The sequence below is a fragment of the Crinia signifera genome, chromosome 3 (assembly GCF_055691185.1).
Source record: "Crinia signifera chromosome 3, ASM5569118v1, whole genome shotgun sequence".
Taxonomy (NCBI): Eukaryota; Metazoa; Chordata; class Amphibia; order Anura; family Myobatrachidae; genus Crinia; species Crinia signifera.
The window spans coordinates 341,158,951-341,219,898 of record NC_139219.1 but is presented as its reverse complement, the minus strand read 5'-3'; the positions used below and the strand labels follow the sequence as shown (position 1 = coordinate 341,219,898).

Sequence of the window (60,948 nt, the reverse complement as noted above, 5' to 3'; positions counted from 1 at the left end):
TATTGTACTGGTATGTTATACTGAGTGGTGGGATTTAATAGTAGTTTCTCCAACTAGGTAATAATGAGTGGGAACAAGGTTGAGAATCTTCATTATTGAGCAACTTGTAAGATGTATTCGCCGTTGGCCATTGGATTCAAAGGTGAATATGTCTATACCAGATGCAATCAGGTGATTACTCTGGAAGCCAAGGTCAAGGATCTAGAGCATCACATTGCAACACTGAGGGGGATATCTAACCTTGTGCTGAGATTGCAGCTTACCGTCGCTGCATTAGAGGAACAGGGGGCCAACAGTTGAGTCAAGCGAGGAAGAGAACATTGGTAGCTGGGTAACAGTTCGAGGATCTAGGAGGAATAGAAGACGAAGAAAGAGACAGGCAAGTTCTGAACTACCAAACCCTAGTAAATATGCCCAAATGGATGCAGAAACTATGGTTGAGAGTGAAGAGCTGGGGGTGCTGGCAGGGAAGGGTTCCTCTAGCAACCAGAGGAATACCCCCTCTGGCAGGGAGGGGCTGGGGAAGACCCAGCGGTCTTGGTGCATGTTGGCACCAATGACAGTCAGCGGTAGATGGGATGTCCTCAAAAAATTTTTAGGGATCTAGGCAATAAACTTAAGGCAAGGACATCTAAGGTAATAATCTCAGACATATTGCCTTTGCCACGAGCTATCCCAGGGAGACAGAGGGAGATTAGGGAGGATAATGTGTGGCTCAAAGACTGGTGCAGGAGGGAGGGATTTGAGTTCCTAGAAAACTGGGCCGACTTCTTGGTCAGACGCCATCTCTTTTGCCGCAACGGTTGCACCTGAGCGAGGAGGGGGCAGGGGTGCTCAGGGGTAGAATGGTGGGAAGGCTTGAGGAGATTTTAAACTAGGAGGGTGGGAGGAGGGTATAGTAAGAAACCTTAAACCAATAAATTAGTGTAGAATAGAGGGCAAAGACGAGGAAGCAAGGGGAAGGGAGACAAAAGGGAACAAGGTATACGAAAAGTGTATGAGAGACACAGCCAAGTACAAATATTGTCCATGATACGGATTTATCGTCTCAGGAACCTTCTGCAGCTGTAACAGGTAACATGACGCGGGCAAAGGAAAGACGAGATCTGAAATGCCTTTATCTGAATGCTAGGAGTTTAACTGGTAAAATGGGGGAACTATAGACCCTAGTTTTGGAGGAAGATTTTGATCTCATAGGTATTACTGAAACATGGTGGGATGAATCACGAGTGGGAGGCTAACATAGAAGGTTATAGTCTGTTTAGAAAAAACAGATTAGGTAGAAGGGGAGGGAGGTATGTTTATATGTTAAACCATCCTTAAAACCATACATAAGGGAAGACATAAACGAGAGCACAATGGAGTTGGTAGAATCAGTCTGGGTAGAAATCACAGGTAATATTAAAGGGGATAAAAAACTTAACATAAACATAAGGGAGACATTGGGGAACAGTGATCACAATATGATCACATTTTATTTAGATTTTAACAAAGATAATTATATTGGAGCAACTAGGTCCTTACATTTCTAGAAACACATTCTGAACATGTTAGTACCCTCAACCGAGGGATAATATAACATAATCATAACTTAACCGTAACGGAAGTAAAGCAGGCGCGGCAGGGAGGGATCCCTGTGGCCCCTGATGTCCTCGAAGAAAGAGATTTACCAGGTAAGACATAAATCTCATTTTCTCCTTCGAGAGACATCAGGGGCCACAGGTTTACAGTGGGACGTCCTAAAGCAGCCACCTATGGGTGGGGACGCGCCTGTGCCGCAGCCAACACACTCTGGCCGAAGGCTGAGTCCTGGGAGGCAAATGTGTCAAAAACGCAAGACAGTAATGGCGGACGACCAAGTTGCCGCCCTGCAAATTTGCTCAACTTTAGCACTGCCTCTTACAGCCCAGGACACCGCCACAGACCTAACGGAATGTGCCTGAATCCCCGCCGGAACCGGGAGGGAGGTGTCCAAATATGCCTGCCAGAGCGACTCCAGCGGGCAGTAGTTTGCGTAGAGGCAGGCCACCCTCTCATCCGACCCCTATAGTACAAAGAGAGAGAGTCTGACTAGCGCAACAGCCTAGAACGGTGCACATAGATGCGCCCCGGCCGGACAACGTCCAAGGAGGACCAAGCCGTAGTAACAAGACTGTCCAAATGCCGGAACCATAATGTCCTGGTTGACCTGAAAGCTGGACACCACCTAATGTAGGTGAAAAAGTAACGGTAGGAAGAACCGCCAGGTTAGAACGAAAGACCTAGAATAAAGGACTTACGGGACAGAGCTGACGTGTCAGAGACTCCCCTGGCCAAATCTATCGCCACAAGAAAATGATCTTCCAGGTGAGTCAACACAGGTCCACCGACCGCAAGGGCACAACAGGTGGGCCCTGAAGCCGACAGGATTAGATAGAGATCCCCTGGGGCAACCGGGGTAACAAAGGGAGGCTGGATATGGAAGACACCCTGCAGGAATGTGCAGACATCCGTCGACACTCTGTACAAGGCCGAAATCTGAACCTTTAAAGATGAGAAATGCAACCCAGCCTCCAGACCCTTCTGCAAGAAGGGCAGAACCCTAGCCAGGCAGTAAGTCCCGGAATCTGAATCGTAGCATTCGCACCAGGAAAAGTAAGTCCTCCATATGCGATGGTACACCCCCTCGCCCTGTGCATAGTGGAGATCACTCTTGAGTGAAACCCACTGGGCCTTTTACCCGGGAGGTCTCAACAGCCATCCCGTCAAAGCCAGCATCCTCAAAGTAGAGAGAGAGAGGCGGACCCTGAGAGAGCCGGCCTGTGCCCAGGGGTAAGCGAATAGGAGGGGCTACTGACAAGGACTGCAGATCCGAACACCCGATTCGTCTGGGCCAAGGTGGAGCAACCAGACTCAACGTGCCGCCCTCCGGCTTCAGTTTGCGATACATTCGCAAAAGGAGGAAAAGCGGCGGAAAGGCGCCATCAGTGTGTACGGCCATGGAGCGCCAGGGCATCTACCAGGCAAGCCCCCCTCTAAACCCGCACAGTGGTGGTTTGAGGGTATGGCGAGAGGCCATCAAGGTCACCTCGGTTGGGCCCCACCATTGTTCCATCATCTGAAACACCTCCCGATGGAGGGTCAAATCGTCGGCATCCAGGGTCTGACGGCCAAGGAAGACCGCCACCCAATTCATGACTACCGAGATAAGGATTGCTGAAAGAGCAGGGATCATCTCTGAAAGATTTAGGATGCTTCCGCCATAGTGGGCTGACGAGTGCCACCCTGGTGGTTAACCTAAGCCACCCTTGTAGCAATGTCCAACTGGACCTGCATCGGGCAACCCCTAAGTTAGGGTTCCGCCAGGCAGACTGCCCGGAAGATTGTCTTCAGTTTGAGGACGATGATGAAGAGCTGGGCCACCAGAGTGGTTCAGATACCATGGAACGACCTCTGGAAAGTGACCACCCTCCAAACACGGAGGGCTAGCATGCGTGGCTATGAATGTCTACTAGTGGATCCAGTAGTGAGGTCCCATCCCGGCGCCACCAGGAAAAGGGGGGGGGGCCTGCTGGAGACCAGGCGAACTTCTGGGCCCAGATATTGTGATAGGGTCCCAACCCCCTGGAGAGTATCTTCCCCTGTACAGGGCGGGAATGGAACTGGGCCTTTTTGGCCAATGCGAAGGCCGATACCACCAACCCCAGGGCCCCCCTGCAGGCATGCACAGACACCCACCAGGGGGAGAAGAGATGTCTGATCCTGGACTGTAGAGCCAGATGGCAATCCCCCAGAAGGTATATCCTCTGCCGAATAGAATCTAAACCGGCCCTCATATCTGGCTCTGGCCCAAATAAGAAGGAACCCTTAAAGGGACTTTGAGTTTGGGCCTTCCAAAAGCGCAGACACCGGTCTGTGTGTGCAGCTATGGCTGAAGGTGACCCTCTGGAGGTGAGTGGTGTAATTTCCAGAGCCGCCACCCCCAGGTAAAGTGTCACGTGATGCTCAATAGAGGCAGCAGGGTTTTCTCTGCCACCCCTTATGCAGCGTCCGCTGTGAGAGAAGTTGCTCACGCAACTAAGGCCTTAGCCACCCAAACAGATGCCTGGGGCAGGAGTGCGTCCACTTTAGGGACAGTCTCCCAGGGGACTATGTCCTCCTGTGGAACGGGGTAAAAGGAAGGGAAACTGCCGATGGCAAGCTAAACTTCCAGTTAGAAATCTCTAAACTAATGACCTTAGTCAAGTTCACTGATTTACGGAATAAACCCAGAATACACACAAACTCCGCACAGCTAGAGTCATATTTGGGAAATGACCATAGCGCTGTGAAGAAGCAATGCCAACCATCACACCATCCGTGCTGCCCCTACAGTACGCAGTAAGCTACTAGGCACATATAGCAATCATTGCGGTTTTCTGCCTGTGTGGGGCGAGCTCGCTGCGCCTCAGGCAGCCTTTCTGACAGGCAGTGATAGTGTTACACAGTGCACAGCCAGCCTGTGATATACATACAATGCAGTGATATAGACAGTGCAGTGATATACATACAATAGACAGCTGCAGTGATATAGACCGGCAGTCTATACGGTACAGACAACGCAGTATGCATCTGAGCCAGCTTGTAATAGACATACAAAGCAGTGATATAGACATACAGTGCAGTTATATATACAGGTGCAGTGGATATACTGGCAGTCTATATGGCACAGACATTTTACGCAGTCTGCATCTGACAGCCAGCTTGTATCTGACAGGCAGATAACTGCACAGTCTGGGTCATGTTGGGAACCGAACCCATGACCTCTGCACTGTGATGCAGCAATGCTAACCATTACACCATCCGCTCTGTTCTTTATGCTTCCGACAGGCAGTGATGGTGTTAATTCACAGGATACAATGTTGCACTTGGCTCTGCTGTGACCAGAGATTGAACTCTGTCTGCTCTGTAACCTGACTCCTGGAGGAGATTATTACAGGGGAGCCCAGGCAGTGAAGGAGTGGAACCCCAGACTTAGCTCTCTGTGTCCCTCCACACATGTTAATTCAGCATGACATAACCAGCAATACATGGCCATATAGTACAGTGTAACACAGATGAAACTGACAGGCAGCTAAACTGTTAACAAACAATGCAGCATACAAGGGCAATGCAATTAATGGCACAAGGCTCCTCTCAGAGCACAGTACTGTACCGTGTCCCGAAGGAGGGGTACAGGGGGGACATGCCCAAATGACCCGGCAGTGAAGGAGTGGAACTCCGGGTGGCTATGAGCTCCTCCGTGTCCCTCCTCACATGTCGCAGGCAGGCAGGAAGGGATCTCAGTGGCGGGAACTCTCTGTGTGATAAACACAGTTCCCTGCCTACTGTCCCCGGGTGGAGAGGCTGATGTGGGGGGAGCCTTCTCCCCCTGCTGACAAATGGCCCCCAGGGAGGTGTCCACACGCGACGCCGGTAAAAATGGCAGGGGTCCGGCGCTACCGGGCGGCCCCGCATACCTGGCGCCGCTGCCCACAAACCTTTTTCCCTGGTGGTCCAGCGGGAGCGGGTGGCGGACCAGCCGCCCGCTTGTCAGCGCAGTCGGCGGTCCCCCCCGCCGAACTGCTGCATCCGCAATGCCCAGCAAGCGCAATCGCGCGCGCTCCCAGTGGGGAGCGCGTTACCTTTTGTCAGGTCCCCGGCGTCCGGTGGCGGCTGTGGCTCCCCCGTGCCCGGGGGCCTCCGCAGGACCCCACCCACGAGTGGCAATGCAGCTCCGGACCCGGGTGATGGAGCCAGCAGCACAGGGGTCTGTGCAGACCCCCAGTGCTGCTGCTCTGTCACTGACAGAAGTCAGTGTAAAAATAAAATATAAAAATCAAGTTAGGCTGCTAAATAGCAGCCCCTCTATTAGGTGCATCTGGCTCCTGCCAGCACCCAAAAAAACTGAGCTTCCTGGCCTGGAGGCGGGGTAGAGGAGGGGAGGAGCCCGGCTGCCTGGGAGGCAGTTCAAGTTTAACCTCTAGGGTGCTGGTGCTCTCCCATCTCCTTACTACCCACTGTAACGCTGTGGCCCCTGATGTCTCCCGAAGGAGAAAAATGAACAAGTAAGGCTGCATAAGGCAGCCCCTCGCTGTGGTGCATGTTGACTACTGCCAGCACCAAAAAAAAACTGAGCTTCCTGGCCTGGAGGCGGGGTAGAGGAGGGGATGGGCCTGGCGGCGGGTTAGAGGAGGGGAGGGGCCCGGCTGCCTGGGAGGCAGTTCAAGTTTAACCTCTAGGGTGCTGGTGCTCTCCCATCTCCTTACTACCCACTGTAACGCTGTGGCCCCTGATGTCTCCCGAAGGAGAAATACACTTTTTGAGATTGATTGCTCTCGTGATTGAACTCCGATCTGACACCAGAATGGGCATAACGGTAAATATTGTACTGATAAATCTCTGCAAATGCCCTATGTGCAGTTATGTATACATGTGTTAGGCCCCATTATAAACCCTTTGCAGCAGGAAAACTTGTATGAAGTATATGATCTTCTGGCATTGACTTATTGTAAAGGTCTTCCCAGGGAATGGAAGCTTTGTACTGGCCTGGCCCAGAGTCAAAGGAAAACAATGACCATAGCATGTGAGATAAGGGTCAGAGTATACCGTGTGTCTACAAACAAGGGACAACTAGACCCCTATACAGTGTTAAAGGCCCCCACACACGAGAACGATTTTTTTGTCCGATTGTCTGATTTCTGACCAATCGTCCGATATATTGGCCGATTTTTACCGATAATCAACAATAACCGACCATCAATAAAAATCAGCCGATATATCGGATGATCGGTCGGAAATCGGACAAAAAATCGTTCTAGTGTGTATTGTTCATTATCTTGCAGTGGGTCAGATCCCCAAATCCCGGTTATGAAATTATCCGGAAATTGGATGGGTGGGTTTTATTTCCTTGTTTTTTATGGAAACAATCTTTACTTGAGACTTTGACCAATCATATCTTGTAACTTTCTTTTTGTGACCTAAGCTTTGAAATGTTCTCAAATTAATATATTCATGGTCCTGGTTTCTATTGTTCTCCAACCCAATTCTCTGAAGTTATTCCCAGTATATTAATAATTATGTGTGCAGGCAAGAGCATTAGATTGCCTTGGATTATATCCTGGTGGCAGCGACCGCACATGCATCCTGTATGTCCAGAGAAACCATAACGATTCCAGGTTCCAAGGCCAGGATTATGGATCTTACAGGCCCCATAGGCACATAAATAAATGTGTTGAGGGCCCTGAGGTTAACAATAGGGCAATGTGTTCTGTTGGGCTTCAACGCCAGGAAAGGGTGGAATAGTAACCCCTGCCCTGCTGTGCTGAAAGCACTGGAACAACGACCCCTACATTTGTGTAAAATAATTGATGAGGAGGCCATTGTAGAAGGTGATGGTGTACCCTCAAGTGATGACATCTAGAACCCTGTGGTAGATTAGCACCAAACATTTGCAAATTGAAGCAGGTGGCCCCCAAGGTGAGGCTGAGGTTTTGGCTTCAGACTTCTGAGGTGGGTACCAAGCTACCCAGAATTATTTCGGCTTTGACTTGGAACCCTTACCAGAACATAGAACACAAGTGTGAGGCGGAGAATCCAGTCCTGGTCCAACTTACACCACTCCAGATATAATTATGTTTAATCGTCAGTGAATGTATACATGGCAGCTCCCACCCTCAGCACTGCCTATCCTGCCATTCATTGTAAAGTGGGCAGCCCCCCCCACACGGACACGTCCCCACCAGCAGGCAGTCAGCCAGACCACACATGGATTTATAAAAAGGCATGTTAAAATTTGTCCACAAGTTCCAGGGGCCAAAAATTTAACTAGATTCATGGAATGATTACAAAATTATACACAAATCTTCTTCAACACTGCTCCCCAACCCAGACCCACCCGCTCCTGACCCGAGCAACGCCCGCCAACTACCCCACCCACTCCTGACCCGAGCAACACGCGCCAGGAACATCAACCACTCCTAACATGAGTGATACTTGCCAGCTACCCCACCCGCTCCTGACTTGAGCGATGCCCACCAGCAACATCAACCGCTCCTGACCCAAGCCACACCCGCCAGCTACCCGAACCGCTTCTGAACCAAGCAATGCCGTCAGCTACCCCAACCACTTCTGAACCAAGCAACACCCGCCAACTACCCCAACCGCTCCTGACCCGAGCAACACCCGCCAACTACCCCAACCGCTCCTGACCCGAGCAACACCCACCGACTTCGCCTAGAAAGCAAACAACTTTGTACAGTGGTTTTCTGAACCAAAAGAACACAAAAAATATATAATACTCGTAAAAGTCTGCGGAGGTGACAGTTCAGTGCTGGCGGCACCACCGCCAGCTAATCCCGCTTGGCTTTCTTGCTAACATCTTTGCAGTGGTCACTGGCAGTTCCTGCATCATCCAGTTTCCGCTTGCTGGCCTCAGAGGCGCTGTGTGAGAAGGGCTGGAAGCGAACAATAATGCAGGTCATGTTGTCACATCCTGTCCCATCGCCAGAGGTATCCGGCGCCAAACACTGGTCCAGAAGCTGTGGGGACAGAATGGGAGGAAGTGAGGTGGGGAATGGGTAGACAAAAAAGTATTTATGTCTTTGGCGCTAGGGACCAGGTGCTGTATTTTGTTCCCCTGCAGCCACCACAAAAGAGGATTGCCAACCTCTAAAAGAAACAAAGTATGCGAAGAAAATTGCGGGGCGCTCAAGGGTGAACAAGAAATATGAAAATTTATTAAAAACAAAACACAATAATAATAACAATAAACATACAATGCATTTAAAATCACAGTAAATGGTGCACCATTATACCTAACTCTGGGATTTGTTCTCATAAATCAATCAATTGAGTCCCAATGCAATTCCTGATAAGGACTACAAATGTCCAAATTGGCAGTTGTGGTTCTCAAATATAAACTGTAGGGCACATTGGTTTTTGTACCAGAAAGCGCTGATGGATTCTGTGGGTGCCCGTGCAAGTGGAGGGCAAGGACTTCTGTCGGGTGATTGGGTGACAGTGTCCGTCCTGCCTCCACTGTGTGCTGGTTGCACGGCACTGTACACAGTTAATGCGGTCAGTACTTGATAAGATTGCGCCGCAGCGCTAGCTCACCCCTGGATGCTGCTCGGCTGTGTTCGCAGGATCAGCCTTGGGGATTGTCCCGATAGCAGCCGCCTCCTTCGCTGCAGACTTCCAGGCTAGAAAGCTCACACGGCGCTCTGTCACTGCGTCCGTGAAGACAGTGTGTGTCTGCGATGGGTAAAAGAGGCAGGATCGGCTCTGATGGTATAGGTGAGTCGGCAGCAGGGGTGTCCTTCTTTGATGTCCTTTTGGGGAACGCGTTTCGCCGCACACAGGGCGGCTTTCTCAACCAGAATATGGAGACATCCTCCCTGACCTGCCTTAAATGCTGGTCTCATTAATTCACCCAGGTGTTCCTCGTTGATTAGACACCTATACAGCCCTGTAGGTCTCGCTTGTAGTTTCCCACTTTGTAATATATTCTCTGTGGGAATGTGAACTTTTCTCTTACGTTTAAGTAACCTTTTATAGTTTCACTTTTAATTTCATTTAAGCATTGCATGTTTGTAACAGAAAACTTAATAACTGCAGATATTCAATTTCCATAAGAGCGTATAAAACACATATATAACAATTGTATAAAAAAAGATGTATTACTATAGCGGATAGACTCATGCTGGCTAATTAGTGTGCACAATATAATTGACATATGAGTGGGTAGACAGGTATCGGGCATAACTATAGATAGTACGCTAGATGAGCATATATTATCATAATTACTAGACTCAACTGCAGCCCCTATATGGCGTTTACATAAGAGACATATATAACTGTTTCTGATTTTATTAATCATAACCTTTTTAGTGCGGTTATAACCACTGTCCTCACAGCAGTATGTTTTAATGTTAAAATATCATTAGATTCATTAAGGTGGAGATAAATGATAACCAAATCGGATAGCGAATAGCAAAAACCAAACAAACAATTACTAATACTAACAAACCATTGAAAAAAACAATATTACGAATAATTATAATGTTTTTATCTTATTTAATAGAGAGATTTTTTAGAGAAATTCTTTGATCAATCAGCAGTGGTCGATAAATATGCATATGTGAATTAAATAGATAATCAGAATTTATACATACACAATAAGGATGAATTATTGATTATGTAGCCATTTGAAAAATGCATGGAATATTAATGGTATTAATAATATTAAAAAAAATCTAAAAAATTTTTTTTTAATAAAATTATTAGTATAATAAATAAATAATCAATAATGAATAATAGATGATATCCATACATAGTATTGATATCGCTAATGGTACTACTATTTATCAATAGGGGATGTTTGAGAATAAATCGAACCTGTATGTACATATATACGGGGGACACAGAGCTTCTAATTCCCATATATGTTGAATTCAGTGGGATATTGTTTAGAATAGAGATGCAATGAGGTTTCCTATGAGAACAAGACACATGTGCAAACCCCATTGGGTCTGTTTAGCCAATTGTTCGCATAGGAATTTCCCCAGTTTGATGCATAGGGTTGGATATTGGGGTAGGAGAAAAAAAGAGAGAGGAGAAAGAGGAGGGGAATTCAATGCAAACCTGACTCAGAGTGCACTCTAAGGTGCAAGGTGAATAGCGAGGGGATTATTTTAAAGGTGTTATTCTTCCAGTTTTCTATCTCAAATGAATTCCAGATCTATATTATCGTTCAGGCCTTGGGGTTTAAGGGACTGCAATTTAAGAATCCATGCTGCCTCCTGTCTACACAGAGTCCTAAAACGATCCCCACCACGATTAGTTACTTTGACCTGTTCAAGTCCAATCACCAGCATTCCTTTGGGGTTGCTGTTATGCATTTCAAAGTAGTGTCTGGGCACACTATGATTCATTTGCTTAGTAAGGATATTTCTCCTATGTTCTGTTACTCTGTTTTTCAGTTGGCGTGTGGTCCGTCCAACATAATACTTCTGGCACGGACATATTAAAAGATACACCACATAACATGTGGCACAGTTGATAAACGATTCTATTTCGAAAGATTTTCTTGAGACCGAGGCCTCAACTGTCCGTCTCTTATTGCAAACATGATCGCAAGTAAGGCATCTGGCATGATTGCATCTAAAGAAACCCACAACTTCTGGTCCCACTATGGTTCTTTGTGTGGATTTAGCTTTATCCTGTTCCCTAACCTTAAGCATACTTGGGGCTAGAATGTTTTTAAGACTCTGGGCCTTTTTAAAGATAATAGGGGGTTGTACTTCAAGATTGGTTTTCAATATGGGGTCAGTGCTGAGTAGTTTGTAATTCCTTTTAAGGATTGATGCAATTTTACCAGCTGCTACATTGTGTGTAGACACAAAAAAGGGGGTTTTGTTTTCAAAGCTAGTTGATAACTTTTTATTTTTATTCTTATTTTTATTTTTATCCTTTTTAAGCATTTCTTCTCTTTTGAGGTTTCCAGAATAGATAGAGGCTTCTTCTAAAACTTTTTGTGGATATCCTCGGTTTTTAAATTCACCCAGTAGAACTGTGGCTTGTTCTTTAAACTGAGTGTCTGAGGTGCAGTTCCTGCGGATTCTGTGCAGCTGACTCTTCGGCACGTTATTAAGCCAGCTTTTTTTATGATTGCTGGAATAAGGGATAAAGCTGCACACGTCTACAGGTTTCTTGTAACTAGCAACCGTAACTCTGCCCTCCACCACCTCCACCAGAATATCAAGAAAATTAATTTGTGTTGGATGGTGTGTGCACGTGAAGGATAAACCAAAATCATTAGTGTTCAAGTAAGAAACAAAATCTGAAATAGATAAAGGATCGCCGTGCCAAATAAAGAACAGGTCGTCGATATAGCGACCATAGAGGACCAGGTTCGCCGCATAGTTCCCCTCCCACACAAATTCCTCCTCAAAAGCCCCCATGTATAAATTTGCAAAACTAGGGGCGAACCTGGTCCCCATCGCTGTACCGAGGACCTGTAAGTAGTGACAGTGCTCAAACAGAAAATAATTGTGAGTGAGAAAAAAATTTATGGAATCTAATATAAATTTACGCCTCTCCCCTGAAATGTCCTCATCTGTATCAAGAAATTTGGAAACTACCTCTACATCTTTTTGGTGTGGGATATTGGTATTAAGTGCCTGGACATCACAGGTCACAAAATGATATCCAGGATCCCATTGGAGGCCTTCAACCAACTGGATAAATCCAGTGGTGTCCCGTATATGGGATTTCAGGGAAGAGGCGTGTGACTGAAGGAAACTATCTACAAACTGTGACAAATTAGATGTTAAACCCCCAATCCCCGAAATAATAGGTCGCCCTGGTGGATCATGCAGTGTTTTATGAATCTTGGGGAGGTGATAAAAGATAGGAGTGACTGGATGGGGTGTGTGCAGAAAATCAAACTCATTTTTGTTAATAGCATTTCCTTCTAATGCTCCCTGTAAAAGCTCCAATAGTTCCTTTTTGAACATGGGTGTAGGGTCTTTTAGAAGGGTCTTATAAAAAGCCTCATCGAAGAGTCAGCTGCACAGAATCCGCAGGAACTGCACCTCAGACACTCAGTTTAAAGAACAAGCCACAGTTCTACTGGGTGAATTTAAAAACCGAGGATATCCACAAAAAGTTTTAGAAGAAGCCTCTATCTATTCTGGAAACCTCAAAAGAGAAGAAATGCTTAAAAAGGATAAAAATAAAAATAAGAATAAAAACAAAAATAAAAAGTTATCAACTAGCTTTGAAAACAAAACCCCCTTTTTTGTGTCTACACACAATGTAGCAGCTGGTAAAATTGCATCAATCCTTAAAAGGAATTACAAACTACTCAGCACTGACCCCATATTGAAAACCAATCTTGAAGTACAACCCCCTATTATCTTTAAAAAGGCCCGGAGTCTTAAAAACATTCTAGCCCCAAGTATGCTTAAGGTTAGGGAACAGGATAAAGCTAAATCCACACAAAGAACCATAGTGGGACCAGAAGTTGTGGGTTTCTTTAGATGCAATCATGCCAGATGCCTCACTTGCGATCATGTTAGCAATAAGAGACGGACAGTTGAGGCCTCGGTCTCAAGAAAATCTTTCGAAATAGAATCGTTTATCAACTGTGCCACATGTTATGTGGTGTATCTTTTAATATGTCCGTGCCAGAAGTATTATGTTGGACGGACCACACGCCAACTGAAAAACAGAGTAACAGAACATAGGAGAAATATCCTTACTAAGCAAATGAATCATAGTGTGCCCAGACACTACTTTGAAATGCATAACAGCAACCCCAAAGGAATGCTGGTGATTGGACTTGAACAGGTCAAAGTAACTAATCGTGGTGGGGATCGTTTTAGGACTCTGTGTAGACAGGAGGCAGCATGGATTCTTAAATTGCAGTCCCTTAACCCCTTCACGACATTGCCTTTTAAGGTAATTTTTTTTTTTTTTTTTCCTCCTTGCGTTCAAATAAGCGTAACTTTTTTAATTTTCCGGCTATATAGACACATGAGGGCTTTTTTTTTGCAGGACAAGTTGTACTTTTTAATGGTACCATTTACTATACCGTATAATATTCTGGGGAATCAGGAAATAATTCAATGTGGGGTAAAAAGAAAAAAAAACGCAATTCCACAATTTTGCGCTGGTTACGGTTTTTTTGGAGTTCATAGTTCGTTTAAAATGATGGGTTATCTTTATTCTATGGGTCGTTACGATTCCGGTAATACCAAACTTATATAGTTTTCGTTACGTTTTACGACTAAAAAAAAAAATAGAATATGTTACGGTTTTTCGAATTTGCGTCGCGTCGCCATGTTCTGCGGCTTATAACTTTTTTATTTTTCCACCTACGGACCTGGGTGAGGGCTCATTTTTTGCGGGCTGAAGTGTACTTTTTAATTAATACCATTATGGGATATGGGCGACTTTCTGATCTCTTTTAGCTATTTTTTTTTTGGGTAGGCGATGCGACCAAAAAACGTAGTTTTGGCGTTGGGGATTATTTTCCGTTTACGCCTTTAACCGTGCGGGATAACTAATGTTATATTTTAATAGATCGGACTTTTAGGAACGCGGCGATACCAAATATGTTTATTTTTTTATTTTTTATTTATTTTTATTTGGGAAATGGGGAAAGGGGGGTGATTTGAACTTTTAATATTTTTTTATTTTTTTTTATTTTTAAACTTTTTTTTTTTTTTACTACAAGGCCCCCTAGTGTACTTGACCACTAGGGGGCGCGATCGCCTGTACTAGGTTCAGCCATAGAGCTCTATGGCTGAACGTAGTGATTTTATGCACTTCCTATTACATCCTGCCTGAGGCAGGATGTAATAGGTATGCATACACGGCCAGCACAGGGGTCTACATTAGACCCCTGGCTACCATGGCAACCGATCTGCACCCTCCGATCTCGCTGCGGGGGGCCCCGATCGGCGCCGGAGGGGGGCGCCCCCCCTCCGATCAGCTATTTAAGCACTGCGGGCGCTTTGCCCGCGGTGCTTAAAGGGTTAAACGGCCACGATCGGCGAACTCGCCGCTCGTGGCCGTGAGAGCAGGGACCTGGCTGTAATATACAGCCATTACCTGCTCTCTTTCAAGCCAGCTCACTCCGTGAGCTGGCTTGATTCCCCCGCAACCGACATATGACGTATATATACGTCATATGTCGTGAAGGGGTTAAACCCCAAGGCCTGAACGATAATATAGATCTGGAATTCATTTGAGATAGAAAACTGGAAGAATAACACCTTTAAAATAATCCCCTCGCTATTCACCTTGCACCTTAGAGTGCACTCTGAGTCAGGTTTGCATTGAATTCCCCTCCTCTTTCTCCTCTCTCTTTTTTTCTCCTACCCCAATATCCAACCCTATGCATCAAACTGGGGAAATTCCTATGCGAACAATTGGCTAAACAGACCCAATGGGGTTTGCACATGTGTCTTGTTCTCATAGGAAACCTCATTGCATCTCTATTCTAAACAATATCCCACTGAATTCAACATATATGGGAATTAGAAGCTCTGTGTCCCCCGTATATATGTACATACAGGTTCGATTTATTCTCAAACATCCCCTATTGATAAATAGTAGTACCATTAGCGATATCAATACTATGTATGGATATCATCTATTATTCATTATTGATTATTTATTTATTATACTAATAATTTTATTAAAAAAAAAATTTTTAGATTTTTTTTAATATTATTAATACCATTAATATTCCATGCATTTTTCAAATGGCTACATAATCAATAATTCATCCTTATTGTGTATGTATAAATTCTGATTATCTATTTAATTCACATATGCATATTTATCGACCACTGCTGATTGATCAAAGAATTTCTCTAAAAAATCTCTCTATTAAATAAGATAAAAACATTATAATTATTCGTAATATTGTTTTTTTCAATGGTTTGTTAGTATTAGTAATTGTTTGTTTGGTTTTTGCTATTCGCTATCCGATTTGGTTATCATTTATCTCCACCTTAATGAATCTAATGATATTTTAACATTAAAACATACTGCTGTGAGGACAGTGGTTATAACCGCACTAAAAAGGTTATGATTAATAAAATCAGAAACAGTTATATATGTCTCTTATGTAAACGCCATATAGGGGCTGCAGTTGAGTCTAGTAATTATGATAATATATGCTCATCTAGCGTACTATCTATAGTTATGCCCGATACCTGTCTACCCACTCATATGTCAATTATATTGTGCACACTAATTAGCCAGCATGAGTCTATCCGCTATAGTAATACATCTTTTTTTATACAATTGTTATATATGTGTTTTATACGCTCTTATGGAAATTGAATATCTGCAGTTATTAAGTTTTCTGTTACAAACATGCAATGCTTAAATGAAATTAAAAGTGAAACTATAAAAGGTTACTTAAACGTAAGAGAAAAGTTCACATTCCCACAGAGAATATATTACAAAGTGGGAAACTACAAGCGAGACCTACAGGGCTGTATAGGTGTCTAATCAACGAGGAACACCTGGGTGAATTAATGAGACCAGCATTTAAGGCAGGTCAGGGAGGATGTCTCCATATTCTGGTTGAGAAAGCCGCCCTGTGTGCGGCGAAACGCGTTCCCCAAAAGGACATCAAAGAAGGACACCCCTGCTGCCGACTCACCTATACCATCAGAGCCGATCCTGCCTCTTTTACCCATCGCAGACACACACTGTCTTCACGGACGCAGTGACAGAGCGCCGTGTGAGCTTTCTAGCCTGGAAGTCTGCAGCGAAGGAGGCGGCTGCTATCGGGACAATCCCCAAGGCTGATCCTGCGAACACAGCCGAGCAGCATCCAGGGGTGAGCTAGCGCTGCGGCGCAATCTTATCAAGTACTGACCGCATTAACTGTGTACAGTGCCGTGCAACCAGCACACAGTGGAGGCAGGACGGACACTGTCACCCAATCACCCGACAGAAGTCCTTGCCCTCCACTTGCACGGGCACCCACAGAATCCATCAGCGCTTTCTGGTACAAAAACCAATGTGCCCTACAGTTTATATTTGAGAACCACAACTTCCAATTTGGACATTTGTAGTCCTTATCAGGAATTGCATTGGGACTCAATTGATTGATTTATGAGAACAAATCCCAGAGTTAGGTATAATGGTGCACCATTTACTGTGATTTTAAATGCATTGTATGTTTATTGTTATTATTATTGTGTTCGGGAATGGGTAGACACACAGATAGGCAGTGAGTGCACACAGGATTTGGGGGGGCAGATAGGGAGGAGAGGGGTAGGCAGTGAGGCAGGGCACACGGGGGATGGGGAGACATATAGATAGGGAGCAGGGGGTAGGCAGTGAGACCACACATATGGATGAGGGGGGTACATGGGGGATGGGGGCTTGCAGATGCCCCCAGGGCAACTCACCTCCTCCACTATAGAAGACAGGGAGACAGGTTCCTGCTTTATCCTCTCTTGGATGAAGTCCACTACCTCCTGACTGCTCATTACATTCCTGAAAGAGATCCATACATAAGACCAGTACCAAAGCGCCAGAACCTCCGCACCGCACCAGAGCTACAGCACCATAACCACTGCACAGCACCAGAGCTACAGAGCCATAACCACTGCACAGCGCCAGAACTGCCTCACCATGACACAACCTCCTGACTGCTCATTACATTCCTGAAAGAGATCCATACATAAGACCAGTACCAAAGCGCCAGAACCTCGCACCGCACCAGAGCTACAGCACCATAACCACTGCACAGCGCCAGAACTACAGAGCCATAACCACTGCACAGCGCCAGAACTGCCTCACCATGACAGAACCTCCTGACTGCTCATTACATTCCTGAAAGAGATCCATACATAACTTTATACAAAGATTGACAGTAGCTACTTGCGCTCACAAAAGAGGTTGCTGCTGGGGGTAACCACAAAAAATTGGGATACCAAACCCAAAGAAATACACCAAAAGGCACCAAGATATGGAACTCCTCAGCGCTAACTCCGGAAATTTTCGTGATCCCCTTTACTGTAAGTGGGGGGAGAAAGGTATTCTCCAAACATGTGGAAAAAAGAAAAGACAACCCGATTCTTTCATTAATGTAGGTCTGTGTCTAGCATTTCACGGGTACTGAATCCCAGACAGACTCACCTAGTCAAGCTAGGAGATGTTCACGTAAAGGTTTCTTTTCAAGCTGTCATCACATATAACAAAGATAATAAAACTCACCAGGGGGCAGTGCCCTGTTTTCATCCAAAGGTTTCTTTTATTGTGTCATCCAACAAGCCAGGAACATATGGATCATCCCAAAAAACTTTTATTCCATTAAAAGCAGGACATCCACCCTCCCACTGTACCGGACTTTTCCTTTCCCACCCGGAATGAGAAAGTGAGGGTCCAGGTTCAGCAGTGCCAAACCCACCGCACGGCGCCAGAACCTCCGCACAGCACCAGAGCTACAGTGCCAAACCCACCGCACCAGAGCTACAGAGCGCCATAACCTCCGCACAGCGCCAAACCCACCGCACCAGAGCTACAGAGCGCCATAACCTCCGCACAGCGCCAGAGCTACAGTGCCAAACCCACCGCACCAGAGCTACAGAGCGCCATAACCTCCGCACAGCACCAGAGCTACAGTGCCAAACCCACTGCACCAGAGCTACAGTACCAAACCCACCGCACCAGAGCTACAGCGCCAGAGCTACAGTGCCAAACCCACCGCACCAGAGCTACAGCGCCATAACCTCCGCATAGCGCCAGAGCTACAGTGCCAAACCCACCGTGCCAGAGCTACAGCGCCAGAGCTACAGTGCCAAACCCACCGCACCAGAGCTACAGCGCCATAACCTCCTCACAGAGCCAGAGCTACAGTGCCAAACCCACCGCACCAGTACCACAGCGCCAGAACCTCCGCACCGCACAAGAGCTACAGCACCATAACCACTGCACAGCGCCATAACCACTGCACAGCGCCAGAGCTAGAGTGCCAAACCCACCGCACCAGAGCTACAGCGCCATAACTTCTGAACAGCACCAGAGCTACAGCGCCAGAACTGCCTCACCATGACAGAACCTCCTGACTGCTCATTACATTCCTGAAAGAGATCCATACATAAGACCAGTACCAAAGCGCCACACCGCACCAGAGCTACAGCGCCATAACCACTGCACAGCGCCAGAACCTCCGCACAGCACCAGAGCTACAGCGCCATAACCACTGCACAGCGCCAGAACCTCCGCACAGCACCAGAGCTACAGTGCCAAACCCACCACACCAGAGCTACAGAGCGCCATAACCTCCGCACAGTGCCAGAGCTACAGTGCCAAACCCACCGCACCAGAGCTACAGCGCCATAACCACTGCACAGCACCAGAGCTACAGTGCCAAACCCACCACACCAGAGCTACAGCGCCAGAGCTACAGTGCCAAACCCACCGCACCAGAGCTACAGCGCCATAACTTCTGAACCGCACCAGAGCTACAGCGCCATAACCACTGCACAGTGCCAGAACCGCCTCACCAGACCCACGGCACACCAGGTGGCACTCACCAGATTCCATCACAGGCGATGACCATGAAATCGTGCTCCTCGTTCAGGGTCAGGACTTTGATATCAGGCAGCGCGGAGATCATCTGTTCCTCTGCAGGCAGATTACGGTTCCTCTTATAGAAGTGATCACCTGGAGACAATGAGAGGAGAGCAGACACTGTAGCGGTGACATTTCCTTATTGGTTATAGACCAACAGCAATCGCCTTAATAGCTACATACGACAGCGCAGCTTACCCATCTTAGTGCCCCCTGCAGGCGATAGGCCAGTGAGACAGACTGAGTGGGCGGGGTCCCCATCCCAAGATAGAGACTCTGTGAGAATGTGACACCCCTGCGTCTCGGGAATGGGTTGGTATCTACTCCAGCACCTGCGACTGGGGGTAAGGCAGGATCCATGCAACATGTAGTCTGGCACCAGAGGGCTGTGAGGGCAGATACCTGGGAGAGAGTGGTCCTGGCACCACAGGGCTGTGAGGGTATATACCTGGGAGAGAGTGGTCCTGGCACCGCAGGGCAGATACCCAGGAGAGAGGTCCTGGCACCACAGGGCTGTGAGGGTATATACCTGGGAGAGCGTGGTCCTGGCACCGCAGGGCAGATACCCAGGAGAGAGGTCCTGGCACCACAGGGCTGTGAGGGCAGATACCTGGGAGAGAGTGGTCCTGGCACCACAGAGCTGTGAGGGTATATACCCGGGGGAGAGCGGTCCTGGTACTGCAGGGCAGATTCCTAGGAGAGAGAGGTCCTGGCACCACAGGGCTGTGAGGGCAGATACCTGGGAGAGAGCGGTCCTGGTACTGCAGGGCTGTGAGGGTATATACCCGGGAGAGCGGTCCCGGCACCCCGCTTAAATAGCCTGCAGCCCGTCCCTGCCTGTGTGCACGGGGAAGCTCAGCGCCACCATAGATGGCGATGCCTGGCGCTTCCCTGGCAGCGGCAACCCAGGAGAGAGGTCCTGGCACCACCCCCTTTCATGACATCAGAGGCCCGGGATTGCCCACAACAGTGAAATTGCCACCGTGCAGCAGCACCCTGCCCGCTACAGTTCCTAGAAGGAACACAATTATGGTGTGTGGTATAATGTGTAAGAGGCATTACAGTGTGTGCCATAATGTGTCAGTACGACAGAATATGTAATGGACAGAGTATGACTATGTTTAATGGGCATTATCCTAGTGCAGTGTGCAATTTTTTTATATATATTTTTTGTTGTTTCTAATCTAAAATGTGCCATAAAAAAAAAAAAATCCTTGAGTGAACACTAAATAACCTGGGTCTAGTGTGTAGTGAGACCAGTCCTATCCGGGCACTGGGATCATAGATCACCGTCAGATAACCAGTCTGTATACAGTCCCGCAGGCACCGTATATAACACAGAAGTAAACCCACCCCCCCCAGATAACCAGTCTGTACAGTCCTGCAGACACCGTATATAACACAGAAGTTCCCCCAAGATAACCAGTCTGTATACAGTCCCACAGACACCGTATATAGCACAGAAGTAACCCCCCCCCCCAGATAACCAGTCTGTACAGTCCCGCAGACACCATATATAGCACAGAAGTACCCCCCCAGATAACCAGTCTGTATACAGTCCCGCAGACACCATATATAACACAGAAGTACCCCCCCCAGATAACCAGTCTGTATACAGTCCCGCAGACACCATATATAACACAGAAGTCCCCCCCCCCCCGATAACCAGTCTGTACAGTCCCGCAGACACCGTATATAACACAGAAGTACCCCCCCCCCATATAACCAGTCTGTACAGTCCCGCAGACACCATATATAACACAGAAGTACCTCCCCCATATAACCAGTCAGTACAGTCCCGCAGACACCGTATATAACACAGAAGTACCCCCCAGATAACCAGTCTGTACAATCCCGCAGACACCATATATAACACAGAAGTACCCCCCCCCCATATAACCAGTCTGTACAGTCCCGCAGACACCATATATAACACAGAAGTACCCCCCCATATAACCAGTCTGTACAGTCCCGCAGACACCGTATATAACACAGAAGTACCCCCCCATATAACCAGTCTGTACAGTCCCGCAGACACCGTATATAACACAGAAGTACCCCCCCCCCCCCATATAACCAGTCTGTAAAATCCCGCAGACACCATATATAACACAGAAGTACCTCCCCCATATAACCAGTCTGTACAGTCCCGCAGACACCATATATAACACAGAAGTATCCCCCCCATATAACCAGTCTGTACAGTCCCGCAGACACCATATATAACACAGAAGTACCTCCCAGATAACCAGTCTGTACAGTCCCGCAGACACCGTATATAACACAGAAGTACCCCCCAGATAACCAGTCTGTACAGTCCCTCAGACACCATATATAACACAGAAGTACCCCCCCCATATAACCAGTCTGTATAGTCCCGCATACACCGTATATAACACAGAAGTACCTCCCCCAGATAACCAGTCTGTACAGTCCCGCAGACACCCTATATAACACAGAAGTACCTCCCCCAGATAACCAGTCTGTATACAGTCCTGCAGACACCGCATATAACACAGAAGTACCTCCCCCAGATAACCAGTCTGTATACAGTCCCGCAGACACCGCATATAACACAGAAGTACCTCCCCATATAACCAGTCTGTACAGTCCCGCAGACACCGCATATAACACAGAAGTACCCCCCAGATAACCAGTCTGTACAGTCCCTCAGACACCATATATAACACAGAAGTACCCCCCCCCCCCCATATAACCAAACTGTATAGTCCCGCATACACCGTATATAACACAGAAGTACCTCCCCCAGATAACCAGTCTGTACAGTCCCGCAGACACCACATATAACACAGAAGTACCTCCCCCAGATAACCAGTCTGTATACAGTCCCGCAGACACCACATATAACACAGAAGTACCTCCCCCAGATACCCAGTCTGTATACAGTCCTGCAGACACCGCATATAACACAGAAGTACCTCCCCCAGATAACCAGTCTGTATACAGTCCCGCAGACACCGCATATAACACAGAAGTACCTCCCCAGATAACCAGTCTGTACAGTCCTGCAGACACCGTATATAACACAGAAGTACCCCCCAGATAACCAGTCTGTACAGTCCCACAGACACCATATATAACACAGAAGTACCTCCCCCAGATAACCAGTCTGTATACAGTCCTGCAGACACCGCATATAACACAGAAGTACCCCCCCAGATAACCAGTCTGTACAGTCCCGCAGACACCGTATATAACACAGAAGTACCTCCCCCCGATAACCAGTCTGTACAGTCCTGCACACACCGTATATATCACATAAGTACCTCCCCCAGATAACCAGTCTGTACAGTCCTGCAGACACCGTATATAACACAGAAGTACCCCCCCCCCCATATAACCAGTCTGTACAGTGCCGCAGACACCATATATAACACAGAAGTACCCCCCAGATAACCAGTCTGTACAATCCCGCAGACACCATATATAACACAGAAGTAACCCCCCCCCCAGATAACCAGTCTGTACAGTCCCGCAGACACCATATATAGAACAGAAGTACCCCCCCAGATAACCAGTCTGTATACAGTCCCGCAGACACCATATATAACACAGAAGTACCCCCCCCCCCCCAGATAACCAGTCTGTATACAGTCCCGCAGACACCGTATATATCACAGAAGTCCCCCCCCCCCCCGATAACCAGTCTGTACAGTCCCGCAGACACCGTATATAACACAGAAGTACCCCCCCCCATATAACCAGTCTGTACAGTCCCGCAGACACCATATATAACACAGAAGTACCTCCCCCATAACCAGTCAGTGCAGTCCCGCAGACACCGTATATAACACAGAAGTACCCCCCAGATAACCAGTCTGTACAATCCCGCAGACACCGTACATAACACAGAAGTACCCCCCCCCCATATAACCAGTCTGTACAGTCCCGCAGACACCATATATAACACAGAAGTACCCCCCCACATAACCAGTCTGTACAGTCCCGCAGACACCGTATATAACACAGAAGTACCCCCCCCCATATAACCAGTCTGTACAATCCCGCAGACACAATATATAACACAGAAGTACCTCCCCCATATAACCAGTCTGTACAGTCCCGCAGACACCATATATAACACAGAAGTACCCCCCCCCCCAGATAACCAGTCTGTATACAGTCCCGCAGACACCGTATATATCACAGAAGTCCCCCCCCCCCCCCGATAACCAGTCTGTACAGTCCCGCAGACACCGTATATAACACAGAAGTACCCCCCCATATAACCAGTCTGTACAGTCCCGCAGACACCATATATAACACAGAAGTACCCCCCCCCCAGATAACCAGTCTGTATAGAGTCCCGCAGAAACCATATATAACACAGAAGTACCCCCCCCCCCAGACAACCAGTCTGTACAGTCCCGCAGACACCGTATATAACACAGAAGTACCCCCCCATATAACCAGTCTGTACAGTCCCGCAGACACCATATATAACACAGAAGTACCTCCCAGATAACCAGTCTGTACAGTCCCGCAGACACCGTATATAACACAGAAGTACCCCCCAGATAACCAGTCTGTACAGTCCCGCAGACACCATATATAACACAGAAGTACCCCCCCCCCATATAACCAGTCTGTATAGTCCCGCATACACCGTATATAACACAGAAGTACCTCCCCCAGATAACCAGTCTGTACAGTCCCGCAGACACCCTATATAACACAGAAGTACCTCCCCCAGATAACCAGTCTGTATACAGTCCCGCAGACACCGCATATAACACAGAAGTACCTCCCCCAGATAACCAGTCTGTATACAGTCCCGCAGACACCACATATAACACAGAAGTACCTCCCCATATAACCAGTCTGTACAGTCCCGCAGACACCGCATATAACACAGAAGTACCCCCCCAGATAACCAGTCTGTACAGTCCTGCAGACACCGTATATAACACAGAAGTACCCCCCAGATAACCAGTCTGTACAGTCCCGCAGACACCATATATAACACAGAAGTACCCCCCCCCATATAACCAGTCTGTACAATCCCGCAGACACCATATATAACACAGAAGTACCCCCCCCATATAACCTGTCTGTACAGTCCCGCAGACACCATATATAACACAGAAGTACCTCCCCCATATAACCAGTCTGTACAGTCCCGCAGACACCGTATATAACACAGAAGTACCTCCCCATATAACCAGTCTGTAAAGTCCCGCAGACACTGTATATAACACAGAAGTACCTCCCCATATAACCAGTCTGTACAGTCCCGCAGACACCGTATATAACACAGAAGTACCCCCCCAGATAACCAGTCTGTACAGTCCCGCAGACACCATATATAACACAGAAGTACCCCCCATATAACCAGTCTGTATAGTCCCGCAGACACCATATATAACACAGAAGTACCCCCCCATAAAACCAGTCTGTACAGTCCCACAGAAACCGTATATAACACAGAAGTACCCCCCCCAGATAACCAGTCTGTACAGTCCCGCAGACACCGTATATAACACAGAAGTACCCCCCTCCATATAACCAGTCTGTACAGTCCCGCAGACACCGTATATAACACAGAAGTACCCCCCCATATAACCAGTCTGTACAGTCCCGCAGACACCATATATAACACAGAAGTACCCCCCCCCCAGATAACCAGTCTGTATAGAGTCCCGCAGAAACCATATATAACACAGAAGTACCCCCCCCCCCAGACAACCAGTCTGTACAGTCCCGCAGACACCGTATATAACACAGAAGTACCCCCCCATATAACCAGTCTGTACAGTCCCGCAGACACCGTATATAACACAGAAGTACCCCCCCAGATAACCAGTCTGTACAGTCCCGCAGACACCGTATATAACACAGAAGTACCCCCATATAACCAGTCTGTACAGTCCCGCAGACACCATATATAACACAGAAGTACCCCCCCCAGATAACCAGTCTGTACAGTCCCGCAGACACCGCATATAACACAGACGTACCTCCCCAACCCCCCAGATAAGTCCCTGCCAGCTTACCTATAGCTCGGGAAAGGTTGAGTCCTCCATTAACGCGCCCGTCCATAGTAACTTTGCCTCCTGCGTTCTTAATGCGCGCTAGCTCCAGCTCATCTTCTGGTTTGTGATCATAGGACATGTCCACGGCTTTCCCCCGCTCTGACACCACACATCGCGAGTCTCCAGCATTGGCCACAATCAGCTGCTTCCCCCTGATCAGAGCGACCACGGCCGTCGTACCGCTGTCTGAGCCAGGCTATGGAGAAAGCGCCACTTATTATACACAGCTACAAGGAACATCGCACGTCAGACGATGATAGCATCCGCCAATTACCACCAGCAACATGGGGCAGGGAGTAATGAGGTGCGAGTCCGGTGGGATCAGTCAGAGCCGCATTGTAAATGTATGCCCCAAATTCAGCTGGCATCCCGCATGGCCAACAGACTCTCACCACAATACACCCAGCCTATACAGTCACATAATAGCCCCCCAGAGACACCGACAGGTAATAGCCCCCAGCAATAACCCTCATCCCCAGAGACACCGGCAGGTAATAGCCCCCCAGCAATCACCCTCATCCCCAGAGACACCGGCAGATAATAGCCCCCCAGCAATCACCCTCATCCCCAGAGACACCGGCAGGTAATAGCCCCCCAGCAATAACCCTCATCCCCAGAGACACCGGCAGGTAATAGCCCCCAGCAATAACCCTCATCCCCAGAGACACCGGCAGGTAATAGCCCCCAGCAATTACCCTGATCCCCAGAGACACCGGTAGGTAATAGCCCCCAGTAATCACCCTCATCCCCAGAGACACCGGCAGGTAATAGCCCCCAGCAATTAACCTCATCCCCAGAGACAGCGGCAGGTAATAGCCCCCCAGCAATCACCCTCATCCCCAGGACACTGGCAGATAATAGCCCCCCAGCAATCATCCTCATCCCCAGAGACACCGGCAGGTAATAGCCCCCAGCAATCACCCTCATCCCCAGAGACACCGGCAGGTAATAGCCCCCAGCAATCACCCTCATCCCCAGGACACCGGCAGGTAATAGCCCCCAGCAATCACCCTCATCCCCAGGACACCGGCAGGTAGGAGCCCCCAGCAATCACCCTCATCCCCAGAGACACCGGCAGGTAATAGCCCCCAGCAATCACCCTCATCCCCAGAGACACCGGCAGGTAATAGCCCCCAGCAATCACCCTCATCCCCAGAGACACCGGCAGGTAATAGCCCCCCAGCAATCACCCTCATCCCCAGAGACACCGGCAGGTAATAGCCCCCCAGCAATCACCCTCATCCCCAGAGACACCGGCAGATAATAGCCCCCCAGAAATCACCCTCATCCCCAGAGACACCGGCAGGTAATAGCCCCCCAGCAATCACCCTCATCCCCAGAGACACCGGCAGGTAATAGCCCCCAGCAATAACCCTCATCCCCAGAGACACCGGCAGATAATAGCCCCCAGCAATTACCCTGATCCCCAGAGACACAGACGGGTAATAGCCCCCAGCAATCACCCTCATCCCCAGAGACACAGACGGGTAATAGCCCCCAGCCGTGTACTGTGTGACATACATGACAAATCCCTGAAGGCCAGATCACACATTCTTACATACAGTGCTTAGAACACTGTCAGTGCATCTCCGTACTCCGTGTACAGAACAGTCACTCACCTCCTCTTTCCCATCCATGCCGGGCATCATCTCTTCCTCTTCCTCCTCAGCATCCTCCACATCCTCGCTGTCCTCCTCTTCCTCACTGCTGTAGTCCTCCTCGCTGCACTCCTATGGGATGGGGCAACAGGACTATCAGCTGTTACACATCAATAGTATGCAGATTATCAGTAGTCTGTATAATGCCACACGGTGCCTTAGTGTCGCCCCCTCCCCCCCCCCCCCCCCCCATACATGTGACCACTACACATTGTATCCCCCCTGTATAATACCACACGGTTCCTTAGTGTCACCCCTCCCCCATACATGTGGCCACTACGCATTGTACACCCCTGTATAATACCACACGGTGCCTTAGTGTCACCCCCTCCCCCATACATGTGACCACTACACATTGTATACCCCTGTATAATACCACACGGTGCCTTAGTGTCACCCCCTCCCCCCATACATGTGGCCACTACACATTGTATTCCCCCCGTATAATACCACACGGTGCCTTAGTGTCACCCCCTCCCCCATACATGTGACCACTACACATTGTATACCCCCGTATAATACCACACGGTTCCTTAGTGTCGCCCCTCCCCCATACATGTGGCCACTACGCATTGTATACCCCCGTATAATACCACACGGTTCCTTAGTGTCGCCCCTCCCCCATACATGTGGCCACTACGCATTGTATACCCCCGTATAATACCACACGGTGCCTTAGTGTCGCCCCCTCCCCCATACATGTGGCCACTACACATTGTATTCCCCCTGTATAATACCACACGGTGCCTTAGTGTCACCCCCTCCCCCATACATGTGGCCACTACACATTGTACACCCCTGTATAATACCACACGGTGCCTTAGTGTCGCCCCCTCCCCCATACATGTGGCCACTACACATTGTATTCCCCCTGTATAATACCACACGGTGCCTTAGTGTCACCCCCTCCCCCATACATGTGGCCACTACACATTGTACACCCCTGTATAATACCACACGGTGCCTTAGTGTCACCCCCTCCCCCATACATGTGGCCACTACACATTGTATACCCGCGTATAATACCACACGGTGCCTTAGTGTCGCCCCCTCCCCCATACATGTGACCACTACGCATTGTACACCCCTGTATAATACCACACGGTGCCTTAGTGTCACCCCCCTCCCCCATACATGTGGCCACTACACATTGTATACCCCCTGTATAATACCACACGGTGCCTTAGTGTCACCCCCTCCCCCATACATGTGGCCACTACACATTGTATACCCGCGTATAATACCACACGGTGCCTTAGTGTCGCCCCCTCCCCCATACATGTGGCCACTACACATTGTATACCCCCGTATAATACCACACGGTGCCTTAGTGTCACCCCCCCCCCCCCATACATGTGACCACTACACATTGTTTACCCCCCGTATAATACCACACGGTGCCTTAGTGTCGCCCCCTCCCCCATACATGTGGCCACTACACATTGTACACCCCTGTATAATACCACACGGTGCCTTAGTGTCACCCCCTCCCCCATACATGTGGCCACTACACATTGTATTCCCCCTGTATAATACCACACGGTGCCTTAGTGTCGCCCCTCCCACCATACATGTGACCACTACACATTGTATTCCCCCTGTATAATACCACACGGTGCCTTAGTGTCACCCCCTCCCCCCCCATACATGTGGCCACTACACATTGTATTCCCCCCGTACAATACCACACGGTGCCTTAGTGTCGCCCCCTCCCCCATACATGTGGCCACTACACATTGTACACCCCGTATAATACCACACGGTGCCTTAGTGTCACCCCCTCCCCCATACATGTGGCCACTACACATTGTATACCCCCTGTATAATACCACACGGTGCCTTAGTGTCGCCCCCTCCCCCATACATGTGGCCACTACACATTGTACACCCCGTATAATACCACACGGTGCCTTAGTGTCACCCCCTCCCCCATACATGTGGCCACTACACATTGTATACCCCCCGTATAATACCACACGGTGCCTTAGTGTCGCCCCCTCCCCCATACATGTGGCCACTACACATTGTACACCCCCGTACAATACCACACGGTGCCTTAGTGTCACCCCCTCCCCCATACATGTGGCCACTACACATTGTATACCCCGTATAATACCACACGGTGCCTTAGTGTCGCCCCCTCTCCCCATACATGTGGCCACTACACATTGTATACCCCTGTATAATACCACACGGTGCCTTAGTGTCACCCCTCCCCCATACATGTGGCCACTACGCATTGTATACCCCCGTATAATACCACACGGTGCCTTAGTGTCGCCCCCCCCCCTCCCCATACATGTGACCACTACACATTGTATACCCGCGTATAATACCACACGGTGCCTTAGTGTCACCCCCTCTCCCCATACATGTGGCCAGTACACATTGTACACCCCCGTATAATACCACACGGTGCCTTAGTGTCACCCCCTCCCCCATACATGTGGCCACTACACATTGTACACCCCTGTATAATACCACACGGTGCCTTAGTGTCGCCCCCTCCCCCACATACATGTGACCACTACACATTGTATACCCCTGTATAATACCACACGGTGCCTTAGTGTCACCCCCTCCCCCATACATGTGGCCACTACACATTGTATACCCCCGTATAATACCACACGGTGCCTTAGTGTCACCCCCTCCCCCCATACATGTGACCACTACACATTGTATACCCCTGTATAATACCACACGGTGCCTTAGTGTCACCTCCTCCCACCATACATGTGACCACTACACATTGTATACCCCTGTATAATACCACACGGTGCCTTAGTGTCACCTCCCCCCCCATACATGTGGCCACTACACATTGTATTCCCCCTGTATAATACCACACGGTGCCTTAGTGTCACCCCCTCCCCCATACATGTGGCCACTACACATTGTACACCCCGTATAATACCACACGGTTCCTTAGTGTCACCCCCTCCCCCATACATGTGGCCACTACACATTGTATACCCCGTATAATACCACACGGTGCCTTAGTGTCACCCCCTCCCCCATACATGTGGCCACTACACATTGTATACCCGCGTATAATACCACACGGTGCCTTAGTGTCACCCCCTCTCCCATACATGTGGCCACTACACATTGTATACCCGCGTATAATACCACACGGTGCCTTAGTGTCACCCCCTCTCCCCATACATGTGACCACTACACATTGTATACCCCCGTATAATACCACACGGTGCCTTAGTGTCACCCCCTCCCCCATACATGTGACCACTACACATTGTATACCCCCTGTATAATACCACACGGTGCCTTAGTGTCGCCCCCTCCCCCATACATGTGGCCACTACGCATTGTATACCCGCGTATAATACCACACGGTGCCTTAGTGTCGCCCCCTCCCCCATACATGTGGCCACTACACATTGTATACCCCCGTATAATACCACACGGTGCCTTAGTGTCACCCCCTCTCCCCATACATGTGACCACTACACATTGTATTCCCCCTGTATAATACCACACGGTGCCTTAGTGTCGCCCCCTCCCCCATACATGTGGCCACTACACATTGTATACCCCGTATAATACCACACGGTGCCTTAGTGTCACCCCTCCCCCCCCCATACATGTGGCCACTACACATTGTATTCCCCCTGTATAATACCACACGGTGCCTTAGTGTCGCCCCCTCTCCCCCATACATGTGGCCACTACGCATTGTACACCCCTGTATAATACCACACGGTGCCTTAGTGTCACCCCCTCCCCCATACATGTGGCCACTACACATTGTATTCCCCCTGTATAATACCACACGGTGCCTTAGTGTCACCCCTCCCACCATACATGTGGCCACTACACATTGTACACCCCTGTATAATACCACACGGTGCCTTAGTGTCACCCCTCCCACCATACATGTGGCCACTACACATTGTATACCCCGTATAATACCACACGGTTCCTTAGTGTCGCCCCCTCCCCCCCATACATGTGAGCACTACACATTGTACACCCCCTGTATAATACCACACGGTGCCTTAGTGTCGCCCCCTCCCCCATACATGTGGCCACTACACATTGTATACCCCCTGTATAATACCACACGGTGCCTTAGTGTCACCCCCTCCCACCATACATGTGACCACTACACATTGTATACCCGCGTATAATACCACACGGTGCCTTAGTGTCGCCCCCTCCCCCATACATGTGGCCACTACACATTGTATACCCCCTGTATAATACCACACGGTGCCTTAGTGTCGCCCCCTCCCCCATACATGTGGCCACTACACATTGTATACCCCCTGTATAATACCACACGGTGCCTTAGTGTCACCCCCTCCCCCATACATGTGGCCACTACACATTGTATACCCGCGTATAATACCACACGGTGCCTTAGTGTCGCCCCCTCCCACCATACATGTGACCACTACACATTGTACACCCGCGTATAATACCACACGGTTCCTTAGTGTCACCCCCTCCCCCCCATACATGTGGCCACTACACATTGTATACCCCCGTATAATACCACACGGTGCCTTAGTGTCACCCCCTCCCCCATACATGTGGCCACTACACATTGTATTCCCCCGTATAATACCACACGGTGCCTTAGTGTCGCCCCCTCCCCCATACATGTGGCCACTACACATTGTACACCCGCGTATAATACCACACGGTGCCTTAGTGTCGCCCCCCCCCATACATGTGGCCACTACGCATTGTATACCCCCGTATAATACCACACGGTGCCTTAGTGTCACCCCCTCTCCCCATACATGTGGCCACTACACATTGTATTCCCCCGTATAATACCACACGGTGCCTTAGTGTCACCCCCCCCCCCCCCCATACATGTGGCCACTACACATTGTATACCCCCTGTATAATACCACACGGTGCCTTAGTGTCACCCCCTCCCCCCATACATGTGACCACTACACATTGTATACCCCCTGTATAATACCACACGGTTCCTTAGTGTCGCCCCCTCCCCCACATACATGTGGCCAATACACATTGTATTCCCCCCGTATAATACCACACGGTGCCTTAGTGTCACCTCCCCCACCATACATGTGGTCACTACACATTGTATACCCCCCGTATAATACCACACGGTGCCTTAGTGTCACCCCCTCTCCCCATACATGTGGCCACTACACATTGTATTCCCCCGTATAATACCACACGGTGCCTTAGTGTCACCTCCCCCACCATACATGTGGTCACTACACATTGTATACCCCCCGTATAATACCACACGGTGCCTTAGTGTCACCCCCTCCCCCATACATGTGGCCACTACACATTGTATTCCCCCTGTATAATACCACACGGTGCCTTAGTGTCGCCCCCTCCCCCATACATGTGACCACTACACATTGTACACCCGCGTATAATACCACACGGTGCCTTAGTGTCGCCCCCTCCCCCATACATGTGGCCACTACACATTGTATTCCCCCTGTATAATACCACACGGTGCCTTAGTGTCGCCCCCTCCCCCATACATGTGGCCACTACACATTGTATTCCCCCTGTATAATACCACACGGTGCCTTAGTGTCGCCCCCTCTCCACATACATGTGACCACTACACATTGTATACCCCGTATAATACCACACGGTGCCTTAGTGTCGCCCCCTCCCCCATACATGTGACCACTACACATTGTATACCCCGTATAATACCACACGGTGCCTTAGTGTCACCTCCCCCACCATACATGTGGTCACTACACATTGTATACCCCCCGTATAATACCACACGGTGCCTTAGTGTCGCCCCTCCCACCATACATGTGGCCACTACACATTGTATACCCCCCGTATAATACCACACGGTGCCTTAGTGTCACCTCCCCCACCATACATGTGGTCACTACACATTGTATACCCCCCGTATAATACCACACGGTGCCTTAGTGTCGCCCCTCCCACCATACATCTGGCCACTACACATTGTATACCCCCGTATAATACCACACGGTGCTTTAGTGTCGCCCCCCCCATACATGTGACCACTACACATTGTATTCCCTCTGTATAATAACACACGGTGCCTTAGTGTCACCCCCTCCCCCATACATGTGGCCACTACACATTGTACACCCCTGTATAATACCACACGGTGCCTTAGTGTCGCCCCTCCCCCCTCATACATGTGGCCACTACACATTGTATTCCCCCCGTATAATAACACACGGTGCCTTAGTGTCACCCCCTCCCCCATACATGTGGCCACTACACATTGTATTCCCCCCGTATAATAACACACGGTGCCTTAGTGTCACCCCCTCCCCCATACATGTGGCCACTACACATTGTATACCCCCGTATAATACCACACGGTGCCTTAGTGTCACCCCTCCCACCATACATGTGGCCACTACACATTGTACACCCCTGTATAATACCACACGGTGCCTTAGTGTCGCCCCTCCCCCCTCATACATGTGGCCACTACACATTGTATACCCCCGTATAATACCACACGGTGCCTTAGTGTCGCCCCCTCTCCCCATACATGTGGCCACTACACATTGTACACCCCGTATAATACCACACGGTGCCTTAGTGTCACCCCCTCCCCCATACATGTGGCCACTACACATTGTATTCCCCCGTATAATACCACACGGTGCCTTAGTGTCACCCCTCCCCCATACATGTGGCCACTACACATTGTATACCCGCGTATAATACCACACGGTGCCTTAGTGTCGCCCCCTCCCCCATACATGTGACCACTACACATTGTATACCCCCGTATAATACCACACGGTGCCTTAGTGTCACCCCCTCCCCCATACATGTGGCCACTACACATTGTATACCCCCTGTATAATACCACACGGTGCCTTAGTGTCACCCCTCCCCCATACATGTGGCCACTACACATTGTATACCCCGTATAATACCACACGGTGCCTTAGTGTCGCCCCCTCCCCCCATACATGTGGCCACTACACATTGTATTCCCCCTGTATAATACCACACGGTGCCTTAGTGTCGCCCCCTCCCCCATACATGTGACCACTACACATTGTACACCCCTGTATAATACCACACGGTGCCTTAGTGTCGCCCCCTCCCCCACATACATGTGACCACTACACATTGTATACCCCTGTATAATACCACACGGTGCCTTAGTGTCACCCCCTCCCCCATACATGTGGCCACTACACATTGTATACCCCCGTATAATACCACACGGTGCCTTAGTGTCACCCTCTCCCCCATACATGTGGCCACTACACATTGTATACCCCCCGTATAATACCACACAGTGCCTTAGTGTCACCCCCTCCCCCATACATGTGGCCACTACACATTGTATACCCCCGTATAATACCACACGGTGCCTTAGTGTCACCCCCTCCCCCATACATGTGGCCACTACACATTGTATACCCCCTGTATAATACCACACGGTGCCTTAGTGTCGCCCCTCCCCCCCCATATATGTGGCCACTACACATTGTATACCCCTGTATAATACCACACGGTGCCTTAGTGTCGCCCCTCCCACCATACATGTGACCACTACACATTGTATTCCCCCTGTATAATACCACACGGTGCCTTAGTGTCGCCCCCTCCCCCATACATGTGACCACTACACATTGTATACCCCCGTATAATACCACACGGTGCCTTAGTCCGCCCCCTCCCCCATACATGTGACCACTACACATTGTATTCCCCCTGTATAATACCACACGGTGCCTTAGTGTCGCCCCCTCCCCCATACATGTGACCACTACACATTGTATACCCCCGTATAATACCACACGGTGCTTTAGTGTCGCCCCCTCCCCCCCCCATACATGTGACCACTACACATTGTATTCCCTCTGTATAATACCACACGGTGCCTTAGTGTCACCCCCTCCCCCATACATGTGGCCACTACACATTGTATTCCCCCTGTATAATACCACACGGTGCCTTAGTGTCGCCCCTCCCCCCTCATACATGTGGCCACTACACATTGTATACCCCCGTATAATACCACACGGTGCCTTAGTGTCACCCCCTCCCCCATACATGTGGCCACTACGCATTGTATACCCCGTATAATACCACACGGTGCCTTAGTGTCGCCCCCTCTCCCCATACATGTGGCCACTACACATTGTATACCCGCGTATAATACCACACGGTGCCTTAGTGTCACCCCCTCTCCCCATACATGTGGCCACTACACATTGTACACCCCCGTATAATACCACACGGTGCCTTAGTGTCACCTCCCCCCCCCCCCATACATGTGGCCACTACACATTGTATACCCCTGTATAATACCACACGGTGCCTTAGTGTCGCCCCCTCCCCCATACATGTGACCACTACACATTGTATACCCCTGTATAATACCACACGGTGCCTTAGTGTCACCCCCTCCCACCATACATGTGACCACTACACATTGTATTCCCCCAGTATAATACCACACGGTGCCTTAGTGTCGCCCCCTCCCCCATACATGTGGCCACTACACATTGTATACCCCCGTATAATACCACACGGTGCCTTAGTGTCACCCCCTCCCACCATACATGTGGCCACTACACATTGTATACCCCCGTATAATACCACACGGTGCCTTAGTGTCACCGCCTCCCCCATACATGTGACCACTACACATTGTATACCCCTGTATAATACCACACGGTGCCTTAGTGTCACCCCCTCCCCCCATACATGTGACCACTACACATTGTACACCCGCGTATAATACCACACGGTTCCTTAGTGTCACCCCTCCCACCATACATGTGACCACTACACATTGTATACCCGCGTATAATACCACACGGTGCCTTAGTGTCACCCCCTCCCCCCATACATGTGACCACTACACATTGTACACCCGCGTATAATACCACACGGTTCCTTAGTGTCACCCCTCCCACCATACATGTGACCACTACACATTGTATACCCCCGTATAATACCACACGGTGCCTTAGTGTCACCCCCTCCCTCCCCCCTCATACATGTGGCCACTACACATTGTATCCCCCCTGTATAATACCACACGGTGCCTTAGTGTCACCCCCTCCCCCATACATGTGGCCACTACACATTGTATACCCCTGTATAATACCACACGGTGCCTTAGTGTCACCCCCTCTCCCCATACATGTGGCCACTACACATTGTATTCCCCCAGTATAATACCACACGGTGCCTTAGTGTCACCCCCTCCCCCATACATGTGGCCACTACACATTGTATACCCCTGTATAATACCACACGGTGCCTTAGTGTCACCCCCTCTCCCCATACATGTGGCCACTACACATTGTATTCCCCCAGTATAATACCACACGGTGCCTTAGTGTCACCTCCCCCCCCATACATGTGACCACTACACATTGCATATAAAGCTTAGCGGCCAAGTCCAGCACACAGCAGCTTCATCGACGCTACATTCTTCCAGCTGCTCATTTATAGGACATATGGGGAATTTAAGTGCTTTATATAGTGGCCCAAACTCGTACCCTACAGCTCCCTGCCCCATATACCCCTTTCAGATCGCAAAAGCAGGGTCCAACCCAGGTCAGAGACGTTTATAACACATTATTGAGCAGGGTTATTGCAAGGTTGGTGAGATTTAATTATTCTCTGAGGTTTGAACAAAGGGTGTGATGGTAGAAAGTACAGTAGGTAGAAAGTAGAGTGCAGTATAGTAGGTAGAAAGTACAGTGCAGTATAGTAGGTAGAAAGTAGAGTGCAGTACAGTAGGTAGAAAGTACAGTAGGTAGAAAGTACAGTAGGTAGAAAGTACAGTGCAGTATAGTAGGTAGAAAGTAGAGTGCAGTACAGTAGGTAGAAAGTACAGTAGGTAGAAAGTACAGTGCAGTATAGTAGGTAGAAAGTACAGTGCAGTACAGTAGGTAGAAAGTACAGTGCAGTACATTTTATCTGTTATGCTTGTCCTCATTGTGCAGTGCAGTAAAGTATTGTGTGCTCAACAGTACTCAGCTGAATGATCACCCACAATGGCAGGGCATGCTGAAATTTGTAGTTTCACAACAGCATGAATGCCACAGGTTAGCCAGGCCTACCCTGGAGAATTAACATTTTGTTCATGGCACCCCTAAGCCAAAAAGTGTTTCAACGATTGTTTTGAAAAAAATAAATAGGAATTTGGTAGTCACAGATAATTCAATTTCTCTGATTACATAGGGACAATGCATTCTTTATACATTGGGGATAGAGTGCTGATCGGAGGCGGCACTTTAAAGTTCTTACAGTGTGGCAGGCTTCTCCCCCTCTATCCCTCTCCCAGACCTTCAAAAACTGTGCCCGAGAGGAGTAGATAGACAAGGGAATGTCCAGATGAGGAGGAGCAGGAGAAGACCACACAGGACCAAGCTGGAAGAAGCATAGTTACAACACCAAAGGGTATTCAGGACACACCAGAAAAGGCAGCGCTGGGCGGCCAGTGTCCTCTGAAATCAGAGAAATGGAATTCTCAGTGAATACCAAATTCCTGTTTTCTCCTTCATCCACCAGGGGACACTGCAGTCTTCATACATGTCCCAAAGCTACTTCCGCGGGACAGAACACTGAGCGCAAGAAGTCGTCCTGTCCACCTAGATGTGTAGAGCACATACCACTTCCAGGGAGCTGGAATCCCCCGCCAAGGCCAGTACCACAATGGGTCCAATAGCGCCTTAGAGAAGAAATCCAGCCGGATCCGCAGTTCCACTCTATCCTTGTGAAAGACCAGGTAGTGAACTGTAGGAAGAACACTAAAGGTCAGAAAACCTTCTAGCCAATGCCAGTACCTGCAAAATACGTCTGACTGGTTAACAAGCCCTAATTACTGAACCGTATCCAACGGAGGATACGTCCAGACCTAGAACAAACCCCATGGTTCGGCAGGAGCCATAAACGGTGGCTTAAGTCATAAGACACCATTCAGAAAAGGGTTGGCCTTCAGAAAGTAGGGCCAGACCGGTGAAAGGAGACTAACAGGGCCGAAACCTGGACCTTCAGAGAACCCCTGCAGACTAAACACAGCCATAGGTAGTCTCTCACTAGGAGACATAGGATTTGGCTGAAGTGTCTTATTTGCCATAAGCATGATCGGAATGACTGGTGTCAGGATACCCGGCCTATTTAGCCACGCTGTCAAATGAAGACGCTGTAAGTCAGGGTAAATGAATGGACCCTGTTGTAAAAGGTCCACCTCCCATAGATATAGAAGCCAGGGGTTGTCTGCCAGAAGATGCAGGTCCAAGTACTACGCCCTGTGTGGCCAGTCCAGAGCCACTACAAATGACTGCAATGGAAAAAAGGTAGATTAGACCAATTCCAAGGAGTTGACCGTGAATCCAATCTGTCCTCAATGCTGCAGCCAGGCTTATCTTCCTCTCCCGCCGCTCTAATTCTGCCACTCCCCTTCAACAAAATCTGCACTGGCTTCCATTCCCCTACAGAATCCTCTTCAAACACCTCACACTCACATACAGGGCCATCTCTAATTCCATTGCTCCATATATCTCTAACCTCATCTTCATTCATACACCCTCCCGCCCTCTACGGTCAGCTGACGACTGTCGTCTCTCCTCCACCCTGATCACTGCTTCCCATGCTAGAGTACAGGACTTTGCCCGTGCTGCACCCCTTCAGTGGAACGCACTCCCTCGTTCCATTAGACTCTCCCCGACCTTGCAAAGCTTCAAACGGGCACTGAAAACTCACCTATTCATCAAAGTGTACCCTTCCACTGCATAAACCAGCTGGTTCTCCGACCCCTTGGCTGTTTACATCCTGCTATCTAACCACCACCCCCTCGCTTGCACCTCTTGTAATCTGTCTGTCTCCCCTTCCTACTAGATTGTAAGCTCCTCCGAGTAGGGCCCTCTTCCCTCCTGTTGTCAAAGCCCACTTCTCTTCACATGTCACTCACAGCTCTCCTATACTCCAACACTCAGTGACCATCTTCATAATCATCTCCATCATTGGCCTCAAGCCTCTAGTTGTATGTTGATTGGGTCCTCACTACTTACATTTAAGCTGTAATGTGTATTGATCTGTGGCGCTCTTTATTTGTACTGTATTTTTGGTATTCAATGTTATGCCAAGTTCTGTCTCCCTGTATTGTTCCTTTGTACGGCGCTGCGAAACACTTGTGGCGCCTTATAAATAAAATTATAATAATAATAATAATAATAATGTCTCTGTAGCCAGGTCCTTCATACGAGAACAGTATCTTGGAAGTTTGTGATTCAGTCTGGATGCCATCAAGTGAGTTAGTTGTTAAAGGAAGTAAAGGTGAAGCCATTCTCCTGGTTGGAGATCCTGACGTCTGAGATAATCCGCCTCCCAATTTTCCACGCAGGAGTGAAGAATACGGACAGTCCTGTCGCATAGTGCTCCGACCACAGAAAGATCAGATGGACCTATTGTATCACTCCGCGAGTCGCTTCTTCACTGTTGAAATATGTCACAGCCTTGGAATTTTGTGACTGAATTCTGATGGCACATCCTCGCACGAGACTGTCCTCCTGGCCAAGAAGCAGGTGTAAAGCCCAAAGCTGCAGGATGTTGACTTAGAGATTGGTCTCTTGTTTCGGCCAGCAACCTTGGAACTGGCGATCCAAGACAACCGCACGGCACCCCACCCCCAAAGGCTAGCATCCACCGTCAATGCCGTCCAATACCATATTTAAAACCTTTGATCCTCTAAAAGATTTGTGGAGTTTAGCCACCAGGAAGATGGGTCTCTGGTGCCAACTTCACCAACCGGTGCATATGGAGAGGAGACTGCATCCACTGGGCCAGGAGATCTAGATCCTCTGGGAATAGTATCAGCCATATGGAAGAGCTTTGAAGGAAGCTATGCAAATGCAATGGTGTAGTGACACCCTTTGGAGCAGCAACAGCTGCCTAACCCAGTCCTGTAAGGAGAGAATTCTGTCCAGTGCCAGGAAAACCTTCTGGGCTACCATGTCCAGAATCAAGCCCAGGGACAGCAGCAGCTGGGACTTTAGGAAAATTATTACCCATCCTTACCAATAATTTACTGAGATTCAAAGACCTACATGACCAAGGCCCAAGGTACCTGAAGCAGCTTCTGATTCCATACTGTCCAACCACATTACTGCAATCTGTAGATGAAGGTCAAGCTTTTAGCAGTACCCACAATCTCCCCGTAATTCATCTGGGGGGGGTGGTCAATCTTTTAGCCATGCAGCTCCGACTATATGGAACTCACTTCCCCGCACTCTAGAATCCTCCAAAATCAGACTCAAGCATTTCTGTAATTCCTTTAAGGATTCTGATAAGCAAATTGAGTCTAATTGGTGAAAGAGCGCTATATCTATATATATATATATATATATATATATATATATATATATATATATATATATATATATATATATATATATATATATATATATATATATATATATATATATATATATATATATATATATATATATATATATATATATATATATACACATATATACACATATATATATACATACATATACACACACACACACACACACACACACACACACACACATATATATATAGTTATGCTGAAAATGATATGCTTAAAAAAGGCATCGTGTGAAAATGCCGTGAGATCACCTAGGTAGGAGATTATATTAGACCCTTTTAGACATAGCTCCGATAGTTTGCAGGCCATTACTTTAGTGAAAACCCACGGGGTCAATGACAGGCCAAAGGGGAGGACTGGAAACGGATACTGAAGATCCTGGACTACGAACCTGAGATGCGGTTTCCACATGTGGAGCATTTTTCATATAAAGAAAGATTAAAAAAAAAAATTGCGCTGTTCCAGTCCAGCAACGACCGCATTTGTGGTAAGCAAGGTATGGGTTCATAGTCTTGAGAATTAAAGTAGGCCGCAACGAGCCATCTGGCTTTGTTACCACAAAAAGAATGGAATAAAAAAAAAAGCATAGGCCGTGTTGCTCCTTTTCCCACGAGGACGACAGTGTCCACATTGGGGTGTGTGGTTCAGGTTATACAACAGTTTAACTTTAGTCCCAGGACGCCCTGGTCCACCTGCACACTCTGTACTGTGACCTTTAGGAGCTGCAAGTGGAAAATACCAAATTACCCAAGAACACATTCTCACACACATACAGGAAATATACAACTGAGAATAAGTGAAGCGAAAGGCCAGGTGGGCGTCCTGTGGACATTGAGGAAAAGGAGGTAACATGGTAGGTCTACCATAACTCCATATTTCCGGAGCTGGGTCCACAGGAATTACATTGGGATGTCCCAAAGCATGTAGGAAGTAACGCCCCTGAGCAGAGAGAACTCTGCGCCCGAAGGAAGCATCCGGAGAAGGAAAGGCATTAAACCGAAGGAAGGTATTGATTAATGACCAAGTGGCAGGTTTGCAGAGCTGTTCTGCTGAAGCTCCGCGGTGGGATGCCCATGAAGGCCCTACGGACCTGTAGAGTGGGCTGAAACAGAACCTGGAAATTGAAGAGTCACTCTTGTATAAGCCTCGGGGATTGTCATGTGAAGCCATCCAGCCAGTCTTTGTTTTGCAGCTGGCCATCCACGCTTGTGAAAGCCAAAAAGGACGAACAGGGAATCTGTAGGTCTAATAGACGTAGTGCAAACCACATAAATCTGAAGAGCCCATACCACATCTAAGGAGGCTTCCCCAGCAGAGATGACAGATGACAGAGGCTGGAACCACAACGGAGGTGAAACTTAAGGGGTATACACGGTGGAGCAAATTTGTGCTATTTTCTAAGCAATCTGACTAGATTGCTTAGAAAGTAAGCACAGATCTCTCCGTGTGTATGCTCCAGAGATTAAATATGTCTTGCTAACTAAGTCAGTGCATGCAGTCAAAATCTAGTCAGATTGCTTAGCAAAATTGCTTAGCACAGATCTCTACGTGTGTATGCACCTTAAGACAACACTTTAGGAAGATGGTCCTTTTTGTCTTAAGAATCACCCTATTGTGAAGAAAAACAAAGTTCAGGAAAGGTGCAGTGCCCCACCAAAGTCCTCCACTGCAGCACGCTGTAAGCGCCAGTGCATGCAGCGATTACATTTCACACCAGCAATATTCCACGGCCGACCACGTAGCCGCATCTAGTAATAAACCCTGCAGGTCTGTAACGGTGACTCCTGTAATAACGTAACCGGTTCTACAATCACCATGTGACCCAACAACGTTCCACGGCCGACCACGTAGCTGCATCTAGTAATACATCCTGCAGGTCTGTAACGGTGACTCCTGTAATAACGTAACCGGTTCTACAATCACCATATGACCAACGTTCCACGGCCGACCACGTAGCTGCATCTAGTAATACATCCTGCAGGTCTGTAGCGGTGACTCCTGTAATAACGTAACCGGTTCTACAATCACCACGTGACCCGACAACGTTCCACGGCCGACCACGTAGCTGCATCTAGTAATACATCCTGCAGGTCTGTAACGGTGACTCCTGTAATAACGTAACCGGTTCGACAATCACCATGTGACCCAACAACGTTCCACGGCCGACCACGTAGCTGCATCTAGTAATACATCCTGCAGGCCTGTAGCGGTGACTCCTGTAATAACGTAACCGGTTCCACAATCACCACGTGACCAACATTCCACGGCCGACCACGTAGCCGCATCTAGTAATACATCCTGCAGGTCTGTAACGGTGACTCCTGTAATAACGTAACCGGTTCCACAATCACCACGTGACCAACGTTCCACGGCCGACCACGTAGCCGCATCTAGTAATACATCCTGCAGGTCTGTAACGGTGACTCCTGTAATAACGTAACCGATTCCACAATCACCATGTGACCCAACAACGTTCCACGGCCGACCACGTAGCTGCATCTAGTAATACACCCTGCAGGTCTGTAGCGGTGACTCCTGTAATAACGTAACCCATTCCACAATCACCATGTGACCCAACAACGTTCCGCGGCCGACCACGTAGCTGCATCTAGTAATACATCCTGCAGGTCTGTAGCGGTGACTCCTGTAATAACGTAACCGGTTCCACAATCACCATGTGACCAACGTTCCACGGCAGACCACGTAGCTGCATCTAGTAATACATCCTGCAGGCCTGTAGCGGTGACTCCTGTAATAACGTAACCGGTTCCACAATCACCACGTGACCAACATTCCACGGCCGACCACGTAGCCGCATCTAGTAATACATCCTGCAGGTCTGTAACGGTGACTCCTGTAATAACGTAACCGGTTCCACAATCACCACGTGACCAACGTTCCACGGCCGACCACGTAGCCGCATCTAGTAATACATCCTGCAGGTCTGTAACGGTGACTCCTGTAATAACGTAACCGATTCCACAATCACCATGTGACCCAACAACGTTCCACGGCCGACCACGTAGCTGCATCTAGTAATACACCCTGCAGGTCTGTAGCGGTGACTCCTGTAATAACGTAACCGATTTCACAATCACCATGTGACCCAACAACGTTCCGCGGCCGACCACGTAGCTGCATCTAGTAATACATCCTGCAGGTCTGTAGCGGTGACTCCTGTAATAACGTAACCGGTTCCACAATCACCATGTGACCAACGTTCCACGGCCGACCACGTAGCCGCATCTAGTAATACACCCTGCAGGTCTGTAACGGTGACTCCTGTAATAACGTAACCGGTTCTACAATCACCATGTGACCAACGTTCCACGGCCGACCACGTAGCTGCATCTAGTAATACACCCTGCAGGTCTGTAGCGGTGACTCCTGTAATAACGTAACCGGTTCTACAATCACCATGTGACCAACGTTCCACGGCCGACCACGTAGCTGCATCTAGTAATACACCCTGCAGGTCTGTAGCGGTGACTCCTGTAATAACGTAACCGGTTCTACAATCACCACGTGACCCGACAACGTTCCACGGCCGACCACGTAGCTGCATCTAGTAATACACCATGCAGGTCTGTAACGGTGACTCCTGTAATAACGTAACCGGTTCTACAATCACCATGTGACCCAACAACGTTCCACGGCCGACCACGTAGCTGCATCTAGTAATACATCCTGCAGGTCTGTAGCGGTGACTCCTGTAATAACGTAACCAGTTCTACAATCACCACGTGACCAACGTTCCACGGCCGACCACGTAGCTGCATCTAGTGATACACCCTGCAGGTCTGTAGCGGCGACTCCTGTAATAACGTAACCGGTTCCACAATCACCATGTGACCAACGTTCCACGGCCGACCACGTAGCCGCATCTAGTAATACATCCTGCAGGTCTGTAGCGGTGACTCCTGTAATAACGTAACCGGTTCTACAATCACCACGTGACCAACGTTCCACGGCCGACCACGTAGCTGCATCTAGTAATATATCCTGCAGGTCTGTAACAGTGACTCCTGTAATAACGTAACCGGTTCCACAATCACCATGTGACCAACGTTCCACGGCCGACCACGTAGCTGCATCTAGTAATACATCCTGCAGGTCTGTAGCGGTGACTCCTGTAATAACGTAACCGGTTCTACAATCACCACGTGACCCGACAACATTCCACGGCCGACCACGTAGCCGCATCTAGTAATACATCCTGCAGATCTGTAACGGTGACTCCTGTAATAACGTAACCGGTTCTACAATCACCATGTGACCCAACAACGTTCCACGGCCGACCACGTAGCTGCATCTAGTAATACATCCTGCAGGTCTGTAGCGGTGACTCCTGTAATAACGTAACCGGTTCCACAATCACCATGTGACCAACGTTCCACGGCCGACCACTTAGCTGCATCTAGTAATACACCCTGCAGGCCTGTAGCGGTGACTCCTGTAATAACGTAACCGGTTCCACAATCACCACGTGACCAACGTTCCACGGCCGACCACGTAGCTGCATCTAGTAATACACCCTGCAGGCCTGTAGCGGTGACTCCTGTAATAACGTAACCGGTTCCACAATCACCACGTGACCAACGTTCCACGGCCGACCACGTAGCCTCATCTAGTAATACACCCTGCAGGCCTGTAATGGTGACTCCTGTAATAACGTAACCGGTTCCACAATCACCACGTGACCAACGTTCCACGGCCGACCACGTAGCCTCATCTAGTAATACACCCTGCAGGTCTGTAGCGGTGACTCCTGTAATAACGTAACCGGTTCCACGGCCGACCATGTAGCCGCATCTAGTAATACATCCTGCAGGTCTGTAGCGGTGACTCCTGTAATAACGTAACCGGTTCCACAATCACCACGTGACCAACGTTCCACGGCCGACCACGTAGCCTCATCTAGTAATACACCCTGCAGGCCTGTAATGGTGACTCCTGTAATAACGTAACCGGTTCTACAATCACCACGTGACCCGACAACGTTCCACGGCCGACCACGTAGCCGCATCTAGTAATACATCCTGCAGGTCTGTAGCGGTGACTCCTGTAATAACGTAACCGGTTCCACAATCACCATGTGACCCAACAACGTTCCACGGCCGACCACGTAGCTACATCTAGTAATACATCCTGCAGGTCTGTAGCGGTGACTCCTGTAATAACGTAACCGGTTGCACAATCACCATGTGACCAACGTTCCACGGCCGACCACGTAGCTGCATCTAGTGCAATGAAAATCATGACTGGGACATGGCTATACCAGGATATACTTTATTTAGGAAGGACAGAATGGGAAAAATTGGAGGAGGGGTTGCAATATATGTGAAAAAATATATAAAGACTACCTTAATACAAAGTATTGAAGAAAAAACGGAGGCCCTTTGGGTGACCATAGAAACAGGGGAGAAGGCGATTCTTCGTATAGGGGTGATCTACAGACCACCAGGTCAGGAAGAGGAACTAGACAAGAGCCTATTGCAGGACATCAATAAAATGGCATTAAAAGGAGAGGTGATAATCATGGGAGACTTTAATCTACCTGATGTAAACTGGGAGCTGCCTGTTGCAAGTTCCACCAGAAGTAGGGACATGCTGAATTCCTTGCAAGGAGCATCCCTCCAGCAATTGGTGAGGGAGCCCACTCGTAAGGACGCAATATAATACTTACAAATGGTGACAGAATATCTGACATAAATGTGGGTGAAAATCTGGGATCCAGTGACCATCAAGCAGTATGGTTCAAAATAAAGACAGAGACTGACTCATCGCACACAAAAACAAAGGTGTTAGATTTTAGGAAGGCTGATTTTGTAGAGATGGGAAACTCTGTAAGGGATTCTTTGGCAGAGTGGAAGAACTTGGAAGGAGTGCAGGATAAGTGGGAAAAATTAAAAAGTGCAATTCTAAAAGCAACAGAACTTTGTGTCAAAAGAGTTAGGAAAAACACAAGAAAAAAAGGGATTTTTGTAAGAACTTACCGTTCGAATCCCTTTCTCTGATATGGTCCTGGTGACACAGCTCAACACTGGGATGTAGGAGGGTCCGAAGGAGCCAGGCACCTATCCTAAAGCTTTAGAGGGTAGGCTCCTCCCCTACTGCATCCCTGGACTCTTCAGTTCAACTTTCAAAGCCACTGGAATACATTAACTCAGTACAAACGCCTGCACATATTATATGCACATTTTATAACAGAAACTGTTAACTTTTAACCATTTTAACATGAACATCATGAAATTCTGGCATACTTACTGAGCGTAAGGGAGGGATCGCTGTGTCACCAGGACCATATCAGAGAAAGGGATTCGAACGGTAAGTTCTTACAAAAATCCCTTTTTCTCTTTCAATGGTCCTGGTGACACAGCTCAACACTGGGACGTTCCAGAGCCGGTCCTTTGGGAGGGTACGCTCAGGTCTGCAGCTCTCAGCACTGCTCGCCCGAATGATGCGTCCTCCGACGCGAACTCATGGAACCTATAGAATTTGGCAAATGTGTGAACAGATGACCAAGTGGCAGCTCTGCAAACCTGCTCCGCTGTGGCCCCATGTCGGACCGCCCAAGAGGTAGCAACTGACCTGGTGGTATGCGCATTAATTCTGGCCGGTACAGGCCTACCCACTTTGGTGTATGCAAAAGCTATCACAGATCGCAACCACCTAGCAATGGTCTGCTTAGATGCAGGCCAACCAATTTTATGTACGTCATACAATACCAATAAAGTGTCAGTCTTTCTAACACTCTTCACTCTGTCCACATATATGCGTAAGGCACGCACAACATCCAAAGTCTTCAACTTGTCCCTTTTCTTGGAACCCTCTGGGGGTTGAAACACAGGTAGAACTATCTCCTGATTTAAATGGAAGGCAGAGACTACCTTCGGTAAAAATTGCGGCACTGTTCTCAGAACAGCCCTGACATCGTGAAAGATTAAGAAGGGAGATTTGCATGACAAGGCTCCCAACTCAGACACCCTCTTAGCAGATGCTACTGCTAACAAAAACACTAACTTCCACGTGAGAAACTTAAAGTCAGCCGACCTCAAAGGCTCAAAAGGTGCCTTCTGAAGGCAATCCAAAACCAGTGACAGGTCCCAAGGTGCTACTGGTTGCTTGTAAGGGGGTTTCAGTTTGGATACCCCTTGTAAAAAAGTTTGAATCTCCGGTAAAAAGGCAATTCTTTTTTGAAAATAGATGGACAAGGCCGAAATCTGCACCTTCAACGACTGAAGGCTTAGGCCCGAAGAAAATCCATCTTGTAAAAAATCCAACATTTTTGATAATTTGAAGTGAGATGTGTGAGCTTTTTGCCTCTCACACCATCTAATATAAGTCTTCCAGACTCTATAATAATTTGCAGAAGAAACAGCCTTTCTGGCTTTTATCATAGTCTGCACTACTGCGTCAGAAAATCCTTTCTTTTTCAAAATGGCGGTTTCAATAACCAAGCCGTCAAAATCAATCGATCGGAATCCAGATGATTGAATGGGCCTTGTCTTAACAGGTCTGGTCTCAGAGGTAGACGCCATGAATCCACTGATAACCTCTGAAGCCTCGAATACCAAGACCTCCTTGGCCAATCTGGGGCCACAAGGATCACCGGGACCTTCTGGTCCTGTACCCTCTTTAACAGTCTTGCTAACATCGGAATAGGAGGGAATGCATAAAGAAGATCTCCCTGCCAATGGGTAGTCATGGCATCCACTGCCTCTGCTAGCGGATCTCTCGTTCTGGCATAGAACCTGGGCACCTGATGGTTGAACCTGGATGCCATTAGGTCCAAATCCGGAGTTCCCCACATTGCAGTGATCTGGTGAAACACCTGAGGGTGTAGGCTCCATTCTCCTTCCTTGAGCTCCTCCCTGCTCAGGAAGTCTGCTTCTATATTCTCCACTCCTGGAATGAATATAGCCGATACTGCAGGAACATTCTGTTCCGCCCATAGAAAGATTCTGGACACCTCCCACATGGCCAATCTGCTGCGTGTACCTCCCTGGTGATTCAGATACGCCACAGCTGTGGCATTGTCGGTCTGAATCCTCAAGGGGGAGTTCCTTAACCTGTCTCCCGCCAAGGAAATCACTTTCCAGACAGCTCTCAGCTCCAAGATGTTGATTGGCAACGCTGATTCCTCTGCCGTCCACAGGCCCTGCAGCCTGAGATCCAGGGCTACTGCCCCCCAGCCCCTGAGACTGGCATCGGTAGTTACTATCAACCAGTCCCAGGTCTGTAATGACCGACCCCACTGAAGGGAATCTACCTCTGTCCACCATTTCAAGGAGTCCCGAGTGTCTGCGGACAGCACTATCAACTCCGTCTTCATGGTCAAAGTGTTTCCTGACCAGGCTGACAAAATGTTCCATTGGAATACTCGAGAGTGGAACCTGGCAAATTGAAGCGTTTCGAATGACGCCACCATTTTCCCCAGGAGTTTGAGGCACCTCCATACTGACAAGCTCGGAGCACTGAGGATCTCCTGAACTAGATTGACCAGGTCCCTGGCCTTTATCTCCGGGAGGAATACCCGATGGAGATGGGTATCCAGTATGACTCCCAAGAACTGGATCCTCTGTGATGGTACCAACTGAGATTTTTGTAAGTTTAAAATCCAGCCGTGAGCCTGCAAAAAACTGATGGCCTCTTTTAAATGACTTTGAAGCAGTGTTGCTGATTCTGCTTTGAACAGGAGATCGTCCAAATAGGGTATTACTGTGATTCCCCTGAGCCTTAGCACTGCCGCCATCACAGACATTATTTTTGTAAATACCCTTGGCGCGGTTGCTAGGCCAAAGGGTAACGCCCGGAACTGTAAATGCAGGTCTCCTATGGCAAATCTCAACAGCATCTGATGTTCCGGGTGAATGGGAACGTGCAGATATGCGTCCTGGACATCCATGGACGCCAGAAATTCTCCCTGGTCCAGACTCAGGAGTACAGTTCTCAAAGACTCCATTTTGAAATGGTCTACCCAAAGGTGAACATTTAAGGACTTCAAATTTAGTATTGGTCTGAAAGACCCGTCTGGTTTGGGCACCAGGAACAGCGTGGAGTAAAATCCTTTCTTCCACTCTGCCCTGGGAACCGGGACTACCACCCCTTTTTCCAAAAGGGAATGAGCCGCTCTCATAAGAGCTGTGCGCAGGAGCGCCTGCTTTGGTATGGGTGTGGGGATGAACCTCTTTGGAGTCCGCCCTCTGAAAGGGATTTTGTAACCCTGGGTAATAATCTCTAAGACCCAGGTATCCTGGTCTAGAGAAGCCCAAGCGTCTCTGAAGTGTGTAAGACGCCCCCCCACCTTTATCCCTGCCGGGCTGATCCCCTGGCAGTCATGCGGAGGGTTTTTCCTCTCCTTTAGAGGCAGGCTTCTTATTGAAAGAGCCAAACTTGGACCTTTGGGATTTGCCCCTGGAGTTCTGGAACTTTCCCCTGAACGATTGTCCCCGAAAGGACGCACCACCTCTAGGGGAGGGCCGAAAGGACGGCCTAAAAGCAGCAAATCTGGATGACTGCTTTGTTGAGGAGGCCGGCAGAAACGTACTCTTGCCGCCTGTGGCTTGTTTTATAATCTCCTCAAGCTCAGAACCAAAAAGTAACTTTCCCTTGAAAGCTAACATTTCTAAGGCCTTTTTGGACTCATTGTCCGCTTCCCAGGCCTTAAGCCAGAGTACCCTCCTGGCATTTATGGAGACTGTGGATACTCTGGTAGCCATTTTAAGAGCTTCCTCCTCTGCTTCCACCGCATATTCTGCAGCGGCCTTAATCTTTTCTGCTACCAGCAAAGCACCGTGGTCAGCCTGCAGCATGGTGCATAGCTCACCAGCCCACTCTATAATGGCCTTAGAGACCCAGGCTGAAGCAATAAGGGGACGCAGGGTAAACCCCACCCCTTCAAAAATAGCCTTGAGGTTTCCCTCTAGCTTTTTATCCACAGCATCTTTAAAAGCTGCACCACCCTGTACAGGTAATACCGTAGCTTTTGATAAGCGTGCCACAGAAGCATCCACAACAGGCACCTTTTCCCAGAGTTCAGAATGAGACTCCGGCATGGGGTACAGACTAAGGAATCTTTTAGGCATCTGTAGCCTCTTATCTGGGGTTTTCCAAGCCCCTTCCAATAGTTCCTGTAACCCCTCATCTGAGGGAAAAGTAACAGCCTCCTTTCGCTGTCGCTTAAAAACACCCTTAACAGGGGTCTTATCCTCAACAGACAGTTTTAACGCCTGTTTTACAGCCACAATAAGATCCTCTATACCAGCAGCAGAGGTCTCTTCAAAATCATCACCCTGGTCCCAGGGTGTGTCAGTATACTCTCCTTCCTCTTCCTCTAACACATTAGGCATAGCATAAGACCTTTTAGGGGTCCCTGTAACCTCATCCATTTTGTCCAGTATTTCACTGAATCTGTTGATCCCCTTAGCAGTATCCTGCATCACCTGAATAAGTGCAGGATCTGCCTGGGTAAGAGGTAAGGAGCCAGACGACTGCTGAGATGATGGCATAGGTCTCTGTGATTCTACCAGCACATCACTCTGCCTGTCCAGAAGCTGCACCAAAGCGTTTACCGACCTGCCTAGGGCACTGGCCCACGCAGGTTCACTCTGCTCTCCCCTATGGTGTTCACTGCCCATGGGTCTCACATCAGCGCAAGTAATACATAAGCCCCCCTTGGCCATCTGCTCAGGGACAAACTTTTGTGTGCAAACATTGCACGCGCTCAGTGCACTAAGGACTCCCTCCCCCAAAACCACAGCCTGATGCTCAGACATGATGCAAGTGAAGCGTATATATATATATCTCAATATACACAGTGCAAACAATTGTACAAGCGTTTATACAAAGTCAATGCACCCAATCACTTAGCTGTCTGTAGGTTTCAACTGCGGGGAAGCGATGCCCAGGAAATCCAAGTCACTCTGCCAGGATCAATAAGCCAGCTCAGCTCCGCTGCAAGCGTTCTGAAAGGCGCCAAAGTCAGAGTGAAGGAAGAGACCAAAGTCCCTGCTGCTGCGGGGTCCGTGACCTTTTGGCGCCAACCACCCCCAGCTAGCCGCTCCTTAGGTAGGATTTCCTTGTTCCAGTATCTCCCCCTCAAATGGGGACCACTTGGAACATGCCTGTCACAGCGCTGCTGTCCTCTCAGTCAGGAGCTCAGCGTGTAAGCTCCGCATAAAATGGCCGCCGCCATCACGGAGCGCCTGTCCCCCATGATCCCCACCTAAATGTGGAGCCGGTTTCAGGCTACTCCGGAGCCCAGGCAGCCTCTTAATAGAGGCTGTAAGCGCAGCACAGGGAGACCAGACAGAGTCTACCCTGTGCACAGAGAGCTGACAGGACGCGCTTCTGTCAGCTCCTGCTGCGCTAGCAGTGTGAGGATTCACTATGAAAATCCTCACACTGTGCCTACCTAGCTAGGGTAATAGTTAATAAAATAATAAAAAAACCCTAACTACTCTAATTCTTCGGCTGCTCCTGCAGCCCTTTAGAATAGCACCCACTCCAGTGGGCACCTAACACGAACTGAAGAGTCCAGGGATGCAGTAGGGGAGGAGCCTACCCTCTAAAGCTTTAGGATAGGTGCCTGGCTCCTTCGGACCCTCCTACATCCCAGTGTTGAGCTGTGTCACCAGGACCATTGAAAGAGAAAGAAAGCCATTGTGGTTTGCAAAAGAAGTAGCAAGTATTGTGAAAGCAAAAAAGTTGGCCTTTAAGAAATTTAAGCAGACGCAGAAGAATGAGGACAAAGAGGTGTATCTTGTTAGACAGAAGGAGGCTAAGAAGGTAATCAGATGTGCAAAAGCACAGGCTGAAGAGAAAATGGCCCAGTCAGTGGGTAAAGGGGGGAAAACTTTTTTTTAGGTATATAAGTGAAAGGAGAAAAACAAAAAGTGGAATAATTAGACTGAAGACAGAGAGTGGAAGTTTTCTTGAGGGGGACAATGTAATAGCAGATAATATTAATAATTATTTCTGCTCAGTATTCACTTCTGAAAGAGAGGGGAAGGGGCCACAGTTAAGTTGCAAGTATAGTCAGAAAACTGAGGGAGAGACAAGTACATTTACAGAGGAGAAAGTCCTCACAGAACTCTCAAAACTGAAAGTGGATAAATCAATGGGGCCAGATGGGATACATCCAAGGATACTAAAAGAGCTTAAAGGGGAGCTGGTAAAACCAATAACAGAATTATTCAACCAGTCACTAGCTACTGGAGTAATCCCAGAGGACTGGAAAACAGCGAATGTAGTCCCACTGCACAAAAGTGGAAGCAAGGAAGAGGTAAGCAACTATCGACCAGTGAGCCTTACATCAGTAGTAGGGAAATTGATGGAAACACTCTTAAAACAAAGAGTTGTAGAATATCTCAAAACCAGCAATTTACAGGATCCAAAACAGCATGGGTTTACTGGGGGAAGATCATGTCAAACAAATCTTATTGACTTTTTTGACTGGGTGACTAAAGTAATAGATCAAGGTGGGGCTGTAGATGTAGCTTATCTAGACTTTAGTAAAGCTTTTGACACTGTCCCACAACGCAGACTGTTAAATAAACTTGAAAGCTTGGGATTGGATTCTAAGATAGTTGAATGGATAAGAGCGTGGTTGCAGGACAGAAAACAGAGAGTTGTAGTAAACGGAGTACAGTCAAAGGAGGGAAAGGTTACAAGTGGAGTACCCCAGGGATCTGTACTTGGACCGGTGCTTTTTAATATCTTTATTGGTGATATTGCAAATGGAATTGAGGGTAAAATGTGCCTTTTTGCAGATGACACAAAGGTATGCAACAGGGTAGACACACCAGGAGGGGTAAAACAAATGATCGAGGATCTAGGCAGATTAGAGAAATGGTCAAGAGAATGGCAACTACAGTTTAATGCCAAAAAATGCAAAATCATGCACTTGGGTCTCAGAAATCCAAAGACTCAATATAGTATAAATGGCACTATAATGGAAACTACTGAGGAAGAGAGGGATCTAGGTGTCACTATTTCAGGGGACTTAAAAGCAGGTAGGCAATGTAACAAAGCAATGAAGAAGGCAAGTCAGATGCTTGGTTGCATAGGGAGAGGTATCAGCAGTAGAAAGAAAGAAGTAATAATGCCACTGTATAGGTCATTGGTACGACCTCACCTAGAGTATTGTGTTCAGTTCTGGAGGCCATATCTCCAGAAGGATATAAATACATTAGAGACTGTACAAAGAAGAGCAACTAAAATGGTGCATGGCCTACATCACAAAACGTACCAGGAAAGACTAAAAGATCTTAATATGTATACTTTAGAGCAGAGAAGGGAAAGGGGGGACATGATAGAAACTTTCAAATATATCAAGGGCTTTAACAAGGTACAGGTGGGAGACATTCTTCACAGGAAGAGGAGCAACAGAACACGAGGACATGCACTGACACTGGGGGGAGGAAGGTACAGGTGGGAGACATTCTTCACAGGAAGAGGAGCAACAGAACACGAGGACATGCACTGAAACTAGAGGGAGGAAGATTCAGGGGAAATGTGAGGAAGAATTTTTTCACAGAAAGAGTAGTAGATAAGTGGAATAGCCTCCCAACAGAGGTGGTAGACGCAAATACAGTAGTACAATTTAAACATGCTTGGGATAAGCATATTGATATCCTTACAAAAAAAAAAGGATCAAATATGGTTTGAGGTAACATGTTTAAAAAAAGGGGCAGACTAGATGGGCCAAGTGGTTCTTATCTGCCGTCAAATTCTATGTTTCTATGTTTTAGTAATACATCCTGCAGGTCTGTAACGGTGACTCCTGTAATAACGTAACCGGTTCCACAATCACCACGTGACCCGACAACGTTCCACGGCCGACCACGTAGCTACATCTAGTAATACATCCTGCAGGTCTGTAGCGGTGACTCCTGTAATAACGTAACCGGCATAGTGTCATCAGGCGTGGAGAGGGCAGCGATTGCAGCGGGCGTTGCTCCAAGCACTGCTTCCTCCATCAGTGTGAACGGGTACCGGGTCGCTCGAGCAGGTTAACCCGTTCACACTGCACTGCAACCCGGCAATGAACTGGTAAGAACACTGCTTTTTTTACCGATTCGTAATGCTGAGTTGCTGGACCCAGTATACCCTTTCAGATTGCATCCATTACCTGGTGGAAACAGCAACAAAGCGCTATGAACCCAGTAATTAAGTGCGATCTGAAAGGGGTATAAGAGCGAATGTACAGAGACTCACAGTAGCTCAGTCTTCTATAGATTCAATTGTGGGGCAGTACGGATGGTGTAATGGTTAGTATTACTGCCTCACAGCACTGAGGTCATGGGTTCTATCCCCACCATGTGTTATATATACGGGGCAGTACGGACGGTGTAATGGTTACATTACTGCCTCACAGCGCTGAGGTCATGGGTTCTATCCCCGCCATGTGTTATATATACGGGGCAGTACGGCCGGTGTAATGGTTAGCATTACTGCCTCACAGCACTGAGGTCATGGGTTCTATCCCCACCATGTGTTATATATACGGGACAGTACGGATGGTGTAATGGTTAGCATTACTGCCTCACAGCACTGAGGTCATGGGTTCTATCCCCACCATGTGTTATATATATGGGGCAGTACGGATGGTGTAATGGTTAGCATTACTGTCTCACAGTACTGAGGTCATGGGTTCTATTCCCACCATGTGTTCTATATACGGGGCAGTACGGATGGTGTAATGGTTACATTACTGCCTCACAGCACTGAGGTCATGGGTTCTATTCCCACCATGTGTTCTATATACGGGGCAGTACGGATGGTGTAATGGTTACATTACTGCCTCACAGCACTGAGGTCATGGGTTCTATCCCCACCATGTGTTATATATATACACGGGGCAGTATGGATGGTGTAATGGTTACATTACTGCCCCACAGCACTGAGGTCATTGGTTCTATTACCACCATCTGTTATATATACAGGGCAGTACGGACAGTGTAATGGTTAGAATTACTGCCTCACAGCACTGAGGTCTTGGGTTCTATCCCCACCATGTGTTATATATACAGGGCAGTACGGATGGTGTAATGGTTAGCATTACTGCTTCACAGCACTGAGGTCATGGGTTCTATCCCCACCATGTGTTATATATACGGGGCAGTACGGATGGTGTAATGGTTACATTACTGCCTCACAGCGCTGAGGTCATGTGTTCTATCCCCACCATGTGTTATATATTCGGGGCAGTACGGACGGTGTAATGGTTATAGCATTACTTCCTCACAGCACTGAGGTCATGGGTTCTATTCCCAGCATGTGTTATATATTCGGGGCAGTACGGACGGTGTAATGGTTACATTACTGCCCCACAGCACTGAGGTCATGGGTTCAATTCCCACCATGGCCCTAACTGTGCGGAGTTTGTATATTCTCCCCGTACTTGCGTGGGTTTACTCCGGTTTCCTCCCACAATCCAAAATATACTGGTAGGTCAATTGGATCCCAACAAAAATTAACCCTAGACTGTCTGTGTGTGCATGTGGTAGGGAATATAGATTGTAAGCTCCACTGGGGCAGGGACTGATGTGAATGTTCAGATATTCTCTGTAAAGCGCTGTGGAATATGTATGCGCTATATAAGAAACTGCTAATAAATAAATAATTGTGGAAGCAAACACAGAAAGTACATACAAACACCACACGGATGCGCTGACAATACTAACCACTGCGCCATTATTCTGACCCAAATATAACAGCCAACTCGCCCCCAGCAGTGGCGCAGACATGGTATTATGTGATAGCGGACAGTACTGTATATAACATTTACTCACCTCACTGTCCTCTTCATCCTCTTCAGCCTCAGACTCCTCACTATCCTCAAAGAACTTGGACTTGTCTGTGTTCGGCAGCTGCACTGGGCAGGAGGAGCACGAAGGGCCGGCATCCCCTGTGGAAGACGAGACCGCCTCCTCACCCGCCTTTGTGACTGAGGAACTACTGCCACCCCCATCATCCGCCGAGGAGGAACCAGTCTTTTTCGGTTCTCCATTCTTACACGGACTATCCAACTCCAGGTCTCCATTAATAGCCCCGTCCTTAGGTTTCTCCCCAGAGTCAGATTTGGCGTTCTGTAGACAACTCTTGTTCCGTGAGCCTTTACCACAGTTCTGGCCATAACGGGTGAGAAGTTCCTCAATAGTCATGGTGGCTTCTTCATGCAATAAGACCGCTTCTTCGTTATCCACTAAGAAGGAAGATGGCAGAGAGGTCACATCACTGTCTGTAGGGCAGAGCGGGGGACTACAGGAGAAGCATGGAGCGGACAAATCACGCCAACCACGTGCCACTTACCATCGTCCTCATCAGCAACTTTATTCTTCTCGCCCTGATCATTAATTGGACGCCCGGCCATCTGGGACAGTTCCTTAATCACCCCCTCCTGGGTCAGCTTCTCATCAATAGCAAGGAAGGCATCCTCCAGTGCCTGACAAACAACTGTTATACCACAATTCCGAAACCCCCCCGTCAAACAATGGTAACAAACCCCCCCTCCTCCCCCCATAGGAGAAAGACTCACCTTCTGGAGCTTGCCCTCTTTGTAGCCCTTCTGTTCCTTGATAATGCCAGGCAGATATTTGGCACAGTACAAAGCCACCTCCTCACCTGAAAGACAGTTACGGTCATATACATGCACGGCCCCAGCATTATACACAGGCACAGACAGGGAAAGGGGGTGATCACCGAACAAAGCAAGCGCCAGTGGCAGAGCGACCCAAGGTCAAAGCGAGCGCCAGTGAAGGAGGGGAAAGTGGGCAGCCCAAGGAAAAAGCGAGAGCCAGTGGTGGAGTGAAAAAGGGGTCGCCTCAGGACAATGTGAGCACCAGGGGAGGGGGGCAACCTAATGACAAAGAGCACCACAGGGGGGTAGCCTTCGGGGTAAGAACTTGCTGGGCAGATGAGTGGGTGTCTCCGAGAAAACAGCCCCATTATGGCACATAGTTATGGTGAATCCTGGGTAAGCCTGCAGACTGACCTCCGTGCCCATCGTACACTGAGAACATGGCTGTGTCGCCGTCCAGTTCGGGAATACAGTTATGGGCGTCCTAGAAAAAGAAAGCTCTCATTAATGGAGGAGATAGAGGCATTCATCCCACAGACAATAGGCCACATACCCTATACAGATCCCGTACACAGAGCCACCCCCCACCCTACCCTGTCCACAGACAGGGTGGGGGGATGACAAAAGCAGCACAGGGTACAGTCACATTGGCAGGAGTAGGAGAGAGATATGGGCAGGGCGAGGGAATCTGGGTAGTTCAGGTGGCAGATGCCGGTAAGGGGGAAAGAGAGGGGGAGGAAAGGCGCATAGAGACGCCAAGCAGGGCAGGTACATTCCGGAAAGGCACAGCAGGACTAGGGGGTTAGATGCCGGCAGGGCACAGCAGGACTAGGGGGTTCGAAGCCGGCAGGGCACAGCCAGCGGGACTAGGGGGTTCGATGCCGGCAGGGCACAGCAGGACTAGGGGGTTCGATGCCGGCAGGGCACAGCAGGACTAGGGGGTTCGATGCCGGCAATGCACAGCAGGACTAGGGGGTTAGATGCCGGCAGGGCACAGCAGGACTAGGGGGTTAGATGCCGGCAGGGCACAGCAGGACTAGGGGGTTAGATGCCGGCAGGGCACAGCAGGACTAGGGGGTTAGATGCCGGCAGGGCACAGCAGGACTAGGGGGTTAGATGCCGGCAGGGCACAGCAGGACTAGGGGGTTAGATGCCGGCAGGGCACAGCAGGACTAGGGGGTTAGATGCCGGCAGGGCACAGCAGGACTAGGGGGTTCGATGCCGGCAGGGCACAGCAGGACTAGGGGGTTAGATGCCGGCAGGGCACAGCAGGACTAGGGGAGGTAGATGCCGGCAGGGCACAGCAGGACAGGGGAGGTAGATGCCGGCAGGGCACAGCAGGACAGGGGAGGTAGATGCCGGCAGGGCACAGCAGGACAGGGGAGGTAGATGCCGGCAGGACCCGTGGGGAGGAGAGGGAGGACGCGCACCTCCATGGACACCCTCCAGCCCTGCATGGCGGAGTAGCCATAGCTCAGACTCAGGTTGCCGCCGTCACTGGAGCTCTTGCTGGTGCTGGGCTGGGACAGGTAGGCCCCCATCTCCGGACACGTGCGGTATCACAGCGGCTCCCGGCAGAATCGGACGGTTCCGGAAACGGAAATGGCTGCGACCGGAGTCACTGGGGCAGCCGGTGCCGGAAAGGGCGGAGTCATCTGCCGCCATCTTACATGTGGGCAGAGGGCCGGGCATGGGGAAGCGGGAACTCCTGTTCTGGCTTCTTATCCCAGCGGCTACTCCGGGTGTATCATTACTCTATAGTGGGAGCTGTGTCCTCACCCGGAGAGTGACCTGCACCTCACACCCGGACCCATCATGGACGCGCGGTACAACCACAGCGTATACACTTCCGGCTACGTCACGACCCTAGCAACGGCGGCCATAGTGACAGAGCAGCGTGGGAACCCGGGAATCATTACCTCATTATACCGCTCTTTGTAGTCACAGTACTATATAACCCTCTCCTGCCCCTCATTATACCCCACATCCCCCTCCTGCCCCTCATTATACCCCACATCCCTCTCCTACCCCTCATTATACCCCACATCCCCCTCCTGTCCCTCATTATACCCCACATCCCCCTCCTGTCCCTCATTATACCGCACATCCCCCTCCTGTTCCTCATTATACCGCACATCCCTCTCCTACCCCTCGTTATACCCCACATCCCCTTCTTGCCGCTCATTATACCCCACATCCCTCTCCTACCCCTCATTATACCGCACATCCCCCTCCTGTTCCTCATTATAACCCACATCCCTCTCCTACCCCTCGTTATACCCCACATCCCTCTCCTGCCCCTCATTATACCCCACATCCCCCTCCTGCCCCTCATTATACCCCACATCCCCCTCCTGTCCCTCATTATACCGCACATCCCCCTCCTGTTCCTCATTATACCGCACATCCCTCTCCTACCCCTCATTATACCCCACATCCCTCTCCTACCCCTCATTATACTGCACATCCCCCTCCTGTTCCTCATTATACCCCACATCCCCCTCCTGCACCTCATTATACCGCTCTTTGTAGTCACAGTACTATATAACCCTCTCCTGCCCCTCATTATACCCCACATCCCCCTCCTGCCCCTCATTATACCCCACATCCCCCTCCTGTCCCTCATTATACCGCACATCCCCCTCCTGTTCCTCATTATACCGCACATCCCTCTCCTACCCCTCATTATACCCCACATCCCTCTCTTACCCCTCGTTATACCCCACATCCCCTTCTTGCCGCTCATTATACCCCACATCTCTCTCCTACCCCTCATTATACTGCACATCCCCCTCCTGTTCCTCATTATACCCCACATCCCTCTCCTACCCCTCGTTATACCCCACATCCCTCTCCTACCCCTCATTATACCGCACATCCCCCTCCTGTTCCTCATTATACCGCACATCCCTCTCCTACCCCTCATTGTACCTCACATTCCTCTCCTACCCCTCATTATTCCGCACATCCCCCTCCTGTTCCTCATTATACCCCTCATCCCTCTCCTACCCCTCGTTATACCCCACATCCCTCTCCTACCCCTCATTATACTGCACATCCCCCTCCTGTTCCTCATTATACCCCACATCCCCCTCCTGCACCTCATTATACCGCTCTTTGTAGTCACAGTACTATATAACCCTCTCCTGCTCCTCGTTATACCCCACATCCCCTTCTTGCCGCTCATTATACCCAACATCCCCCTCCTGTTCCTCATTATACCCCACATCCCCCTCCTGTTCCTCATTAGAACCCACATCCCTCTCCTACCCCTCATTATACCGCACATCCCCCTCCTGCTCCTCATTATACCCCACATCCCCCTCATAATACCCCACATCCCCCTCCTGCACCTCATAATACCCCACATCCCCCTCCTCCACCTCCTAATACCCCACATCCCCTCTATCCCTCTCCTACCCCTCATTATACCCCACATCCCTCTCCTACCCCTCGTTATACCCCACATCCCCTTCTTGCCGCTCATTATACCCCACATCCCTCTCCTACCCCTCATTATACCGCACATCCCCCTCCTGCCCCTCATTATACCCCACATCCCCCTCCTGCCCCTCATTATACCCCACATCCCTCTCCTACCCCTCATTATACCCCACATCTCTCTGCCCCTCAATATACCCCACATCCCCCTCCTGCCCCTCGTTATACCCCTAATCCCCCTCCTGCCCCTCCTTATACCCCACATCCCTCTCCTGCCCCTCGTTATACCCCACATCCCTCTCCTGCCCCTCGTTATACCCCACATCCCCTTCTTGCCGCTCATTATACCCCACATCCCTCTCCTACCCCTCATTATACCCCACATCCCTCTCCTGCCCCTCATAATACCCCACATCCCCCTCCTGCTCCTCATTATACCCCACATCCCCTTCTTGCCGCTCATTATACCCCACATCCCTCTCCTACCCCTCATTATACCCCACATCCCCCTCCTGCTCCTCATTATACCCCACATCCCCCTCCTGCTCCTCATTATACCCCACATCCCCCTCCTGCTCCTCATTATACCCCACATCCCCCTTCTCCTCCTCATTATACCCCACATCCCCCTCCTGCACCTCATTATACCCCACATCCCCCTCCTGCACCTCATAATACCCCACATCCCCCTCCTGCACCTCATTATACCCCACATCCCCCTCCTGCACCTTC

At 49.0% G+C, this 60,948-nt stretch overlaps 1 protein-coding gene across 1 annotated transcript; it reads right to left on the bottom strand.

The window, feature by feature from the left end:
* Positions 1 to 7,618: 7,618 nt before the first annotated feature.
* On the bottom strand, positions 7,619 to 58,419 carry PPM1G (protein phosphatase, Mg2+/Mn2+ dependent 1G). The gene is made up of 10 exons (XM_083178987.1): positions 58,206 to 58,419; positions 57,190 to 57,259; positions 56,734 to 56,819; positions 56,508 to 56,640; positions 55,988 to 56,400; positions 26,783 to 26,893; positions 25,125 to 25,359; positions 19,074 to 19,203; positions 16,941 to 17,028; positions 7,619 to 8,537 (listed from the first exon to the last, which is right to left on the bottom strand). The coding sequence occupies exons 1-10, from the start codon at positions 58,314 to 58,316 to the stop codon at positions 8,349 to 8,351; spliced, it is 1,566 nt and encodes a 521-aa protein (XP_083035113.1). The 5' UTR covers positions 58,317 to 58,419; the 3' UTR covers positions 7,619 to 8,348.
* Between the last annotated feature and the right edge of the window lie 2,529 nt (positions 58,420 to 60,948).

What these genes read in the sequence shown, in the direction of transcription:
- PPM1G (XM_083178987.1), bottom strand. Translation starts at nt 58,316, where the DNA reads ATGGGGGCCTACCTGTCCCAGCCCAGCACCAGCAAGAGCTCCAGTGAC. An exon ending in AGTGTACGATGGGCACGGAG is followed by an intron (nt 56,820 to 57,189) that starts GTCAGTCTGCAG and finishes ACTGTCTTTCAG; the next exon opens with GTGAGGAGGTGGCTTTGTAC. An exon ending in CAACCTTTCCCGAGCTATAG is followed by an intron (nt 19,204 to 25,124) that starts GTAAGCTGGCAG and finishes CATTGTCTCCAG; the next exon opens with GTGATCACTTCTATAAGAGG.